Here is a 72,089-nt window from a genome sequence, read left to right on the forward strand (position 1 = left end):
GACTGAAGAGAGGTCTGGGGGTTTGACAGGGGAAGCAGGGGAACCTACAGAGGGCGGAATAGCCGACCCAAGGCAAGCAGAATGGCAGTGAGTGCTCCAACTGTGTATCTTGTGGTTTTGCCAGTCAATATGGGGGTTGTGAAGGCTAAGCCAAGGGAAACCGAGGATAAGCGGGGAGGCCGAGGAGGAGACTACTTTAAACTGGATGGTTTCTTTGTGATTGCCGGACAGCATGAGAGAAACGGGGACAGTTTGGTGGGTGATGTTGGCAAACTGATGGCCGTCTATAGCGGTTACTGTTATAGGCTTAGGCAGGGGCTTAACAGGGATCTCAGCCTGAGTGACCAGGTTAACGTCAAGGAAACTATCCTCAGCACCAGAGTCAATGAGAGCAGCTAATGGGAGAGACAGATTCCTGAACTGGACTGTAGCTGGGATAACTAGACGGGGTGCTGTGGGCATTGAGTCAGGTGTAGCACTCGCAAGTACGCCCACTTTTACCTGCGAGCCTTGTCTTTTGGGCGAACCGGACAGTTAACCAGGAAATGAGTGCGGTCCCCACAGTACACGCACTCACCAGCCCGCATGCGCCGTTCCTTTTCGGCAGGGGACAGACGAGCACGGCCCAGCTGCATGGGCTCGTCTAGTTCCATGGAGGGATCCGCTGAGGTGTGTGGGCGGTGTCCGAGTGGTGGTGTTGCTCGGGTTGCAGAAGGCGAGGGGGCCCCGCCTGCGGTGCGGACCCGACCGCCCCTCTCCTGTCTCCTCTCCCGTAGCCTGTTGTCTATTCGTGTAGCAAGGGAAACGAGAAAATGAAGGTTAGCAGGCTCATTACGAACAGCTAGTTCATCCTTAATCGTGTCACTCAAACCGTTAACAAACGCTCCCTGAAGAGCTTCGTCATTCCACTTGGAATCGGCTGCCAAGGTCCAAAGATCAATGGCGTATTCAGCCACGCTACCCGTGCCCTGTCGTAGCTTCAACAGTCTCTTTGTGGCGGTCCCGGCACGGTCCGGGTGATCAAACACAATTTCCAATTGAGAGGAAAAATCGTCAAACGACAGGCTGGCAATCTGCTGAGTAGAACAAGCCGCTTCTGCCCAAATCAAAGCTTTGCCCCTCAGTAACCCCAGAGCGTAATGTACCTTTGAGGATTCCGTGGAGAAAGACAGGGGCTTCTGTTGGAACACCAAGCGGCACTGAAGCAGGAAACCACGGCATTTGTTCAGGTCCCCGGTGAAAGGTTCGGGTGAGGTTGTAGGGGGGTTCCCGCAGGGCAGGAGCGGAAGCCGAGCCTGGAGCAACTGTAGGAGGAACAGGCGGAGGAGAAGCAGAGGGAGGAAGAGTAGTGAGTGTTACCAGGTTAGCTACCTGAGAGGTGAGCTGAGATACTTGATCCAACAACCGCTGGTTGTTATCCAATAGAGACCGAATGAGTTGGTCGTGTTGTCCCAATAACATTCCCTGTGAATGGAGGGCGCGTTGTACGCCATCACCCGTTGTTTCATGTGGCATCTCTGCTGAGTCCATGTTTGGCCAGTTCGTTCTGTTAGGCTAGGTGGGGACTCAGGCGCAGAGACGGACACACGGACAAAGAGGGTGAATTAAGATGTTGTTTATTCAGCGTGTTTTGGCAGAGAGAAGCAGTTCAGGGTGGAGCAGCTTCAGACCGGGGTAGGAGCTGAGTGGGGTGGAGAGCCAGTAGCACTGAGAGCTGGATGACGAGGATATCAGACAACAGATGAGCAGGTTGCGGCGTGGGAGTGGCAGGCAGGCAGGCAGCAGGAACAGACGGGATCTGGTCGAAGGAGAGACAGGTTACAAACGTGGCAGAGACAACTATAATGCTGAGAGGGTAACAACTAAACTGAGATTGCTGTACGGAGCCAAGTTACCACAGGTGGTGTAGGAACGAACTGGCGCTGGAGAGGTGGCCAGCCCGGGTAGATAACTGCTGGTTGATTGGTGACAATGAGCTGCAGCTGGATGTAACTGAGCAGGAGAGAGAATGGCCACGCCCCCTGACCTAGATCCTCTGACTGGGCTGCACAGCGGGAGGAGACAGACACAGACAACACACACAGGGAAAAAAGGAAAAGGAAAACAAGCGGGGACAGGAACAACAGTGCCGGACCGTAACATAGAGGGACTTATCAATCCCTGGCCCAGGGACTCGGAGACGTATGTCTCCATCGCCTCCATTTCCGCCTCTTCCGGGCAGTCTTCGATCACCCTCCCGAAGGGAGAGAGGTGGGCGAGCGGCTGGTCCATTTGAGGCAGGGGACGAGGACCGCGCAGAACTTTGCCCTGGAGTTCAGGACTCTAGCGGCTGGGTCCGGGTGGAACGAGCGGGCCCTCATTGACCACTTCCGGTGCCACCTGCGAGAGGACGTCCGAAGGGAGCTAGCCTGCTGGGACACCACGTTGTCCTTCAATCAACTGGTGGGCATGGCCATCTGGTTGGACAACCTGCTGGCTTCTAGATGATGTCCTGGAAGGGGCCTGCCCGTTCCACCCTCCACCCCAAACCCGGATCCCTGATTACACGGTAGTTCCCCAGTGTAAGGCGCTGGTCGATTCAGGCGCAGCTGAGAACTTTATGGACAGGTCGTTAGCACTTAGTCTAGGTATTACATTGGTTCCCCTATTCATTCCACTACCCATCCAAGCACTTGACAGTCGACCATTAGGGTCAGGGTTCGTTAGGGAGGTTACAGCACCAGTCACGATGGTTACACAAGAGACACATAGAGAGCAAGTCACTTTTTTTATTATTGAGTCTCCTGATTTCCCTGTTGTGTTGGGTTTTCCCTGGTTAGCACTACACAACCCCACCTTTTCATGGCCGCAGAGGGTTCTCACAGGGTGGTGGCGAGAGTGTCAGGGTAGGTGTCTGGCTGTTTCCATTGGTGCAACCATGGTGGAAAGTCCAGACACTACCTCCACCGTGTGCATTCCCCCCGAATACCTCGATTTGGCGCACTCATTTTCCAAAACGCAGGCGACCAAATGACCACCTCATTGGGCGGGGGATTGCGCGATAAACCTCCGGGTAGACGCTGTGCCATGTAAATGTAAATGTAAATGTAAAATGTAAATGTGTCATGTATAGCCCCTGTCGCAGGCGGAAATGGAGGCGATGGAGACATACGTCTCCGAGTCCCTGGGCCAGGGGTTTATACGTCCCTCCACTTCACCCGGCTCCTCAGACGGAGGTCTGCGCCCTTGCATTGATTACCGAGCACTGAACAAGGGGACTATTCGTTATAGTTATCCTCTACCCCTCATTCCATCTGTGATCGAGTCAATGCATGGGGCGCACTTCATAAGATAAGAGAGTACTTTATTAGTACCATACCGTGGTTCACTGCATTCTCTGGTAATAAAATACCATAAAATACTCTTATGTGTTATCAGTTTATTTGCAGTTCCTCCTTGTTAACGAATATACACCTGGAGTCAAACAATGTCTCCAGTTTGTATATCCAAAGTGAAACATTAACACATTTCTCATGAACTGAAATCTATGAACTGGGAAAATTTCACTTCTGACCTCACTGAAAGTTCATTTGAGAAGTCATTTTCATAAACTCATTGTCTGAGTGTCATAATTCTCCTTTCATGGCCGCAACGTTATGATCATTAGAAGGGTTGTATTCTGTTGATGACTTTGCATTGTCATAAACTATATTGTGCTGTTTTCACAGCTCATTGTGTGTGCATGTTGTGAACTGTGTCCTTCTCTTTGAGGGTATACACAAATTAAGGAGTGTGGTTTTAAGGGCTCATGTAATAGGCTACACAAATCTATACTTTGTGAATCATTTCATTTTCTAGTTTAGTTTTAACACAAACATCTAAAACCTTACTGTTGTACTTTTCTTTCACTAACACTCATGTGTGTTTTCTTAGCGCTGATGTAGCTGATCGCTGTTTTATTGAGGAACATTTTACTTGCAATGACTGTCATATGTTGTGGTCTTACTTACCTTAGTTGAATACACTGACAGAAAGTCTCTCTGGATAAAATGTCTGCTAAACGACTAAAATGTAAATGTAAATGTAAGCCAGGCTTCCCCAAAATCTATATCTATCTGATGCTGTCTGTTCAAAAAGTGTATGACAGGGGCCTCCCGAGTGGCGCAGTGGTCTAAGGCACTGCATCGCAGCGCTAGAGGCGTCACTACAGACCCAGGTTCGATCCTGGGCTGTATCACAACTGGCCGTGATCGGGAGTCTCATAGGTCGGCTCACAATTGGCCCAGCGTCGTCTGGGTTAGGGGAGGGTTTGGCCGGGGGAGCTTTACTTGGCTCATCACGCTCTAGCGACTCCTTGTGGCAGGCCGGGTGCCTGCAGACTGACCTCGGTCATCTGTTGAACAGTGTTTCCTCTGACACATTAGTGCGGCTGGCTTCCGGGTTAAGTGGGCGGGTGTTGTTTCGGAGGATGCATGACTCGACCTTTTGCATCCTGAGCACGTCGGGGAGTTGTGCCGATGAGACAAGATTTAAAAAAGGGGGTAAAATACACACACACAAAAAAGAAGAAGAGTATGACGTTGTTGCCACCCCTATAATTGAATTCAAGGGAAGCCAGCGAGCATTTGGCCTCTCTTGATATATACAGTATATATATATTTTTTTATAATAGCCAATCAGCATTGAGCTAAACTGAGTGAGCTCAGCTGTGAATGGTCCTGGCGCACCCAAAAAGTGTAAACGGATGCCAGTTTGGATTTGGCTTCAGACAAATCACATCACATTTGAAGCCAAACGTCATTGACAGAAAAAACTGTTGCATCTCGTTTTGTCGTTGTCCATCGGTGGCTAGCTAGCTAAAATTGGCTCTTACCTAAATTAGCCATGGATGAAGATAGGGATTTGGACTTAATTCTCCGTACTGGCCAATGATTAAACAAGCGATTCTGATCCAACCATAAATTCATACATTATGCCCCTGGCCTGAGAGGCTGGAAGTTCAACATGTAGCTAGATGTAGTATGCTAATGTTAACTAGCTGGCCTGGCACATCGTTGCCCATGAAAGGAAGTTAGGCTAGTTAGCAAGCATTTTAGCCAGGTAGCCTAGGACAACAAAAACTAAAACCTTGTACTGTATGACAGAGTCATAGACTGTTTAGGCAACATGAAAGTGGAGGATGGCATTAGTGTTTCTCTACAAGTAGGGTAAGTCAACATGTTTTTTCTACTCACATGCTTGAACACACACACACACACACACACCACACACACACACACACACAGAAATCAGTACCATGAACAGCAATATCATATTTAGCTTATGTTGATTGGACTAAATAGTTTGTGGTATCTTTTAGCTGTCACGGTATTAGACTAAGCATAGGTGATTTGATGTTGAAATGTTGAAGTTGAAATGGTGCTGGAATAGTGGAGGCAGCTTCAGTTTTCTTTGCGACTTGCGGTAACTCTCTGGTGTTCTAAATCAATAGTTGTTTAGTAGTCCGAAAATGTCGGAAACATGTAACTGTTTGTTAGATGCAATATGTTTTGTGAACTTCACCGGAGAGATGTTGCTCTCCGGTTTTGTAATAAAACAAATGTGTGAATTTATTCTGCCACTGTGTCTTCTTATTGTCTCAGCCTTAGGCCTATATATCACGGTGTCAAGTTGTGTCACACAAGAAAACTAACATTTCAAAGTGACTCTTTGTAAAACTGGGCCAACAATAAATACAGTATCTTACATGAAGTTGTTGTAGCGTCCTTTTGTTTATTTTTTAATTTCAGTTGAAATGGTAGTCGTGTAAAAACGGGCCCACCTATGCAAATCAAACGCCTGTGGCGCCAGGTCTGCAGCTGGCATATGCATCCACCTGTTCGTCGTTTTATTATTTCACAGCTATACAATGTTACACCCATCTAGGTAAAACCTTTATTTGTACTGCTCTAATTACATTGGTAACCAGTTAATAATAGCAATAAGGCACATCAGGGGTTTGTGGTATATGGCCAATATACAGTGGGGGAAAAAAGTATTTAGTCAGCCACCAATTGTGCAAGTTCTCCCACTTAAAAAGATGAGAGAGGCCTGTAATTTTCATCATAGGTACACGTCAACTATGACAGACAAATTGAGAAAAAGAAATCCAGAAAATCACATTGTAGGATTTTTTATGAATTTATTTGCAAATTATGGTGGAAAATAAGTATTTGGTCACCTACAAACAAGCAAGATTTCTGGCTCTCACAGACCTGTAACTTCTTCTTTAAGAGGCTCCTCTGTCCTCCACTCGTTACCTGTATTAATGGCACCTGTTTGAACTTGTTATCAGTATAAAAGACACCTGTCCACAACCTCAAACAGTCACACTCCAAACTCCACTATGGCCAAGACCAAAGAGCTGTCAAAGGACAACAGAAACAAAATTGTAGACCTGCACCAGGCTGGGAAGACTGAATCTGCAATAGGTAAGCAGCTTGGTTTGAAGAAATCAACTGTGGGAGCAATTATTAGGAAATGGAAGACATACAAGACCACTGATAATCTCCCTCGATCTGGGGCAGTCTGCCGCTGAACAACATCCCCACAGAATGATGCTGCAACCACCATGCTTCACCGTAGGGATGGTGCCAGGTTTCCTCCAGACGTGACGCTTGGCATTTAGGCCAAAGAGTTCAATCTTGATTTCATCAGACCAGAGAATCTTGTTTCTCATGGTCTGAGTCCTTTAGGTGCCTTTTGGGAGATTCCAAGCAGGCTGTCATGTGCCTTTTACTGAGGAGTTGCTTCCGTCTGGCCACTCTACCATAAAGGCCTGATTGGTGGAGTGCTGCAGAGATGGTTGTCCTTCTGGAAGGTTCTCCCATCTCCACAGAGGAACTCTGGAGCTCTGTCAGAGTGACAATCGGGTTCTTGGTCACCTCCCTGACCAAGTCCCTTCTTCCACGATTGATCAGTTTGGCCGGGCGGCCAGCTCTAGGAATAGTCTTGGTGGTTCCAAACTTCTTGTGTTCTTGGGGACTTTCAATTCTGCAGACATTTTTTGGTACCCTTCCCCAGATCTGTGCCTCGACACAATCCTGTCTCTGAGCTCTACAGACAATTCATTGGACCTCATGGCTTGGTTTTTGCTCTGACATGCACCGTCAATTGTGGGACCTTATATAGAAAGGTGTGTGCCTTTCCAAATCATGTCCAATCACTTGAATTTACCACAGGTGGACTCCAATCAAGTTGTAGAAACATCTCAAGGATGATAAATGGATACATGATGTACCTGAGCTCTAGAAGGACAACCATCTCTGCAGCAGGTTGTCCAACTGGATGGCCATGTCCACCAGCTGGTCGAAGGTTAACATGGCAGGCTAGCCATGATGATGAGATGAGGAGCGGCAGTGGCTAGAAGGCCAGTGACGACGAACGCCGAAGCCTGCCCGAACAAGGAGAGGAGGCAGATTTGGAGGAAGTCGTGACACATACTCTATTTGACCATTTATAATATTGTCACCCATCAGACTACTGTCAATTTAATCTGGTCTTTAGGCCACATCTATTATGATATGTGAAATTAGTTTCAATATACAGTAGTTTGGATGGGCCAGCTGGGCAAGCAACTGTTGTCTTATAGTCAGAAAATCTTATTTGAGTATTTACAGTCTATGTGCTTTTAGATTCATCAATACATTTTCTGACTGATTACAATTTATATTTGGTGTCCTGAGGATTCTTATGACCTATTTTAACATAATAAATGCTTTAATTGACCAATGTATTATTTATTATTGAATATTTCTACAATTGAAATATCAACGTCATTTGAACTTCATGGCCATTCTAGTAGTTATGGAATTCTGGTGCTCTGAGGGTTAAATTAATCTCTGTCCCCATAAGTCCATAAGATAAGAGAGTACTTTATTAGTACCATACCATGGTTCACTGCATTCTCTGATAATAAAATACCATAAAAGACTCTTATGTGTTATCAGTTTATTTTCATTTCCTCCTTGTTGATGAATATACACCTGGAGTCAAACACTCAATGTCTCCAGTTGTATATCCAAAGTGAAACATTAACACATTTCAAATGACCTGAAATCTATAAACTGGAGAAATTACATTTCTGACCTCACTGAAAGTTAATTTGAGAAGTCATTATCATAAACTCATTGTCTGAGTGTCATAATTCTCCTTTCATGGCCGCAACGTTATGACCATTAGGAACGATAAGGGTTGTATTCTATTGATGACTTTGCATTGTCATAAACTATATTGTGCTGTTTTCACAGCTCATTGTGTGTGCATGTTGTAGAATGTGACCTTCTCTTTGAGGGTATACACAAATGAAGGAGTGTGGTTTTAAGGGCTCATGTAATAGGCTACACAAATCCATACTTTGTGAATCATTTCATTTTCTAGTTTAGTTTTAACACAAACATCTAAAACCTTACTGTTGTACTTCTCTTTCACTAACACTCATGTGTGTTTTCTTAGCACTGATGTAGCTGATCGCTGTTTTATTGAGGAACATTTTACTTGCAATGACTGTCATATGTTGTGGTCTTACTTACCTTAGTTGAATACACTGACAGAAAGTCTATTCTGGATAAAATGTCTGCTAAACGACTAAAATGTAAATGTAAATGTAAGCCAGGCTTCCCCAAAATCTATATCTATCTGATGCTTTCTGTTCAAAAAGTGTATGACAGGGGCCTCCCGAGTGGCGCAGTGGTCTAAGGCACTGCATCGCAGAGCTAGAGGCGTCACTACAGACCCAGGTTCGATCCTGGGCTGTATCACAACTGGCTGTGACCGGGAGTCTCATAGGTCGGCGCACAATTGGCCCAGTGTCGTCCGGGTTAGGGGAGGGTTTGGCCGGGGAGGCTTTACTTGGCTCATCGCACTCTAGCGACTCCTTGTGGCAGGCCGTGTGCCTGCAGGCTGACATCAGTTGAACAGTGTTTCCTCTGACACATTAGTGCGGCTGGCTTCCGGGTTAAGAGGGCGGGTGTTGTTTCGGAGGATGCATGACTCGACCTTCGCCTCCTGAGCGCGTCGGGGAGTTGTGCTGATGAGACAAGATTAAAAAAAGGGGGTAAAATACACACACACAAAAAAAGAAGAAGAGTATGACATTGTTGCCGCCCCTAGAATTGAATTCAAGGGAAGCCAGCGAGCGTTTGGCCTCTCTTGATATATACAGTATATATTTTTTTTTAAAACTGAGTGAGCTCAGCTGTGAATGGTAGTCCACTTTTTCTTGTTTTCAGTTGATGGGTGGTTTGACACAATTCGCACACACATACAATAATGTTGTATAGAAAATATTTATATTTTTTGTATTACCAATAGCATAGTAATGGTAAATAGATAATTCTTTATTCAAAAATCAATTTCAACATGAAAAAGCTAAATGACAAAACAATGAAGAAGACAGGAGGGGGTTACAACAGCATACAATTAAAATACAATCAGTTACCTACATAATACAGATTGAAAAAGGCTAAGCAAAACTATACTGCTGTTTTCCTGTCCTGTCCTTTCACTTCAGAATCAGATTAATAGTGGAATCATGGTTACTGAGATCTGTACTACACTACAGTCTACAGAAGTCTTCAAAATCACTCAGAATGCTCTCATAATCATTCATGTACAGTGGGGAAAAAAAGTATTTAGTCAGCCACCAATTGTGCAAGTTCTCCCACTTAAAAAGATGAGAGAGGCCTGTAATTTTCATCATAGGTACACGTCAACTATGACAGACAAAATGAGGAAAAAAAATCCAGAAAATCACATTGTAGGATTTTTAATGAATTTATTTGCAAATTATGGTGGAAAATAAGTATTTAGTCAATAACAAAAGTTTCTCAATACTTTGTTAAATACCCTTTGTTGGCAATGACACAGATCAAACGTTTTCTGTAAGTCTTCACAGGGTTTTCACACACTGTTGCTGGTATTTTGGCCCATTCCTCCATGCAGATCTCCTCTAGAACAGTGATGTTTTGGGGCTGTCGCTGGGCAACATGGATTTTCAACTCCCTCCAAAGATTTTCTATGGGGTTGAGATCTGGAGACTGGCTAGGCCACTCCAGGACCTTGAAATGCTTCTTACGAAGCCACTCCTTCGTTGCCCAGGCGGTGTGTTTGGGATCATTGTCATGCTGAAAGACCCAGCCACGTTTCATCTTCAATGCCCTTGCTAATGGAAGGAGGTTTTCACTCAAAATCTCACGATACATGGCCCCATTCATTCTTTCCTTTACACGGATCAGTCGTCCTGGTTCCTTTGCAGAAAAACAGCCCCAAAGCATGATGTTTCCTGTCACAAGCCGTGCTAGAACTCCGGTCTCAGATGTGGAGAGCTGGGGGTAATACCCCTTAGCCACAGAGGAGGTGTAGTAGGACCCAAATGAAACACCCAAGGCAATACTCCAGGCCAGTAGATTTAATGTAAAAACAAAGGTTCTTCGCCATTCACAAATAGTCCAACACAAGTTCTTCTCAGAAAGAGGTATGTTAACAAAACAGGAGGCAAAACAAAATAACTCCACGAGGGGAGAAAAACAAACTAAAGATAACTTAGAAAACCTTACTTGGAAAGACACGGTGGAACAAAGCAGGAGACACATAGCCAGGACTCAATAACCAAGTGAGAAACAAGGGGAAAACACACAGCTAAAATACACAAGGGGAAACAAGGCACAGGTGACCTGGATCAAGCTAATTAGGACACATGAGGAAGAACTAAGGCAGAGGGGAACACAGATGACCTCTAGAGGCCCGGAGACAAACAGGAGGCAGGAAGCTGACAGGACCCCCTCCTCTAGGAACGACTCCTGACGTTCCTTCCAGAACACCCCGGCCCCAGGGTGCGAAAATCTCGGATCAAACCTGGGTCCAGGATGTCCCTGGCTGGAACCCAGGAGCGCTCCTCTGGCCCGTAGCCCTCCCAGTCCACCAGATACTGCAGAGAGTTCTGGACCCTCCGGGAGTCCAGTATCCGGCGGACTGTGTAGGCTGGCTGGCCGTCAATGATCCTGGGAGGTGGCGGGGGTCTGCGTGGGGGGGCAAAAGGAGAAGACAAGACAGGTTTAAGGAGTGAAACATGGAAAGTGGGGTTAACTCTAAGGGAGCGAGGCAGAACCAAACGATACGAAACAGGGTTAACCTTTCTAGCAATGCGGAAAGGGCCGATGTATCTCTGGGAAAGCTTCTTGGATTCGACCCGGAGGGGCAGGTTCTTAGTGGCCAACCAAACTCTCTGACCAGCTCGGAAACTAGGGGCCGTCCGGCGGTGTCGATTAGCCTGACTTTGGTATCTCTGGGAGGTCCGAAGGAGGATACACCTGGCCTTCTTCCAGGTCCGCCTACAGCGTTGGACAAAGCGCTGGGCCGAGGGAACACCAACTTGCGCCTCTTCCTCTGGAAATAATGGAGGGTTGTAACCGAACTGGCATTCGAAGGGGGACAATCCGGTGGCTGAAGACTGGAGGGTGTTGTGGGCATATTCAGCCCAAATGATATAGGTGGCCCAAGACGTGGGATTACTGGCCGCCATACACCGCAGGGTGGTCTCCAGATCCTGATTAATCCGTTCCGTTTGGCCATTAGACTCTGGATGGAACCCTGACGATAGGCTGGCTGTGGCCCCAATAAGCCTGCAGAAGGCCCCCCAAAACCGGGACGAGAATTGGGGACCTCGGTCAGAGACCACGTCCAGGGGAATGCCAAATATCCGGAAGACATGGTTCATGAGGAGCTCAGCAGTCTCCTTAGCCGAGGGCAGCTTGGGCAGGGGAATAAACCGGGCAGCCTTAGAGAACCGGTCAACGATCACTAGGATGACGGTGTTATTCTGGGATGGAGGAAGTCCCGTAACAAAGTCCAGAGAAAGGTGTGACCATGGCCTTCGAGGAATAGGTAAGGGATGGAGCAGTCCCTGGGGTCGCTGGCGCGTCGACTTTCCCTGGTTGCACACCGGGCAGGCCTCAACATAGACCTGCACGTCCTTCTTGATGGACGGCCACCAAAACCGCCGTCGGAGGAATTCCAGTGTGCGAGCACTGCCTGGATGGCATGTCAAGGGCGACTCATGACCCCACTGCAAGACGCGGGCCCGAACAGAGAGAGGAACGACAGGCGACCGGCAGGACCACCGCCTGGATCGGGCTCATGGACAAGGGCTTCTCGTACCCCTCTTTCTAGTTCCCACTGAAGAGGTGCGACGATCCTAGACCTCGGAATAATCGATGCCAAGGGCTTCTCTTGTACCTCGGGAGAATAGGCTCGAGACAGGGCATCCGGCTTGACGTTCTTGGTGCCAGGTCGGTAAGACAGGAGGAACTGGAATCGATTAAAGAAAAGGGACCATCGTGCTTGCCGAGGGTTCATCCGCTTAGCCTGTTGGAGATATTCCAGGTTCTTGTGGTCTGTGAGAACCTGGAACGGGTGCTGAGCCCCCTCAAGCCAATGGCGCCACTCTTCCAAGGCCAGTTTTACTGCAAGCAACTCCTAGATCCCCCACGTGGTAGTTGCGCTCGGCCTCAGACAGGCGGCGAGACATGAAGGCACAAGGGTGTAATCTCCCATCCTCACCCCTCTGTGACAGGACGGCTCCCACCCCCACCTCTGAGGCGTCCACCTCCACCACGAAAGGTCTTTCTGGGTCAGGAGTCACCAGAATCGGAGCAGACGTGAAGCGGCGCTTGAGATCCTCGAAGGCCCCTGCTGCTTCCGGACCCCAGTGAACCTTGGTCCCTCCTCCCTTGGTAAGCGTCGTCAAGGGGGCTACCACTGAGCTGAAATTCTTGATGAACTTCCGATAGAAGTTAGAAAAGCCAATGAACCGTTGAACCTCCTTGACCGTGGCAGGTGTGGGCCAGCTGCGGACCGCTCGACCTTCTTGGGATCCATCTCTAGGTGCCCGGGAGTGACAATAAACCCGAGAAACTGAGTCTGAGAAACATGAAATTCACACTTCTCAGGTTTAACATAGAGGTGATTGTCAAGGAGCCTCTGGAGAACCCGGCTAACATGCCCCTCATGCTCCTTCAGTGACCTCGAGAAGATGAGGATATCGTCCAGGTACACGAAGACGAACAGATTAAGCATATCCCGGAGAACATCATTAATCAGGGCTTGGAATACTGCGGGGGCATTGGTGAGCCCGAACGGCATCACCCGATATTCATAGTGCCCCGTGGGCGTGTTGAACGCCGTCTTCCATTCGTCACCTTGCCGGATCCGCACGAGATGGTAAGCATTGCGGAGATCCAGTTTAGAAAAAATGGAAGCCCCCTTGAAGCAGCTCAAAAGCAGTGGCCATGAGAGGAAGAGGATATCGATTCCGAACCGTGATCTTGTTGAGTCCCCGGTAATCAATACAAGGCCTAAGACCGCCGTCCTTCTTTTCAACAAAAAGAAGCCCGCCCCAGCCGGGGAAGTAGAGGCATGGATGAGGCCGGCTGCCAAGGACTCCTTAATGTAGGTGTCCATAGCTGCGTGCTCGGGGAGGACAAGGAAAAGATCCGACCTCTAGGAGGGCAGCACCCAGGGAGTAGATCAATGGCACAGTCATACGTGCGATGAGGCGGTAAGGAAGTAGCCCGGGCCTTGCTGAACACAGCCTTGAACCGATGGTAAACACTGGGGACTAGGGAGACGTCAACAGACTCTTGAAACTGGGTACTAGGGGCTGAGGGACTCTGAAGCATGCAGGTGAGTTGGCAAGTGGGACCCCAGCTTAGAATGGTGCCAGTAGGCCAGTCGATCTGGGGATTATGTCTGCATAGCCAAGGGTGACCCAGGATAATAGGATACTCGGGAGAGTCAATGAGATAGAAGGTTTCCTCCTGCTGGTGTTGAGAGATGGTAAGTCGCAGGGACTGAGTCGCCTCTGTAACCTTTCCTGGTTCCAGAGGTCTGCCATCTAAGGCTGTAACTGCCTGGGGATGAGGAAGTAGTTGGGTAGGGATCTTAAGTTCCTTAGCCAAGGTTACATCCAGGAAATCACCTGCGGCACCGGAATCGATCATAGCCTGGACCCGATGCTGGTGGCCCTCCCAGGACAGAGTGGCTGGAATAGCCAGGACAGCGTTAGTAGGAGGAGCTCTAATTCTCCCCATCACAGCCCTCCTGTAGCTGGGCGGGGACTGGCGTTTCCCGAAAGCTCGGGGCAAGTGGATCGGAAGTGGCCGGCAACCCCGCAGTAGAGGCACCGACGCTCCCTCATGCGACGTTCCCTTTCATTGGGAGAAAGCCTGGAACGGCCTAACTGCATGCTCTCCGGGGAATCCTGGAGCAGTTCAGGAGCCGGGGAAGCTCTGAATGACGGAGTCCAAACAGGAGAAACAGAGCTGCTCCGAGGAACTTGGGACTGAGACACCTGGCGGCGAGCCGTTCTCCGCTCTCTTAGACGATTGTCCAGGCGGATGGCCAGGCGGATGGCTATGAGGGACTCGAGATCTCCAGCTGGTTCTCGGGTGGCTAACTCATCTTGAAGGGGCTCAGATAACCCTCCCTGAAAGCAGACCCTCAGCGCTTCATCATTCCATCCGCTCCTTGCTGCTATGGTCCGAAAATCAATGGCGAAATCTGCCGTGCTTCGGGAGCCCTGACGGAGAGACAGTAGGCGCTTGGAAGCCTCCCGCCCACTGACAGGATGATCGAACACCCGCTTGAACTCTTCTACAAATGCAGCGTGGGAATCACAACAGGCCTCCTGGGACTGCCACACCGCAGAGGCCCAGGCGAGCGCCTTGTCTGAAAGAAGGGTAATGATGTAGGCAATCTTGGAACGGTCTGTGGGAAAACTTGAGGATTGGAGCTCGAAGGTGAGGGAGCATTGGGTGAGGAAACCCTGGCAAGAGCTTGGATCCCCAGAAAAGGGCTTGGGAGGTGGTAGTCGGGGCTCCGTCAACCGAGAAGGCCTGTCGTCACTGGGAGGTGACCTGGGGGAAGGGAGAGGACCAAGGAGGCGTTCAAAGAGCTGGTGAAGGGAACTCATCATTTCGGCCAGGAGTTGAGAATGTCTAGCCATCAGCTCCTCTTGTCGGCTGAGAACGGCTTCATGGCGCTGGAAAGAAGCCTCATGTCGAGTGATCACCGCCAACAGGTCCTGGGAACTGAGTGTTTCTGGGTCCATGATTGACTTGGTTATTCTGTCACAAGCCGTGCTAGAACTCCGGTCTCAGATGTGGAGAGCTGGGGGGTAATACCCTTAGCCACAGAGGAGGTGTAGTAGGACCCAAATGAAACACCCAAGGCAATACTCCAGGCCAGTAGATTTAATGTAAAAACAAAGGTTCTTCGCCATTCACAAATAGTCCAACACAAGTTCTTCTCAGAAAGAGGTATGTTAACAAAACAGGAGGCAAAACAAAATAACTCCACGAGGGGAGAAAAACAAACTAAAGATAACTTAGAAAACCTTACTTGGAAAGACACGGTGGAACAAAGCAGGAGACACATAGCCAGGACTCAATAACCAAGTGAGAAACAAGGGGAAAACACACAGCTAAAATACACAAGGGGAAACAAGGCACAGGTGACCTGGATCAAGCTAATTAGGACACACGAGGAAGAACTAAGGCAGAGGGGAACACAGATGACCTCTAGAGGCCCGGAGACAAACAGGAGGCAGGAAGCTGACAGTTTCCACCCCCATGCTTTACAGTAGGTATGGTGTTCTTTGGATGCAACTCAGCATTCTTTGTCCTCCAAACACGACGAGTTGAGTTTTTACCAAAAAGTTCTATTTTGGTTTCATCTGACCATATGACATTCTCCCAATCCTCTTCTGGATCATCCAAATGCACTCTAGCAAACTTCAGACGGGCCTGGACATGTACTGGCTTAAGCAGGGGGACACGTCTGGCACTGCAGGATTTGAGTCCCTGGCGGCGTAGTGTGTTACTGATGGTAGGCTTTGTTACTTTGGTCCCAGCTCTCTGCAGGTCATTCACAAGGTCCCCCCGTGTGGTTCTGGGATTTTTGCTCACCGTTCTTGTGATCATTTTGACCCCACGGGGTGAGATCTTGCGTGGAGCCCCAGATCGAGGGAGATTATCAGTGGTCTTGTATGTCTTCCATTTCCTAATAATTGCTCCCACAGTTGATTTCTTCAAACCAAGCTGCTTACCTATTGCAGATTCAGTCTTCCCAGCCTGGTGCAGGTCTACAATTTTGTTTCTGGTGTCCTTTGACAGCTCTTTGGTCTTGGCCATAGTGGAGTTTGGAGTGTGACTGTTTGAGGTTGTGGACAGGTGTCTTTTTATACTGATAACAAGTTCAAACAGGTGCCATTAATACAGGTAACGAGTGGAGGACAGAGGAGCCTCGTAAAGAAGAAGTTACAGGTCTGTGAGAGCCAGAAATCTTGCTTGTTTGTAGGTGACCAAATACTTATTTTCCACCATAATTTGCAAATAAATTCATAAAAAATCCTACAATGTGATTTTCTGGAGAAAAAAATTCTCAATTTGTCTGTCATAGTTGACGTGTACCTCGATGAAAATTACAGGCCTCTCTCATCTTTTTAAGTGGGAGAACTTGCACAATTGGTGGCTGACTAAATACTTTTTTTCCCCACTGTATATGATTGGCTGGCGGTTGTTATAGCCTGCCTGTTTCAGGAACTTAGGCAGCTTTGAGCAGACCCCTGGTGACGCGGTAGGTGTTGTCAGGGTCAAAACTCTGACCGTCATCGTCATGCTGGGTCACATAGACCTTTTCCACAGTCCCATCTGGACGCAGACTGATGATGAGGCGGTCCATGTTGCTGTCGTCTTGGTCACCAGCAAAGTCTTTTCTGACATACTGAGGAAGGCAACATGGTTGCCCACTATATAGTATGGGTAGATGTCATCTGGGAGCAGAATATTGCTGTAAATTACAGATATACTTGCATATCTTGTTGTGGTCACATTGTAGCAGTCCCACTCCGGTCTGTTCTGGAAGGGATGGAAATCAAAGCCCCCCTCGTTGGGGTTGTATCTTGCAACCTTTTCACCCATGATGTCAAAGTTGATGTAATTCTTGGCAAACCAGAACTGGAGCTTGAGTCCATGCCTGGGCAAGTGACGACCAAACCCAGAATGTCTTAGGTCCGCCAAAGTGTTCAACGTACCTCGAACGATGGTGGTACCCTTAAGAGAGAGCGAGAGAGAGAGAGAAAGAGAGAGAGAACTTTAGTAGGTGTGATTGTGTGAAATAAAATCCCTTAATATACTGACATACCCTGGAACCTTATAGGCCCAGTGCAGTCAAAATTCTGTTTTACCTGTGTTTTGTATAATATTATACAACAGCTGATGAAACTAACTCTGTAAACGTGGGAAAAAATGTGATCAGTGTTATTTCCGAATAGTGGCTGGTTGAAAATACAATTTACACAGGACCTAGTCAGCAGGTTTTGTATGGGTGGAGTTTTAGCTTGTTAATACACCAATAACAAAGAGAGTTCCAAAAAAGTTGCATGGGTGTGAAAAATATGTTGAGTGGCTCTGTCCACACTGTGGGGCATGGACACATAACCCTTACAACATGTCAGCTGTTCTTAACTAATACTAACATTGTACTATAACAGTGTTCAACTTTTAAGATACCAGGGACCGGTAAACCATGATTTTTCCTCCTTGGGGGACTGCTTACATTAAAACTAGAACTGACTGCATTAGTGTTAAAGAGCAACTTTAAAAAGCAACAAATCCCTTGGAATGTGGCATCGATTTGAGTCAGAAACAGTTATCCTAGTGTCAAAATGTACTACAAAGTGTAAATTGGATAATTTGGGTCATAAAGTCAGTCTCATCTAAAACGGAATTTGGAACACCCGTGCGTCACAACGGGTTAAAAAAAATGTTTGGGGGGTAGATCAGCTTTAATATTGCAGATAGATTGTAACTTCCATCAATGTAATTGTCTGCATCACTTCCAATCCCCCATATGTTTTTTTCTCTCGCAAATATATAATATATACATACAGTGAGGGAAAAAAGTATTTGATCCCCTGCTGATTTTGTACATTTGCCTACTGACAAAGAAATGATCAGTCTATAATTTTAATGGTAGGTTTATTTGAACAGAGAGAGACAGAATAACAACAAAAAAATCCTGAAAAACGTATGTCAAAAATGTTATAAATTGATTTACATTTTAATGAGGGAAATAAGTATTTGACCCCCTCTCAATCAGAAAGATTTCTGGCTCCCAGGTGTCTTTTATACAGGTAACGAGCTGAGATTAAGAGCACACTCTTAGAGGGAGTGCTCCTAATCTCAGCTTGTTACCTGTATAAAAGACACCTGTCCACAGAAGCAATCAATCAATCAGATTCCAAACTCTTCACCATGGCCAAGACCAAAGAGCTCTCCAAGGATGTCAGGGACAAGATTGTAGACCTACACAAGGCTGGAATGGGCTACAAGACCATCGCCAAGCAGCTTGGTGAGAAGGTGACAACAGTGTGTGTGATTATTCGCAAATGGAAGAAACACAAAAGTACTGTCAATCTCCCTCGGCCTGGGGCTCCATGCAAGATCTCACCTCGTGGAGTTGCAATGATCATGAGAACGGTGAGCAATCAGCCCAGAATTACACGGGAGGATCTTGTCAATGATCTCAAGGCAGCTGGGACCATAGTCACCAAGAAAACAATTGGTAACACACTACGCCGTGAAGGACTGAAATCCTGCAGCGCACGCAAGGTCCCCCCTGCTCAAGAAAGCACATATACAGGGCCGTCTGAAGTTTGCCAATGAACATCTGAATGATTCAGAGGAGAACTGTGTGAAAGTGTTGTGGTCAGATGAGACCAAAATCGAGCTCTTTGGCATCAACTCAACTCGCCGTGTTTGGAGGAGGAGGAATGCTGCCTATGACCCCAAGAACACCATCCCCACCGTCAAACATGGAGGTGGAAACATTATGCTTTGGGGGGTGTTTTTCTGCTTCTTACAAAATCAGCATGGGATCAAATACTTTTTTTCCTCACTGTATACAGTGAGGGAAAAAGTATTTGATCCCCTGCTGATTTTGTACGTTTGCCCACTGACAAAGAAATGATCAGTCTATAATTTTAATGGTAGGTTTATTTGAACAGTGAGAGACAGAATAACAACAAAATAATCCTGAAAAACGCATGTCAAAAATGTTATAAATTGATTTGCATTTTAATGAGGGAAATAAGTATTTGACCCCTCTGCAAAACATGACTTAGTACTTGGTGGCAAAACCCTTGTTGGCAATCACAGAGGTCAGACGTTTCTTGTGGTTGGCCACCAGGTTTGCACACATCTCAGGAGGGATTTTGTCCCACTCCTCTTTGCAGATCTTCTCCAAGTCATTAAGGTTTTGAGGCTGACGTTTGGCAACTCGAACCTTCAGCTCCCTCCACAGATTTTCTATGGGATTAAGGTCTGGAGACTGGGTAGGCCACTCCAGGACCTTAATGCGCTTCTTCTTGAGCCACTCCTTTGTTGCCTTGGCCGTGTGTTTTGGGTCATTGTCATGCTGGAATACCCATCCACTACCCATTTTCAATGCCCTGGCTGAGAGAAGGAGGTTCTCACCAAAGATTTGATACATGCCCCCCGCCCCGTCCATTGTCCCTTTGATGCGGTGAAGTTGTCCTGTCCACTTAAAAGAAAAACACCCCCAAAGCATAATGTTTCCACCTCCATGTTTGACGGTGGGGATGGTGTTCTTGGGGTCATAGGCAGCATTCCTCCTCCTCCAAACACTGCGAGTTGAGTTGATGCCAAAAAGCTCCATTTTGGTCTCATCTGACCACAACACTTTCACCCAGTTCTCCTCTGAATCATTCAGATGTTCATTGGCAAACTTCAGACGGCCCTGTATATGTGCTTTCTTGAGCAGGGGGACCTTGCGGGCGCTGCAGGATTTCAGTCCTTCACGGCGTAGTGTGTTACCAATTGTTTTCTTGGTGACTATAGTTCCAGCTGCCTTGAGATCATTGACAAGATCCGCCCGTGTAGTTCTGGGCTGATTCCTCACCGTTCTCATGATCATTGCAACTCCACGAGGTGAGATCTTGCATGGAGCCCCAGGCCGAGGGAGATTGACAGTTCTTTTGTGTTTCTTCCATTTGCGAATAATCGCACCAACTGTTGTCACCTTCTCACCAAGCTGCTTGGCGATGGTCTTGTAGCCCATTCCAGCCTTGTGTAGGTCTCACAATCTTGTCCCTGACATCCTTGGAGAGCTCTTTGGTCTTGGCCATGGTGAAGAGTTTGGAATCTGATTGATTGATTGCTTCTGTGGACAGGTGTCTTTTATACAGGTAACAAGCTGAGATTAGGAGCACTCCCTTTAAGAGTGTGCTCCTAATCTCAGCTCGTTACCTGTATAAAAAACACCTGGGAGCCAGAAATCTTTCTGATTGAGAGGGGGTCAAATACTTATTTCCCTCATTAAAATGCAAATCAATTTACAACATTTTTGACATGCGTTTTCTGGATTTTGTTGTTGTTATTCTGTCTCTCACTGTTCAAATAAACCTACCATTAAAATTATAGACTGATCATTTCTTTGTCAGTGGACAAACGTACAAAATCAGCAGGGGATCAAATACTATTTTCCCTCACTGTGTATATACAGTGGGGAAAAAAAGTATTTAGTCAGCCACCAATTGTGCAAGTTCTCCCACTTAAAAAGATGAGAGAGGCCTGTAATTTTCATCATAGGTACATGTCAACTATGACAGACAAATTGAGAAAAAAAATACAGAAAATCACATTGTAGGATTTTTAATGAATTTATTTGCAAATTATGGTGGAAAATAAGTATTTGGTCAATAACAAAAGTTTCTCAATACTTTGTTATATACCCTTTGTTGGCAATGACACAGGTCAAACGTTTTCTGTAAGTCTTCACAAGGTGAAGTTGTTGTAGCGTCCTTTGTTTACTTTTTAATTTCAGTTGAAATGGTAGTCGTGTAAAAACGGGCCCACCTATGCAAATCAAACGCCTGTGGCGCCAGGTCTGCAGCTGGCATATGCATCCACCTGTTCGTCGTTTTATTATTTCACAGCTATACAATGTTACACCCATCTAGGTAAAACCTTTATTTGTACTGCTCTAATTACATTGGTAACCAGTTAATAATAGCAATAAGGCACATCAGGGGTTTGTGGTATATGGCCAATATACGGTGGGGGAAAAAAGTATTTAGTCAGCCACCAATTGTGCAAGTTCTCCCACTTAAAAAGATTAGAGAGGCCTGTAATTTTCATCATAGGTACACGTCAACTATGACAGACAAATTGAGAAAAAGAAATCCAGAAAATCACATTGTAGGATTTTTAATGAATTTATTTGCAAATTATGGTGGAAAATAAGTATTTGGTCACCTACAAACAAGCAAGATTTCTGGCTCTCACAGACCTGTAACTTCTTCTTTAAGAGGCTCCTCTGTCCTCCACTCGTTACCTGTATTAATGGCACCTGTTTGAACTTGTTATCAGTATAAAAGACACTGTAAACCTCAAACAGTCACACTCCAAACTCCACTATGGCCAAGAACAAAGAGCTGTCAAAGGACACCAGAAACAAAATTGTAGACCTGCACCAGGCTGGGAAGACTGAATCTGCAATAGGTAAGCAGCTTGGTTTGAAGAAATCAACTGTGGGAGCAATTATTAGGAAATGGAAGACATACAAGACCACTGATAATCTCCCTCGATCTGGGGCAGTCTGCCCCTGAACAACATCCCCACAGAATGATGCTGCAACCACCATGCTTCACCGTAGGGATGGTGCCAGGTTTCCTCCAGACGTGACGCTTGGCATTTAGGCCAAAGAGTTCAATCTTGATTTCATCAGACCAGAGAATCTTGTTTCTCATGGTCTGAGTCCTTTAGGTGCCTTTTGGGAGATTCCAAGCGGGCTGTCATGTGCCTTTTACTGAGGAGTGGCTTCCGTCTGGCCACTCTACCATAAAGGCCTGATTGGTGGAGTGCTGCAGAGATGGTTGTCCTTCTGGAAGGTTCTTCCATCTCCACAGAGGAACACTGGAGCTCTGTCAGAGTGACAATCGGGTTCTTGGTCACCTCCCTGACCAAGTCCCTTCTTCCACGATTGATCAGTTTGGCCGGGCGGCCAGCTCTAGGAATAGTCTTGGTGGTTCCAAACTTCTTGTGTTCTTGGGGACTTTCAATTCTGCAGACATTTTTTGGTACCCTTCCCCAGATCTGTGCCTCGACACAATCCTGTCTCTGAGCTCTACGGACAATTCATTGGACCTCATGGCTTGGTTTTTGCTCTGACATGCACCGTCAATTGTGGGACCTTATATAGAAAGGTGTGTGCCTTTCCAAATCATGTCCAATCACTTGAATTTACCACAGGTGGACTCCAATCAAGTTGTAGAAACATCTCAAGGATGATAAATGGATACATGATGTACCTGAGCTCTAGAAGGACAACCATCTCTGCAGCAGATTGTCCAACTGGATGGCCATGTCCACCAGCTGGTCGAAGGTTAACATGGCAGGCTAGCCATGATGATGAGATGAGGAGCGGCAGTGGCTAGAAGGCCAGTGACGACGAACGCCGAAGCCTGCCCGAACAAGGAGAGGAGGCAGATTTGGAGGAAGTCGTGACACATACTCTATTTGACCATTTATAATATTGTCACCCATCAGACTACTGTCAATTTAATCTGGTCTTTAGGCCACATCTATTATGATATGTGAAATTAGTTTCAATATACAGTAGTTTGGATGGGCCAGCTGGGCAAGCAACTGTTGTCTTATAGTCAGAAAATCTTATTTGAGTATTTACAGTCTATGTGCTTTTAGATTCATCAATACATTTTCTGACTGATTACAATTTATATTTGGTGTCCTAAGGATTCTTATGACCTATTTTAACATAATACATGCATTAATTGACCAATGTATTATTTATTATTGAATATTTCTACAATTGAAATATCAACGTCATTTGAACTTCATGGCCATTCTAGTAGTTATGGAATTCTGGTGCTCTGAGGGTTAAATTAATCTCTGTCCCCATAAGTCCATAAGATAAGAGAGTACTTTATTAGTACCATACCATGGTTCACTACATTCTCTGATAATAAAATACCATAAAAGACTCTTATGTGTTATCAGTTTATTTTCATTTCCTCCTTGTTGATGAATATACACCTGGAGTCAAACACTCAATGTCTCCAGTTGTATATCCAAAGTGAAACATTAACACATTTCAAATGACCTGAAATCTATAAACTGGAGAAATTACATTTCTGACCTCACTGAAAGTTAATTTGAGAAGTCATTATCATAAACTCATTGTCTGAGTGTCATAATTCTCCTTTCATGGCCGCAACGTTATGACCATTAGGAACGATAAGGGTTGTATTCTATTGATGACTTTGCATTGTCATAAACTATATTGTGCTGTTTTCACAGCTCATTGTGTGTGCATGTTGTAGAATGTGACCTTCTCTTTGAGGGTATACACAAATGAAGGAGTGTGGTTTTAAGGGCTCATGTAATAGGCTACACAAATCCATACTTTGTGAATCATTTCATTTTCTAGTTTAGTTTTAACACAAACATCTAAAACCTTACTGTTGTACTTCTCTTTCACTAACACTCATGTGTGTTTTCTTAGCACTGATGTAGCTGATCGCTGTTTTATTGAGGAACATTTTACTTGCAATGACTGTCATATGTTGTGGTCTTACTTACCTTAGTTGAATACACTGACAGAAAGTCTATTCTGGATAAAATGTCTGCTAAACGACTAAAATGTAAATGTAAATGTAAGCCAGGCTTCCCCAAAATCTATATCTATCTGATGCTTTCTGTTCAAAAAGTGTATGACAGGGGCCTCCCGAGTGGCGCAGTGGTCTAAGGCACTGCATCGCAGAGCTAGAGGCGTCACTACAGACCCAGGTTCGATCCTGGGCTGTATCACAACTGGCTGTGACCGGGAGTCTCATAGGTTGGCGCACAATTGGCCCAGTGTCGTCCGGGTTAGGGGAGGGTTTGGCCGGGGAGGCTTTACTTGGCTCATCGCACTCTAGCGACTCCTTGTGGCAGGCCGTGTGCCTGCAGGCTGACATCAGTTGAACAGTGTTTCCTCTGACACATTAGTGCGGCTGGCTTCCGGGTTAAGAGGGCGGGTGTTGTTTCGGAGGATGCATGACTCGACCTTCGCCTCCTGAGCGCGTCGGGGAGTTGTGCTGATGAGACAAGATTAAAAAAAGGGGGTAAAATACACACACACAAAAAAAGAAGAAGAGTATGACATTGTTGCCGCCCCTAGAATTGAATTCAAGGGAAGCCAGCGAGCGTTTGGCCTCTCTTGATATATACAGTATATATATTTTTTTTAAACTGAGTGAGCTCAGCTGTGAATGGTAGTCCACTTTTTCTTGTTTTCAGTTGATGGGTGGTTTGACACAATTCGCACACACATACAATAATGTTGTATAGAAAATATTTATATTTTTTGTATTACCAATAGCATAGTAATGGTAAATAGATAATTCTTTATTCAAAAATCAATTTCAACATGAAAAAGCTAAATGACAAAACAATGAAGAAGACAGGAGGGGGTTACAACAGCATACAATTAAAATACAATCAGTTACCTACATAATACAGATTGAAAAAGGCTAAGCAAAACTATACTGCTGTTTTCCTGTCCTGTCCTTTCACTTCAGAATCAGATTAATAGTGGAATCATGGTTACTGAGATCTGTACTACACTACAGTCTACAGAAGTCTTCAAAATCACTCAGAATGCTCTCATAATCATTCATGTACAGTGGGGAAAAAAAGTATTTAGTCAGCCACCAATTGTGCAAGTTCTCCCACTTAAAAAGATGAGAGAGGCCTGTTTTAGGTACACGTCAACTATGACAGACAAAATGAGGAAAAAAATCCAGAAAATCACATTGTAGGATTTTTAATGAATTTATTTGCAAATTATGGTGGAAAATAAGTATTTAGTCAATAACAAAAGTTTCTCAATACTTTGTTAAATACCCTTTGTTGGCAATGACACAGATCAAACGTTTTCTGTAAGTCTTCACAGGGTTTTCACACACTGTTGCTGGTATTTTGGCCCATTCCTCCATGCAGATCTCCTCTAGAACAGTGATGTTTTGGGGGCTGTCGCTGGGCAACATGGATTTTCAACTCCCTCCAAAGATTTTCTATGGGGTTGAGATCTGGAGACTGGCTAGGCCACTCCAGGACCTTGAAATGCTTCTTACGAAGCCACTCCTTCGTTGCCCAGGCGGTGTGTTTGGGATCATTGTCATGCTGAAAGACCCAGCCACGTTTCATCTTCAATGCCCTTGCTAATGGAAGGAGGTTTTCACTCAAAATCTCACGATACATGGCCCCATTCATTCTTTCCTTTACACGGATCAGTCGTCCTGGTTCCTTTGCAGAAAAACAGCCCCAAAGCATGATGTTTCCACCCCCATGCTTTACAGTAGGTATGGTGTTCTTTGGATGCAACTCAGCATTCTTTGTCCTCCAAACACGACGAGTTGAGTTTTTACCAAAAAGTTCTATTTTGGTTTCATCTGACCATATGACATTCTCCCAATCCTCTTCTGGATCATCCAAATGCACTCTAGCAAACTTCAGACGGGCCTGGACATGTACTGGCTTAAGCAGGGGGACACGTCTGGCACTGCAGGATTTGAGTCCCTGGCGGCGTAGTGTGTTACTGATGGTAGGCTTTGTTACTTTGGTCCCAGCTCTCTGCAGGTCATTCACAAGGTCCCCCGTGTGGTTCTGGGATTTTTGCTCACCGTTCTTGTGATCATTTTGACCCCACGGGGTGAGATCTTGCGTGGAGCCCCAGATCGAGGGAGATTATCAGTGGTCTTGTATGTCTTCCATTTCCTAATAATTGCTCCCACAGTTGATTTCTTCAAACCAAGCTGCTTACCTATTGCAGATTCAGTCTTCCCAGCCTGGTGCAGGTCTACAATTTTGTTTCTGGTGTCCTTTGACAGCTCTTTGGTCTTGGCCATAGTGGAGTTTGGAGTGTGACTGTTTGAGGTTGTGGACAGGTGTCTTTTTATACTGATAACAAGTTCAAACAGGTGCCATTAATACAGGTAACGAGTGGAGGACAGAGGAGCCTCGTAAAGAAGAAGTTACAGGTCTGTGAGAGCCAGAAATCTTGCTTGTTTGTAGGTGACCAAATACTTATTTTCCACCATAATTTGCAAATAAATTCATAAAAAAATCCTACAATGTGATTTTCTGGAGAAAAAAATTTCTCAATTTGTCTGTCATAGTTGACGTGTACCTCGATGAAAATTACAGGCCTCTCTCATCTTTTTTAAGTGGGAGAACTTGCACAATTGGTGGCTGACTAAATACTTTTTTTCCCCACTGTATATGATTGGCTGGCGGTTGTTATAGCCTGCCTGTTTCAGGAACTTAGGCAGCTTTGAGCAGACCCCTGGTGACGCGGTAGGTGTTGTCAGGGTCAAAACTCTGACCGTCATCGTCATGCTGGGTCACATAGACCTTTTCCACAGTCCCATCTGGACTGATGATGAGGCGGTCCATGTTGCTGTCGTCTTGGTCACCAGCAAAGTCTTTTCTGACATACTGAGGAAGGCAACATGGTTGCCCACTATATAGTATGGGTAGATGTCATCTGGGAGCAGAATATTGCTGTAAATTACAGATATACTTGCATATCTTGTTGTGGTCACATTGTAGCAGTCCCACTCCGGTCTGTTCTGGAAGGGATGGAAATCAAAGCCCCCCTTGTTGGGGTTGTATCTTGCAACCTTTTCACCCATGATGTCAAAGTTGATGTAATTCTTGGCAAACCAGAACTGGAGCTTGAGTCCATGCCTGGGCAAGTGACGACCAAACCCAGAATGTCTTAGGTCCGCCAAAGTGTTCAACGTACCTCGAACGATGGTGGTACCGTTAAGAGAGAGCGAGAGAGAGAGAGAATGAGAGAGAGAACTTTAGTAGGTGTGATTGTGTGAAATAAAATCCCTTAATATACTGACATACCCTGGAACCTTATAGGCCCAGTGCAGTCAAAATTCTGTTTTACCTGTGTTTTGTATAATATTATACAACAGCTGATGAAACTAACTCTGTAAACGTGGGAAAAAATGTGATCAGTGTTATTTCCGAATAGTGGCTGGTTGAAAATACAATTTACACAGGACCTAGTCAGCAGGTTTTGTATGGGTGGAGTTTTAGCTTGTTAATACACCAATAACAAAGAGAGTTCCAAAAAAGTTGCATGGGTGTGAAAAAGATGTTGAGTGGCTCTGTCCACACTGTGGGGCATGGACACATAACCCTTACAACATGTCAGCTGTTCTTAACTAATACTAACATTGTACTATAACAGTGTTCAACTTTTAAGATACCAGGGACCGGTAAACCATGATTTTTCCTCCTTGGGGGACTGCTTACATTAAAACTAGAACTGACTGCATTAGTGTTAAAGAGCAACTTTAAAAAGCAACAAATCCCTTGGAATGTGGCATCGATTTGAGTCAGAAACAGTTATCCTAGTGTCAAAATGTACTACAAAGTGTAAATTTGATAATTTGGGTCATAAAGTCAGTCTCATCTAAAACGGAATTTGGAACACCCGTGCGTCACAACGGGTTTAAAAAAATGTTTTTGGGGGTAGATCAGCTTTAATATTGCAGATAGATTGTAACTTCCATCAATGTAATTGTCTGCATCACTTCCAATCCCCCATATGTTTTTTTCTCTGGAAATATATAATATATACATACAGTGAGGGAAAAAAGTATTTGATCCCCTGCTGATTTTGTACATTTGCCTACTGACAAAGAAATGATCAGTCTATAATTTTAATGGTAGGTTTATTTGAACAGAGAGAGACAGAATAACAACAAAAAAATCCTGAAAAACGTATGTCAAAAATGTTATAAATTGATTTACATTTTAATGAGGGAAATAAGTATTTGACCCCCTCTCAATCAGAAAGATTTCTGGCTCCCAGGTGTCTTTTATACAGGTAACGAGCTGAGATTAAGAGCACACTCTTAGAGGGAGTGCTCCTAATCTCAGCTTGTTACCTGTATAAAGACACCTGTCCACAGAAGCAATCAATCAATCAGATTCCAAACTCTTCACCATGGCCAAGACCAAAGAGCTCTCCAAGGATGTCAGGGACAAGATTGTAGACCTACACAAGGCTGGAATGGGCTACAAGACCATCGCCAAGCAGCTTGGTGAGAAGGTGACAACAGTGTGTGTGATTATTCGCAAATGGAAGAAACACAAAAGTACTGTCAATCTCCCTCGGCCTGGGGCTCCATGCAAGATCTCACCTCGTGGAGTTGCAATGATCATGAGAACGGTGAGCAATCAGCCCAGAATTACACGGGAGGATCTTGTCAATGATCTCAAGGCAGCTGGGACCATAGTCACCAAGAAAACAATTGGTAACACACTACGCCGTGAAGGACTGAAATCCTGCAGCACACGCAAGGTCCCCCCTGCTCAAGAAAGCACATATACAGGGCCGTCTGAAGTTTGCCAATGAACATCTGAATGATTCAGAGGAGAACTGTGTGAAAGTGTTGTGGTCAGATGAGACCAAAATCGAGCTCTTTGGCATCAACTCAACTCGCCGTGTTTGGAGGAGGAGGAATGCTGCCTATGACCCCAAGAACACCATCCCCACCGTCAAACATGGAGGTGGAAACATTATGCTTTGGGGGTGTTTTTCTGCTTCTTACAAAATCAGCATGGGATCAAATACTTTTTTTCCTCACTGTATACAGTGAGGGAAAAAAGTATTTGATCCCCTGCTGATTTTGTACGTTTGCCCACTGACAAAGAAATGATCAGTCTATAATTTTAATGGTAGGTTTATTTGAACAGTGAGAGACAGAATAACAACAAAATAATCCTGAAAAACGCATGTCAAAAATGTTATAAATTGATTTGCATTTTAATGAGGGAAATAAGTATTTGACCCCTCTGCAAAACATGACTTAGTACTTGGTGGCAAAACCCTTGTTGGCAATCACAGAGGTCAGACGTTTCTTGTGGTTGGCCACCAGGTTTGCACACATCTCAGGAGGGATTTTGTCCCACTCCTCTTTGCAGATCTTCTCCAAGTCATTAAGGTTTTGAGGCTGACGTTTGGCAACTCGAACCTTCAGCTCCCTCCACAGATTTTCTATGGGATTAAGGTCTGGAGACTGGGTAGGCCACTCCAGGACCTTAATGCGCTTCTTCTTGAGCCACTCCTTTGTTGCCTTGGCCGTGTGTTTTGGGTCATTGTCATGCTGGAATACCCATCCACTACCCATTTTCAATGCCCTGGCTGAGAGAAGGAGGTTCTCACCAAAGATTTGATACATGCCCCCCGCCCCGTCCATTGTCCCTTTGATGCGGTGAAGTTGTCCTGTCCACTTAAAAGAAAAACACCCCCAAAGCATAATGTTTCCACCTCCATGTTTGACGGTGGGGATGGTGTTCTTGGGGTCATAGGCAGCATTCCTCCTCCTCCAAACACTGCGAGTTGAGTTGATGCCAAAAAGCTCCATTTTGGTCTCATCTGACCACAACACTTTCACCCAGTTCTCCTCTGAATCATTCAGATGTTCATTGGCAAACTTCAGACGGCCCTGTATATGTGCTTTCTTGAGCAGGGGGACCTTGCGGGCGCTGCAGGATTTCAGTCCTTCACGGCGTAGTGTGTTACCAATTGTTTTCTTGGTGACTATAGTTCCAGCTGCCTTGAGATCATTGACAAGATCCGCCCGTGTAGTTCTGGGCTGATTCCTCACCGTTCTCATGATCATTGCAACTCCACGAGGTAAGATCTTGCATGGAGCCCCAGGCTGAGGGAGATTGACAGTTCTTTTGTGTTTCGTCCATTTGCGAATAATCGCACCAACTGTTGTCACCTTCTCACCAAGCTGCTTGGCGATGGTCTTGTAGCCCATTCCAGCCTTGTGTAGGTCTACAATCTTGTCCCTGACATCCTTGGAGAGCTCTTTGGTCTTGGCCATGGTGAAGAGTTTGGAATCTGATTGATTGATTGCTTCTGTGGACAGGTGTCTTTTATACAGGTAACAAGCTGAGATTAGGAGCACTCCCTTTAAGAGTGTGCTCCTAATCTCAGCTCGTTACCTGTATAAAAAACACCTGGGAGCCAGAAATCTTTCTGATTGAGAGGGGTCAAATACTTATTTCCCTCATTAAAATGCAAATCAATTTACAACATTTTTGACATGCGTTTTCTGGATTTTGTTGTTGTTATTCTGTCTCTCACTGTTCAAATAAACCTACCATTAAAATTATAGACTGATCATTTCTTTGTCAGTGGACAAACGTACAAAATCAGCAGGGGATCAAATACTATTTTCCCTCACTGTGTATATACAGTGGGGAAAAAAAGTATTTAGTCAGCCACCAATTGTGCAAGTTCTCCCACTTAAAAAGATGAGAGAGGCCTGTAATTTTCATCATAGGTACATGTCAACTATGACAGACAAATTGAGAAAAAAAATACAGAAAATCACATTGTAGGATTTTTAATGAATTTATTTGCAAATTATGGTGGAAAATAAGTATTTGGTCAATAACAAAAGTTTCTCAATACTTTGTTATATACCCTTTGTTGGCAATGACACAGGTCAAACGTTTTCTGTAAGTCTTCACAAGGTGAAGTTGTTGTAGCGTCCTTTGTTTACTTTTTAATTTCAGTTGAAATGGTAGTCGTGTAAAAACGGGCCCACCTATGCAAATCAAACGCCTGTGGCGCCAGGTCTGCAGCTGGCATATGCATCCACCTGTTCGTCGTTTTATTATTTCACAGCTATACAATGTTACACCCATCTAGGTAAAACCTTTATTTGTACTGCTCTAATTACATTGGTAACCAGTTAATAATAGCAATAAGGCACATCAGGGGTTTGTGGTATATGGCCAATATACGGTGGGGGAAAAAAGTATTTAGTCAGCCACCAATTGTGCAAGTTCTCCCACTTAAAAAGATTAGAGAGGCCTGTAATTTTCATCATAGGTACACGTCAACTATGACAGACAAATTGAGAAAAGAAATCCAGAAAATCACATTGTAGGATTTTTAATGAATTTATTTGCAAATTATGGTGGAAAATAAGTATTTGGTCACCTACAAACAAGCAAGATTTCTGGCTCTCACAGACCTGTAACTTCTTCTTTAAGAGGCTCCTCTGTCCTCCACTCGTTACCTGTATTAATGGCACCTGTTTGAACTTGTTATCAGTATAAAAGACACCTGTCCACAACCTCAAACAGTCACACTCCAAACTCCACTATGGCCAAGACAAAAGAGCTGTCAAAGGACACCAGAAACAAAATTGTAGACCTGCACCAGGCTGGGAAGACTGAATCTGCAATAGGTAAGCAGCTTGGTTTGAAGAAATCAACTGTGGGAGCAATTATTAGGAAATGGAAGACATACAAGACCACTGATAATCTCCCTCGATCTGGGGCAGTCTGCCCCTGAACAACATCCCCACAGAATGATGCTGCAACCACCATGCTTCACCGTAGGGATGGTGCCAGGTTTCCTCCAGACGTGACGCTTGGCATTTAGGCCAAAGAGTTCAATCTTGATTTCATCAGACCAGAGAATCTTGTTTCTCATGGTCTGAGTCCTTTAGGTGCCTTTTGGGAGATTCCAAGCGGGCTGTCATGTGCCTTTTACTGAGGAGTGGCTTCCGTCTGGCCACTCTACCATAAAGGCCTGATTGGTGGAGTGCTGCAGAGATGGTTGTCCTTCTGGAAGGTTCTCCCATCTCCACAGAGGAACTCTGGAGCTCTGTCAGAGTGACAATCGGGTTCTTGGTCACCTCCCTGACCAAGTCCCTTCTTCCACGATTGATCAGTTTGGCCGGGCGGCCAGCTCTAGGAATAGTCTTGGTGGTTCCAAACTTCTTGTGTTCTTGGGGACTTTCAATTCTGCAGACATTTTTTGGTACCCTTCCCCAGATCTGTGCCTCGACACAATCCTGTCTCTGAGCTCTACGGACAATTCATTGGACCTCATGGCTTGGTTTTTGCTCTGACATGCACCGTCAATTGTGGGACCTTATATAGAAAGGTGTGTGCCTTTCCAAATCATGTCCAATCACTTGAATTTACCACAGGTGGACTCCAATCAAGTTGTAGAAACATCTCAAGGATGATAAATGGATACATGATGTACCTGAGCTCTAGAAGGACAACCATCTCTGCAGCAGATTGTCCAACTGGATGGCCATGTCCACCAGCTGGTCGAAGGTTAACATGGCAGGCTAGCCATGATGATGAGATGAGGAGCGGCAGTGGCTAGAAGGCCAGTGACGACGAACGCCGAAGCCTGCCCGAACAAGGAGAGGAGGCAGATTTGGAGGAAGTCGTGACACATACTCTATTTGACCATTTATAATATTGTCACCCATCAGACTACTGTCAATTTAATCTGGTCTTTAGGCCACATCTATTATGATATGTGAAATTAGTTTCAATATACAGTAGTTTGGATGGGCCAGCTGGGCAAGCAACTGTTGTCTTATAGTCAGAAAATCTTATTTGAGTATTTACAGTCTATGTGCTTTTAGATTCATCAATACATTTTCTGACTGATTACAATTTATATTTGGTGTCCTGAGGATTCTTATGACCTATTTTAACATAATACATGCATTAATTGACCAATGTATTATTTATTATTGAATATTTCTACAATTGAAATATCAACGTCATTTGAACTTCATGGCCATTCTAGTAGTTATGGAATTCTGGTGCTCTGAGGGTTAAATTAATCTCTGTCCCCATAAGTCCATAAGATAAGAGAGTACTTTATTAGTACCATACCATGGTTCACTGCATTCTCTGATAATAAAATACCATAAAAGACTCTTATGTGTTATCAGTTTATTTTCATTTCCTCCTTGTTGATGAATATACACCTGGAGTCAAACACTCAATGTCTCCAGTTGTATATCCAAAGTGAAACATTAACACATTTCAAATGACCTGAAATCTATAAACTGGAGAAATTACATTTCTGACCTCACTGAAAGTTAATTTGAGAAGTCATTATCATAAACTCATTGTCTGAGTGTCATAATTCTCCTTTCATGGCCGCAACGTTATGACCATTAGGAACGATAAGGGTTGTATTCTATTGATGACTTTGCATTGTCATAAACTATATTGTGCTGTTTTCACAGCTCATTGTGTGTGCATGTTGTAGAATGTGACCTTCTCTTTGAGGGTATACACAAATGAAGGAGTGTGGTTTTAAGGGCTCATGTAATAGGCTACACAAATCCATACTTTGTGAATCATTTCATTTTCTAGTTTAGTTTTAACACAAACATCTAAAACCTTACTGTTGTACTTCTCTTTCACTAACACTCATGTGTGTTTTCTTAGCACTGATGTAGCTGATCGCTGTTTTATTGAGGAACATTTTACTTGCAATGACTGTCATATGTTGTGGTCTTACTTACCTTAGTTGAATACACTGACAGAAAGTCTATTCTGGATAAAATGTCTGCTAAACGACTAAAATGTAAATGTAAATGTAAGCCAGGCTTCCCCAAAATCTATATCTATCTGATGCTTTCTGTTCAAAAAGTGTATGACAGGGGCCTCCCGAGTGGCGCAGTGGTCTAAGGCACTGCATCGCAGAGCTAGAGGCGTCACTACAGACCCAGGTTCGATCCTGGGCTGTATCACAACTGGCTGTGACCGGGAGTCTCATAGGTCGGCGCACAATTGGCCCAGTGTCGTCCGGGTTAGGGGAGGGTTTGGCCGGGGAGGCTTTACTTGGCTCATCGCACTCTAGCGACTCCTTGTGGCAGGCCGTGTGCCTGCAGGCTGACATCAGTTGAACAGTGTTTCCTCTGACACATTAGTGCGGCTGGCTTCCGGGTTAAGAGGGCGGGTGTTTTCGGAGGATGCATGACTCGACCTTCGCCTCCTGAGCGCGTCGGGGAGTTGTGCTGATGAGACAAGATTAAAAATAGGGGGTAAAATACACACACACAAAAAAAGAAGAAGAGTATGACATTGTTGCCGCCCCTAGAATTGAATTCAAGGGAAGCCAGCGAGCGTTTGGCCTCTCTTGATATATACAGTATATATATTTTTTTTAAACTGAGTGAGCTCAGCTGTGAATGGTAGTCCACTTTTTCTTGTTTTCAGTTGATGGGTGGTTTGACACAATTCGCTTCAAGAGGATTTTTTCATAGTCACTGAAATTCTTTGAACGTTTTCTTTTACCTCTGTCCATTGTTTGGTTTAGGTGACTTGCTCCAATTCCACACAATGCTCATGTATTAGTGTCCCATCCCTGGTTTTTGAAGCATCCTCAGGTCAGCACCAAGTGCACATAGTTAATCTAATTAGGCTTCACAACGATTAACTGGTTAGTCCTTACTTACTGTAGTCTGGGACTCCGTAGTCTAGAATGAGTCAATCTGAAGTTAAGCAATGTCTCAGAAAGCATTTTTTAAAATCTGGATTAATTTCAATAGAATTAGCCTAGTCCTGATTTAAATTAAACTCTGTCTGGGAAACCGCCCTTATAGGTTTTAATCTGTTTACTTCTGTGCTTCGTCATAAACATCATTTTTTGCTGATTTTCCATACTTAGCGCTCATGTGATACCATGAGTCCATACCATGTGATTCATCATATACCCTCATATATAGTACATTTGGAAAGTATTCAGACCCCTTGACTTTATCCACATGTTGTTATTCTAAAATGTATTTAAAAAAAATTTTTTTATCAATCTACACACAATACCCCATAATGACAAAGCAAAAACAGGTTTATTGCAATTAAAAAAATAATTTAAAAAAATAAGGAAATATAACATTTACATAAGTATTTGGACCCTTTACTCAGTACTTTGTCGAAGCACCTTTGGCAGCGATTACAGTCTCAAGTCTTCTTGGGTATGACTTTACAAGTTCTTTTAATTTTCTTTGCATGAGCTAGATACACACACATACAATAATGTTGTATAGAAAATATTTATATTTTTTGTATTACCAATAGCATAGTAATGGTAAATAGATAATTCTTTATTCAAAAATCAATTTCAACATGAAAAAGCTAAATGACAAAACAATGAAGAAGACAGGAGGGGGTTACAACAGCATACAATTAAAATACAATCAGTTACCTACATAATACAGATTGAAAAAGGCTAAGCAAAACTATACTGCTGTTTTCCTGTCCTGTCCTTTCACTTCAGAATCAGATTAATAGTGGAATCATGGTTACTGAGATCTGTACTACACTACAGTCTACAGAAGTCTTCAAAATCACTCAGAATGCTCTCATAATCATTCATGTACAGTGGGGAAAAAAGTATTTAGTCAGCCACCAATTGTGCAAGTTCTCCCACTTAAAAAGATGAGAGAGGCCTGTAAAATGAGGGAAAAAAATCCAGAAAATCACATTGTAGGATTTATTATGAATTGATTTGCAAATTATGGTGGAAAATAAGTATTTAGTCAATAACAAAAGTTTCTCAATACTTTGTTATATACCCTTTGTTGGCAATGACACAGATCAAACGTTTTCTGTAAGTCTTCACAGGGTTTTCACACACTGTTGCTGGTATTTTGGCCCATTCCTCCATGCAGATCTCCTCTAGAACAGTGATGTTTTGGGGCTGTCGCTGGGCAACACGGATTTTCAACTCCCTCCAAAGATTTTCTATGGGGTTGAGATCAAGAGACTGGCTAGGCCACTCCAGGACCTTGAAATGCTTCTTACGAAGCCACTCCTTCGTTGCCCGGGCGGTGTGTTTGGGATCATTGTCATGCTGAAAGACCCAGCCACGTTTCATCTTCAATGCCCTTGCTGATGGAAGGAGGTTTTCACTCAAAATCTCACGATACATGGCCCCATTCATTCTTTCCTTTACACGGATCAGTCGTCCTGGTCCCTTTGCAGAAAAACAGCCCCAAAGTATGATGTTTCCACCCCCATGCTTCACAGTAGGTATGGTGATCTTTGGATGCAACTCAGCATTCTTTGTCCTCCAAACACGACGAGTTGAGTTTTTACCAAAAAGTTCTATTTTGGTTTCATCGGACCATATGACATTTTCCCAATCCTCTTCTGGATCATCCAAATGCACTCTAGCAAACTTCAGACGGGCCTGGACATGTACTGGCTTAAGCAGGGGGACACGTCTGGCACTGCAGGATTTGAGTCCCTGAGCGGCGTAGTGTGTTACTGATGGTAGGCTTTGTTACTTTGGTCCCAGCTCTCTGCAGGTTATCCACAAGGTCCCGTGTGGGACAGACATGATGAGGCGTCCTGTTGCTGTCGTCTTGGTCACCAGCAAAGGCTTTTCTGACATACTGAGGAAGGCAACATGGTTGCCCACTATAGTATGGGTAGATGTCATCTGGGACGAATATTGCTGTAAATTCAGATATACTTGCATATCTTGTTGTGGTCACATTGTAGCAGTCCCACTCCGGTCTATTCTGGAAGGGGGATGGAAATCAAAGCCCCCCTCGTTGGGGTTGATCTTGCAACCTTTTCACCCATGATGTCAAAGTTGATGTATCGTTGGCCCGGAACTGGAAATCCATGCCTGGGCAGTGACACCAAACCCAGAATATCCCAGGTCCGCCAAAGTGTTCAACGTACCTCGAACGATGGTGGTACCCTTAAGAGACGAGCAGAGAGAGAGAGAGAAAGAGAGAGAGAACTTTAGTGGGGTGTGATTGTGTGAAATAAAATCCCTTAATATACTGACATACCCTGGAACCTTATAGGCCCAGTGCAGTCAAATTCTGTTTTACCTGTGTTTTGTATAATATTATACAACAGCTGATGAAACTAACTCTGTAAAGCGTGGGAAAAATGTGATCAGGGTTTTCACACACTGTTGCTGGTATTTTGGCCCATTCCTCCATGCAGATCTCCTCTAGAACAGTGATGTTTTGGGGCTGTCGCTGGGCAACACGGATTTTCAACTCCCTCCAAAGATTTTCTATGGGGTTGAGATCAAGAGACTGGCTAGGCCACTCCAGGACCTTGAAATGCTTCTTACGAAGCCACTCCTTCGTTGCCCGGGCGGTGTGTTTGGGATCATTGTCATGCTGAAAGACCCAGCCACGTTTCATCTTCAATGCCCTTGCTGATGGAAGGAGGTTTTCACTCAAAATCTCACGAAACATGGCCCCATTCATTCTTTCCTTTACACGGATCAGTCGTCCTGGTCCCTTTGCAGAAAAACAGCCCCAAAGCATGATGTTTCCACCCCCATGCTTCACAGTAGGTATGGTGTTCTTTGGATGCAACTCAGCATTCTTTGTCCTCCAAACACGACGAGTTGAGTTTTTACCAAAAAGTTCTATTTTGGTTTCATCGGACCATATGACATTCTCCCAATCCTCTTCTGGATCATCCAAATGCACTCTAGCAAACTTCAGACGGGCCTGGACATGTACTGGCTTAAGCAGGGGGACACGTCTGGCACTGCAGGATTTGAGTCCCTGGCGGCGTAGTGTGTTACTGATGGTAGGCTTTGTTACTTTGGTCCCAGCTCTCTGCAGGTCATTCACAAGGTCGCCCCGTGTGGTTCTGGGATTTTTGCTCACCGTTCTTGTGATCATTTTGACCCCACGGGGTGAGATCTTGCGTGGAGCCCCAGATCGAGGGAGATTATCAGTGGTCTTGTATGTCTTCCATTTCCTAATAATTGCTCCCACAGTTGATTTCTTCAAACCAAGCTGCTTACCTGTTGCAGATTCAGTCTTCCCAGCCTGGTGCAGGTCTACAATTGTGTTTCTGGTGTCCTTTGACAGCTCTTTGGTCTTGGCCATAGTGGAGTTTGGAGTGTGACTGTTTGAGGTTGTGGACAGGTGTCTTTTTATACTGATAACAAGTTCAAACAGGTGCCATTAATACAGGTAACGAGTGGAGGACAGAGGAGCCTCTTAAAGAAGAAGTTACAGGTCTGTGAGAGCCAGAAATCTTGCTTGTTTGTAGGTGACCAAATACTTATTTTCCACCATAATTTGCAAATAAATTCATAAAAAATCCTACAATGTGATTTTCTGGTGTGGTATCTGAGGATTTTATGACTTTGCTAATGGTTTCAAATGGTTTTAGAGGATGTTGACTCAGCTTAAAGGGAGCATCTGGGGAGTAGTTCTATAGGGGCACCCTAAAGCCGAGGAAGTCTGTTAGGTGTACTCCTGGGATTGGTCTGTAGGGAAAACACCCATATTATGTTACATAGGGCATAGGATATAAATACCACGGTTAAAACAAAGGAGGACAGAACAACATATTACAGATTGGGGTCGTTGTTCTCCAGATATTCTGCAGATATCTGTAAATTGACGCTGGAACTCTTTGATATAAATAAACCTTTATAATCAAAGTACAGTGTCAGCGGAATTCTTGTTCTCACAGCATCTCAGCATAGTTTTCTCGACACCACAAAATGGCGACGAGGTATTTTCTCAGCGTTCCATTCATGGGCGCCGAGCTGACTCTCGCTCCAGAGTCCGGCAGATAAGGGTGAGTTTTTTCACTACTTTGGGCACTGGTCAGTTCGTGTGTCTGTGTGTGTGCGTTGAATGAATGCACCGTTAAGAACTTGCGTGTGTGCTTTGCTGTTATTTGCTGTGGGATAGGAGTCCGTTCTAAATTTGTTTGCGTTGAAAGCAACGCAAACAGGGGGGAGTGTCTATAGGGATATTTTGCTTGAATAAAATTCAAAAAGAATACAAATGAAGGAAAGGCCAGGAACTAAGGTAAATGTATACAAATTAGGACATTGCGAATCTAGGAAAGCCCTCTAACGAGGCGATCATTAGGATGGGCCGAAAATCCTAAAAGCACGTTAGGTGTATTTAGGTAAGTCCCGGGGACTTGAGGTTGTGGTATATATATTCAGTTGCAAGTTACCGCTCAATTTATGGTTGACGAATTATATGATTGATGTGACCGCTCATCGAATGTCCGCGGAACTCGTGGTAGCAGAAATTTAGGAACAATGGAAATATACGGCGCAATGTAGGTAGCATACTGCGTTAGGGGTCCATAGGAATGGGATAAGCCTCTTAAACTGTATGTGTATGTGTGTAGAAGAAAGTAGGATTTGTGTTCTATGGTTTGTGAGCTCTGTTAAGTGTTACTGTTTGTCTATGGGGGTAAAGGAGAGGAAGTGCAGCGGGACTGTCTACTTTCTGTTGTCTAGCTGGGAGAGAGCTGGGAGAGAGCTCCCTCCACTCTGAAATCGCACTGGTGAATGTACTACGCATGCGTGTGATTTTATGACTTTAGAGTTACGTAGGGCAAATGTGCCACTCCTCTGCCTGCACTGAGTTGCTGGGAGACGCAGACTCAGAACAGAGCAGACAGAGAGAGAGGAGGAGATTTAAACACGAATGGAATGTTCTGTTTGTTAAATAGGCTGTTGCTTAACGATAACTATTTGATTGAGATCTATTGAATTGATAAATGAGAGAGATATGTTGACGGATAAAAAATATATATATATAAATTTAAAAAATGGTATTGAGCTATTTATACTATTCTTGAGTTAAGTTTTTTGCTTATTTCTTAGAGCGAATGTGACTAGAGGGGTATTGAATGGTTGAAATAACTCAGTGAGTGCATAAACTACTAAATTATTGTCTGTTTCTTTGTTATTCTGTCATATGAGAGATAAGAAGGAGGAGACAGAGAGAGAGAGGAAGTGCTGACGAGTGCATCATGCGACAGAGTGTGCTGCAACGGATCAAGTCAAATCAAGGCTAGTACTGTTCTATTTACAAAACGTACCTTCCCATAGAGGATATTTTGGGTGCCTAGCATATTTGATGTTATGACAATTTGACAAGGACTTGGCAACAGACTGATCAATTGATGAAAATAAGAATTGCATTTTGGAGTTTTTGTGCATGAGTGGGTTTGATTAGAGTTGAGGGGGAAATCGAGTACTGACATTATTCTGTAAAATTAAGGTAATTGGGTGCTTATTAAGCAATGGGGTTGTGAGTGCTGGAGTGTTGCTGGATTAGAGGTCTATATTTTTTGGGTTGCTCTGAAGTTGACTACTTTCATTTACTTTTCCTGATTGGATGTGGTAAGATTGCCACTAATCAATAATTTGGTAAAATAAAATAAAATGAATAAATGAATAAATTAATTGATTAATTGATTAATTAATTAATTTGGGGAAGAAAAAAAAAAGAGGGAACTATAGGCTACATAGTCTAAAATAATGAAATAATTTACAATAAAGGAATATAAAAGAGTTGTTACAATGGGGAAAAAGGACATAAAAACGATGAAAGTAATTACTCCTGTTGATGTAGTAGAAAATAGTAATCCTTTAGTTAATGGTATTGCAAGGTTATCTGGAAAAGGGAATAAACGTTGGCCTGACATTGAACAACCATGGCTAGTGGAAGGGAATCTTAACCCTGACGTCATCAACATGATGAAAGTGATTGAATAATAGAGAGAGGAAAAGCAGAAACGACCATAAAGATGAATCAAAACTCCAAAAGTAAGAAGAAAACGAGATGTCTGGAAACTAAGGGTGGAGTGAGGTTCAGGAAGATGGAACTTGAAGATGAAGAAGACGATGATGATGATGATGATCGGAGTGATTGAGAAGAGATCATGGGTGGATATGACTCTGTGATCAGAAGGAAGTTGGCAAGAGTGGAAAGAAGAAGGATACTAGAGATTTGATCTCTGATGGAAGTTGGAGGAAGAAGAAGGATACTAGAGATTCGATCTCTGAGGAAAGTGAAGATGGAGAAAGCAATGAAGATTTGGAGATTAAAGGTGCTTTATGTTCAAGAGGATTTTATCCTACAAATGACTAGCACAGAAGAAATAGAAAGAGATATAGACTGATGCGTATCATGCCTGGATAAGGGGAATAATTTAGAAGAAGTAAAGGAAGAACAACTCAAGAAGCTGAAGATACAGAAGAGAAGAAAAAACTGCTGAGAAAAGGATCCCAAGAATTGGAGGAGAATAATACATTGAGGCCAAGGAAAGAGGGCACCAGTAAGAAGATGATGCCAGTGATCATTCGAGGACAGAACCTAGAATATAAGCCTTTGAAGAATACCGATATGTCAGATATACTTGAGAAGCTGTCTACTCTTCAAGATGGAGCATATCCTTGGATTTCAAAAGAAAAATGGGAAGAAATTATGGTGGGAACATAGTCAGCCATAGGAGACATTAAGAGACTTTTGGCTAATCTCCTTGGGATTCCAGATATGGAAGAAATATTTCAGAGAGCTAAACTGCAGATGGGACTGCCCTCACAAGTAAGGGGAGCAAACTGGCAGAGGTGGTTGGACTTGGAAGCATGACAAAAGGTGTCTATAGAGATTATATAGCCCATCAAGTGGATCTGTAGAGGAAGAAGGAACACAACTAGAAAGAACAGGACCAAGAAACTCTCAGAAAACTTGATGAAATACAACTGGGGGAGAATAAGAAGGAGAAGAAAAGCTTTGGTTATGAAGAATCAGTGTGCACCAAATCAACAATCACTGCCACAGCTTCAACTGAACAAGGTCAAATGCAATTGTCCCAGCCACAACTAGTGGTACAAGTTGTTTCATATCCATAGATAGTTTCTGGACTGAAATAATTGGAGAGGAAGAGGACGAGAAGGCTAAGGAAGAGGAAGAGGAGGAAGATTTAAGCCATACTTCCAACAATCTTGAGAAGTGTGTTATGATTGTGGACAGGTTGTTGACTTTGCTGTGAGTGTAATGGGCAAGAAGGAAACACAAGAAAGAATTTCAGAGGAAGATACAGGAGCAAGTGAAGATCATCTGGAGGACAGGTGAACCCTTATAGGGGCAAGGAGCAAGGATTCTAGGGGTGCCTAGAAGATCCGAAAGGGGGGTGTCAGCTGGTAGCACCAGTTAGTGAAAAAAGATCCAACAATTGAAGTAAAAATAAACAACGGACTATGGGAAGTGATGATGGATAGCGGAAAGGCTTTTATCTGTGTTCAGCCTGAAGAGGTTACACATCTCACTATGTCAAATCAACTAATTAGGATAGGGATTTGAGGGAGTAAAATAGTTGATTACTCTTAAGGAACCAATTGAGCTCTGCTATGAAAATGAGAAAATTACAATACCCATACTGGTATCAGAACATATACCTATTGCGTTGTTGGGAAGAGATGCATTGTGGAAATTGAATTGTAAAATAAGATGTACACCAGACGGCTGTCTGGTAGAAGTGCCAAAGGAAAAGGTTTACCAATTGTTGATGATGACAGAGATGGATTTGTCTACAGTATTCTGGATTGGAAATCTCAGTGAAGATTTTTAGGAGCCAGACCTCCTTGGAAGAATCAGTATCCATTGAAAGATGAAGCAATCCAAGGGATTGAACCAGAAATTGAAGGACTTTCAAAAGCAGGTGTTTTGAAGACAATAGAAAAAATCCTCAGAGTAAGAATGTTTGTTGTTTTGGGAGAAACCATGAGGGGTTGATAGTAGCGCCTCTGGACCTATTAGGTCTGATGATTTAGGAAGCTAGGGGTTAACTAATGTTGCAAGGGGGAAGATTAGGAGACAGATTATAAAGGAGTAGGGTTTTTGGGAACCAGATTTGCTTGAAAATATTGACTATGTCATAGGAAGGAGGACAATCTGTCTGAAAAGTGATGTTTACAGGGGGTGACTGTTATTATTAGTTACATTCCTACACCAAGAGGGGAATAAGATGTCAAACTAGGCTAAAAGATGCTCAAAAGTTTTTGTGTAAAGAAGTCATAAGCAGGTGGGGACTTCCGGATCAAATATCCTAAAATTAGTGGGAAAGGAATTTGTGGATAAATCAGTGAAATGGTTTTTGAAAAATTAGGGGAAAAAGTCAGACTAAAAAGTTAAGAAAACTAGAATTGAAGGAACTCTAGGACAGTCAGCTCAGCTTCAATGTTAGTAGGAAGAGAGAGAGAACAGTGGTGAAGGGAAATTTAGAGTTCAGTGGGAAGATAGATATGGTGGGAGTTTAGATCTGTAAGGAGCAGATGCATTGAGAAAGTATGCGTTGCTGAATGATAAGAGAAGATTGAGGGTGATTGTAGTCTTTATGTGTACAATTCCCAGCAGGAAGATCAAGGTGATTATGAATGTATTTTTTATAATCAACAGTTTGAAAGTGAGGGATTAGAGTTGGGACTGAGAGTTAATGTAGTGACACTAGTGGTGATAGATGGAAATACAAGTAAAGAGTTCAAAGCTTTAGGGAGAATGGATGAATCAACAACAATGACATCAACACTTCAGCCTATTATTAACAACAGTGAGAAGCAATTCAACTCTTTCAACATTGACAGTTATTAAAGCTATAAATGTATCACATTTGATTACAAGGGAGCCAATCGCTCCAGCACCAATTTTAGAGGAAAAGACTGTCATTAGGGTTAGGATGGGTGGTACAGCTCATCTTCTTTGTAGATGTGAGAGAAGGAATGTGTAGAGGTGAGATTCCTCTCATATGGAGAGATAATTATGGAGAAGAAGTGTTGTTATGAGGATAAGAAGTAGAAGCTGTTTCACCTAGTGAAAGGAAGTATATTTTGTAAAATGATATGAAGTGGAAGAGGGTTATGAGTGATTGCTAACTTATTTTGAGTAATGTTAGAGAGAGAATACTATCATGGAGGTACAGGATGAGTTGTTTGATTTTAATGGAAGACAAGAAGATATATCTGATCAATACTGTTCGTTAGGGAAGAGAGAAACTAAATGGAAGGCATATGGATTTAATTCTTCTGTTTGGAAATTAAAGATGGATGGGCAGGTAGGAATATTTAGTTCAAGGAGTTACCTCATTCTGTAAGATCAGTGAGGAATCTTGATGGTAAATGTCTGTTGAGAATTCTAGTACTAGGAACATGGGGTTGAATCTTAGAGAAGGTAGCTAAACCTCTATCAAGTATGTGTCAATCTTATGCTTTATAATGGCTGTTGTATCAGCAACAATCATTAAGAGAGAAAATAATGTAGTTGTGGAAGCATTTGTTTAGGCCTAGGTTTAAGTGTTATTGGTTAAGTGAATTAACCTATGTGAATTTGTTAGATAGGAAGGAAAATCAGTTAACAGCGCTTCATGAAGCATTGGAGGTGAAACCAGTGAGGGCTAAAAGCTGTTTTTGTTTAAATAAAACATACGATGGAAAGGGGATGTTTAGGGGAGTAGCAGATGGTGATGATTGTATGATGACTTTGGGGTAAGCATGAACATAAGGTTAGTAATGAGAAATATTATGTAACTTTTGATGTTCCAGTTAGTAAGAAGAGAAGGACTTTGATGGAGAGAGAAGCTTTTGCATGGTAATGTGACTATTGGGAATTTTAGAGAAACATCTGGGGTTTGTGGTGAGAGAATATATTCTTACCCTATGGATGGAAAGGATGTTGTTACATGTTGAAGTTGAAGCTTCCATATGAGGTTTTAAAAATTAAAAGAGGGGAAGCACAGGCAACGAGATAAATCTGATTCTGAAAGAGAGAAATTTCATAGTCTGGGGAGCCTACCATTGGAGGATAAGTCTAGGAGAGAAGTGGGAATTTTTCAATGGTATGGTGTAAAATTTGGGAAGATAACATAGATAATATTACCTATAATTTGAAGGGTTTTGAAAATGAAACGATAAGAGGGTTTAACCTTCTGTCAAGTCTCAAAGGAGTATTGATGGATAGATATCAATTTTGAATTTTTCAAATGTTTTTAAATATTATGGTGATTTTAGTATTTTGTGATGAATCAAAGGGGGGAAATGGTATGTGATTCATTTTATATATCATTTTTATATTTTTAGTTGATATTGATGTTTTAATTTGAATGTGTTGTTTTGCAAAATATACTGTTTGGTCTTTTATTTTCTTCCAGAAGCATATGGGGGAATGTGTAGAGGGGACAATATGAAGGGACTGGAGGAAGTGGAACAAGGAAGGTGTGGAAAGGTTCAGATTCCATCATCGAAGTTGAATTGGAAGTCGACACTGCTGAGGAGATGAAGTGTAGTGGACTACATTCCAGTGTCTGCAATGATATATAGACATATTTGCATGTGTAATACATATTTTGTGTCATATTCTTTCTGTATTAATTTTTGAAGAATGATATTTGCTGTTATTGGGTACATGTGGGGATCTCAGATGTTTTTGTTTATTTCGTGGATGCTTAGGGATATTGGGTCTAGGCAGGGATAGAGAGAATCCACAGGAGGGTCCGATGGGTTGACCAGCCTGAATGTGGACAGATTTGATTGTATTTTGTTTACTGAGGCGTTCATGTGTATTCAAATTGCATCATAGTTTCAAATGCATTGATAAAGATTTATGAATTGATCTGGAGTACTTAGGTGGTTGCCTGGGGCAGAGGGGCCGTGAGAGAATTTTACTGTCTTGATTGATGGAGGGATATTTGGAAAGAAAGCTGCCAGACAGGTTTTTCGCTCTCACACTCCATAAAGATTTGTTCATATTTCATAGAAATGTATTCACACTCCATAAAGATTTGTTCATATTTCATAGAAATTTATTCACACTCCATAGAGATTTGTTCATATTTCATAGAAATGTATTTACACTCCATAGAAAAAGGTGTTTACTCTCCATAAAATTTGGTTTATTGTTAAAAGATACTCAATGAGAAATTGTTATTTGTCATAATCCTATTTTTTTTGTTTTCGAGACTTAATGCGTCTCGAAGGGGGGAAATATGTGGTATCTGAGGAATTTATGACTTTGCTAATGGTTTCAAATGGTTTTAGAGGATGTTGACTCAGCTTAAAGGGAGCATCTGGGGAGTAGTTCTATAGGGGCACCCTAAAGCCGAGGAAGTCTGTTAGGTGGACTCCTGGGATTGGTCTGTAGGGAAAACACCCATATTATGTTACATAGGGCATAGGATATAAATACCACGGTTAAAACAAAGGAGGACAGAACAACATATTACAGATTGGGGTCGTTGTTCTCCAGATATTCTGCAGATATCTGTAAATTGACGCTGGAACTCTTGATATAAATAAACCTTTATAATCAAAGTACAGTGTCAGCGGAATTCTTGTTCTCACAGCATCTCAGCATAGTTTTCTCGACACCACACTGGAAAAAAAATTCTCAATTTGTCTGTCATAGTTGACGTATACCTATGATGAAAATTACAGGCCTCTCATCTTTTTAAGTGGGAGAACTTGCACAATTGGTGGCTGACTAAATACTTTTTTCCCCCACTATATATATGTATATATATATATATATATATATATATATATATACATACATACATACATATCCTTTTTTAAATTATATTTCCCACCCCTTCCCTAATTGGAGTAAACTAGTGAACAATAATGCTTAGGCCTCTACTTCCAGCTTATACATACTATATACATTTTATGGACACAGTCAAATTTTACAATAATTTTATTTTGTTTGTTTTTACTCCTGAACTTCCTCCGATCATTTTCATGATGTCCATCTGGTTTGCTTCTATATGCCATATTTTTCTAACTGTGCTCTTTCACAAAAGCTCTCAACCTATAACCTATATACTTATTATGGACACAGTATGCTTTACATTAGTTATCTTGTTGTTGTTATTAGTCCCATCCTTCAGCTCCATTCAACACCTCCCATCTATCTCTTAGCTACAAGCTTGGCACACCTGTATTTGGGGAGTTTCTCCCATTCTTCTCTGAAGATCCTCTCAAGCTCTGTCAGGTTGGATGGGGAGTGTCACTGCACAGCTATTTTCAGCTGTCTCCAGAGATGTTCGATCGGGTTCAAGTCTGGGCTCTGGCTGGGCCACACAAGGACATTCAGAGACTTGTCCCGAAGCCACTCCTGCGTTGTCTTGGATGTTTTCTTAGGATCGTTGTCCCGTTGGAAGGTGAACCTTTTCCCCAGTCTGAGGTCCTGAGCACTCTGGAGTAGGTTTTCATCAAGGATCTCTCTGTACTTTGCTCCGTTCATCTTTCCCTTGATCATGACTAGTCTCCCAGTCCCTGATGCTGAAAATCATCCCCACAGCATGATGCTGCCACCACCATGCTTCACCGTAGGGATGGTGCCAGGTTTCCTGCAGACGTGACGCTTGGCATTAAGGCCAAAGACTTCAATCTTGGTTTCATCAGACCAGTGAATCTTTCTCATGGTCTGAGTCCTTTAGGTGCCTTTTGGAAAATTCCAAGTGGGCTGTCATGTGCCGTCTGGCCACTCTACCATAAATGCCTGATTGGTGGAGTGCTGCAGAGATGGTTGTCCTTCTGGAAGGTTCTCCCATCTCCACAGAGGAACTCTGGAGCTCTGTCAGAGTGACAATCGGGTTCTTGGTCACCTCCCTGACCAAGTCCGTTCTTCCACGATTGCTCAGTTTGGCCTGGCGGCCAGCTCTAGGAATAGTCTTGGTGGTTCCAAACTTCTTGTGTTCTTGGGGACCTTCAATGCTGCAGACATTTTTTGGTACCCTTCCCCAGATCTGTGCCTCGACACAATCCTGTCTCGGAGCTCTACAGACAATTCCTTGGACCTCATGGCTTGGTTTTTGCTCTGACATGCACTGTCAACTGTGGTGCCTTATAAAGACAGGTGTGTGCCTTTCCAAATCATGTCCAATCAATTGAATTTACCACAGGTGGACTCCAATCAAGTTGTAGAAACATCTCAAGGATGATCAATGGAAACAGGATGCACCTGAGCTCTAAAAGGACAACAATATCTGCAGCACTCCACCAATCAGGCCTTTATGGTAGAGTGGCCAGACGGAAGCCACTCCTCAGTAAAAGGCACATGACAGCCCACTTGGAGTTTGCCAAAAGGCACCTAAAGGACTCTCAGACCATGAGAAACAAGGTTCACCTTCCAACAGGACAACAACCCAAAGCCAAGCTTGTAGCGTCATACCCAAGAAGACTCGAGGCTGTAATCGCTGCCAAAGGTGCTTCAACAAAGTACTGAGTAAAGAGTCTGAATACTTATGTAAATGTGATATTTCAGTTATTTATTCTGAATAAATTTGCAGACATTTCTAAAAACCTGTTTTTGCTTTGTCATTATGGGGTATTGTGTGTAGATTGACGATGGGAAAAAAAAAACAATTTAATCAGTTTTAGAATAAGGCTGTAACGTGACAAAATGTGGAAAAAGTCAAGGGGTCTGAATTCTTTCCGAATGCACTGTACATTACATGACAGTGTACAGAACATTTATAGACAAGAACAACACAAGACAATATTAAATTAAAAATAAGAGTCATATTGTCAAGACAACAAAAATACTTCTTACTCATATATAGATATTCATATTATTATGTACAGCACAGTTAAATTAGACGTTAATTAAGAAAAGAGGCACTGTGACACTATGTTTAATTTGTTTCTGTTTTTTAAAGCTTTTTGCCTGAGTAATCTGTGGTCCAATATTACATGGCTCTATACATAACTGAGCGACGCATTAAATACGTTTTTGGTTTGAGTACTGTAGGCCTAAAGAAACCCATATTGGTGTGTCTGGTGTGGTATGTACAGCGCCTTCAGAAAGTATTCATACCCCTTCTTATTCCACATTTTGTTGTGTTACACACTGAATTCAACATTGATTATTCTTTTTTTTATCTCACCCATCTACACACAATACCCCATAATTACATAGTGAAAGCATGTTTTTAGAAATGTTTGAAAATGTATTGAAAATTAAATACAAAAATATCTAATTTACATAAGTATTCACACCCCTGAGTGAACACTTTAAACCAAAGCTGTAACTCGACCACTCAGGAACATTCACTGTCTTCTTGGTAAGTAACTCTAGTGTAGATTTCGCCTTGTGTTTTAGGTCCTGCTGAAAGTTGAAATCCTCTCCCAGTGTCCGGTGGAGAGCAAACTGAACCAGGTTTTCCTCTAGGATTTTGCCTGTGCTTAGCTCTATTCCGTTTCTTTTTTTTATCCTGAAACACTCCCAAGTCCTTAACGATTACAAGCATACCCATAACAGGGTGCAGCCACCACTATGCTTGAAAATATGAAGGGTGGTACTCAGTAACGTGTTGTATTGGATTTGCCCCAAACATAACACTTTGTATTCAAAACAGAAAGTGAATTGCTTTGCCACATTTTTTGCAGTATTACTTTAGTGCCTTGTTGCAAACAGGATGCATGTTTTGAGAATATTTTTATTCTGTACAGGCTTCCTTCTTTTCACTCTGTCTATTAGGTTAGTATTGTGGATTAACTACAATGTTGTTGATCCATCCTCAGTTTTCTCCTATCACAGCCATTAAACTCGGTAACTGTTTTAAATTCACCATTGATCTCATGCTGAAATCCCTGAGCAGTTTCCTTCCTCTTCGGCAACTGAGTTAGGAAGGAACGCCTGTATCTTTGTAGTGACTGGGTGTACTGATGGACCATCCAAAGTATAATTAATAACTTCACCATGTTCAAAGGGATATTCAGTGTCTGATTTAAAATATATATATATAATCCATCTACCAATAGGTGGCCTTCTTTGCAAGGCATTGCAAAACCTCCCTGGTCTTTGTGGTTAAATTTGTGTTTGAAATTCACTGCTCGACTGAGGGACCTTATAGATAATTGTATGTGTGGGGTACAGAGATGAGGTAGTCATTCAAAAATCATGTTAAACACTATTATTGCACACAGAGTAAGTCCATGAAACTTATGTGACTTGTTAAGCAAATGTCTACTCCTGAACTTATTTAGGCTTGCCATAACAAAGGGGTTGAATACTTATTGACTCAAGATATTTCAGCTTTACATTTTTAATTAATTTCTAAAAATTTCGAAAAACATGCTGCAGACATTTTTTGGTACCCTTCCCCAGATCTGTGCCTCGACACAATCCTGTCTCGGAGCTCTAAAGACAATTCATTGGACCTCACGGCTTGGTTTTTGCTCTGACATGCACTGTCAACTGTGGTGCCTTATATAGACAGGTGTGTGCCTTTCCAAATCATGTCCAATCAATTGAATTTACCACAGGTGGACTCCAATCAAGTTGTAGAAACATCTCAAGGATGATCAATGGAAACAGGATGCACCTGAGCTCTAAAAGGACAACAATATCTGCAGCACTCCACCAATCAGGCCTTTATGGTAGAGTGGCCAGACGGAAGCCACTCCTCAGTAAAAGGCACATGACAGCCCACTTGGAGTTTGCCAAAAGGCACCTAAAGGACTCTCAGACCATGAGAAACAAGGTTCACCTTCCAACAGGACAACAACCCAAAGCCAAGCTTGTAGCGTCATACCCAAGAAGACTCGAGGCTGTAATCGCTGCCAAAGGTGCTTCAACAAAGTACTGAGTAAAAAGAGTCTGAATACTTATGTAAATGTGATATTTCAGTTATTTATTTTGAATAAATTTGCAGACATTTCTAAAAACCTGTTTTTGCTTTGTCATTATGGGGTATTGTGTGTAGATTGATGATGGAAAAAAAACAATTTAATCAGTTTTAGAATAAGGCTGTAACGTGACAAAATGTGGAAAAAGTCAAGGGGTCTGAATTCTTTCCGAATGCACTGTACATTACATGACAGTGTACCGAACATTTATAGACAAGAACAACACAAGACAATATTAGATTAAATTAAAAATAAGAGTCATATTGTCAAGACAACAAAAATACTTCTTACATTATTCCACTTGGACGTTATGGGGTATTGGGTGTAGGCCAGTGACAAAAAAAATTAATTTTAAAATTCCATTTTAAATGTAGACTGCAACACACATTCTTTTGGAAAAAGTCAAGGGGTGTGAATACTTTCTGAAGGCACTTCTTTGGGTTGCCCACACATTTTTTTTGCTGGTCCTAGATTTTTTTGTGCTCTTGCCAACTGACAGTTCCGTAAGGACAATTCCCTAAGGTAAACAGAAACAGACTGGCACGAGGCTACAAAAAAATTATCCTACCTGTCTCTTTCTGTTTGGCTGATGAGGATATTGGTAAATCATTGGCTGGGCTGACTTGAAGGATTTGGATAAAAGGGCAGGGGATAAGCAATTTCTTCCTTTTTCCATCGTGCAAGATTGCCTCTGACAATCTCATCCTTAAAAATAGTGTGATTAGTTTGCTAAAGGCTCTTAATCATTTACCAACTTAATTTATCCGTTTTATTTCGAAAATGCCTCTGAAATTCGAACTTGGTCCTGGCCGGATGATTGGGGGTTCTAACCCCTGTTTTATTATTGCAGAAATTGGACAGAACCACCAGGGAGATATCGAAATAGCCAAGAAAATGATCAAGATGGCTAAGGTACTGGAAGCTAAATGAAGAGACATTCTTAAGAGTTTTCCTGGACACATTAAGCCTAGTTTTGGACAAAAAGCATGCTCAATGCAAAATTGAACCTTCATTTAAAGTGTTTAAAAAAAATGTTTTATCCAGGGCTAGGCTTAATATGTGTCAGGGAAACTGCCCCTTAATGTGGCTTAAGCTTCAGTTTAATATAACAGGTTGGGCGACATCAGATAGAAAGGCACCCACATACATGTATGAGTGTGGGGCAACTTAGCCATCCTGCATCCCTCCCATCTAAACCTTCCTTTAATAACCTCAAATCAAAAGGTAGTGTAGAAATGGTAGGACTGAGGGGAATGGTATTTTCTACTGTGATCCTGATACTGTATTGCTGCTGTGCATGGATTTGCATAAATGTAAGTAGGGTGTGTGTGGTGTGTGTGTGTGTGTGTGTGTGTGTGTGTGTGTGTGTGTGTGTGTGTGTGTGTGTGTGTGTGTGTGTGTGTGTGTGTGTGTGTGTGTGTTTGACACTATTACTCATGTTGGCATCAATTTACAGGACTGCGGGGCAGACTGCGCCAAATTTCAGAAGAGTGAGCTTGAGTATAAGTTCAACAAGCGTGCTCTGGAGCGTCCGTACAACTCCAAACATTCCTGGGGAAAGACATACGGTGACCACAAGCGTCATCTGGAGTTCAGTCATGAACAATATAGAGAGCTCCAGAAATATGCAAAGGAGGTTGGAATCTTCTTCACCGCTTCTGGAATGGACGAGGTAAAAGTTTATTCCATGATAAACGTCTATTGAATTAGTCTGCTGTGACTGTGTTGATATTACGGATTTCAAGCAAAACATGCATGACTATCTCAACTGCTTTGCATCGCTTGTTAGATGGCTGTGGAGTTCCTGGATGACCTTGATGTGCCCTTCTTCAAAGTTGCCTCATGCGATGCCAACAATTTCCCCTGTCTGGAACTGACTGCAAAAAAAGGTAATTGATTCAAGTTAACACTGTGTTATATATGTACTACATCTTTTCCACCTGTTACTGTGGTAAAAGTAAAATGTTTCCAATTAAAATATATATATACCCTGAATGTGCAGTCAAAATGTGTAATATGCGGCATTTCAGTAAAGTCAGTTACTGGAGAAATTACAACTTTGTTTTACCTCAGGACGGCCTATGGTGATATCCAGTGGGATGCAGTCGATTGCGACAATGAGACGTGTCTATCAGACGGTCAAGGAGCACAATCAGAACTTCACCATCCTACAGTGCACCAGTGCCTACCCATTGGACCCTGAGGATGTCAACCTACGTGTCATAGCAGTATGACTTCCCCCATTGGTTTGTTATGATAAGGAAGGAGTTGTGTCAGGTAGAATCAGCAAGTTACCCCAGAGTAATATCAAAGAGGGAGAGATGCAACTACTTCAGGAATATTGTGAACTTGACAGATTTTTTTTCTGCCCACCACTGAAGGAAATGATTTGATCCATGGCATTTCTCTCTCCCTTTTACTGACATAGGAATACCAGAAGGAATTCCCTGATATTCCCATTGGATATTCCGGCCATGAGAGGGGAATCAGCATCACCGTGGCAGCAGTGGCGATGGGAGCAAAGGTCGTGGAGCGTCACGTGACCCTGGACAAGAGCTGGAAGGGCAACGACCACGAAGCGTCGCTGGAGCCTTCTGAGCTGACAGAGCTGGTCAGAGCCATCCGCCTTGTGGAGCGGGCCCAAGGCACGGGTATCAAACAGATGCTACCCTGTGAGAAAGCCTGCCATGACAAGGTGAGTTGGCCTCGGGAGGTTTATGACAAACATAATGGGCCTACCTTTTAAATTAAAATTAATATGACATCATTATAATTTTGGGAGACAGTTATTATTACGAATGTCAACTGAAAAAATATAGATTTAGTATATTATTGACATATGTTGTATATTTTGTATATTGACAGCAACTGTCTAGTCCCTTACATCAAGTATTCTCTTTAGCCATTTTCAGCTTGTACTTTATAGCCAACAACAGCACATAGGAGGAAATCTCTATATAATTTTTTCTTCCAGCTGGGGAAGTCAGTGGTGGCCAAAGTGGCGATCCCTAAAGGCACGGTGCTGAGTATGGATATGCTGGGGGTGAAGGTGGGCGAGCCGAAGGGCGTCTCTCCTGAAGACATGGGTCAGCTGGTGGGCAAGGCCGTCACAGAGGACGTGGAGGAGGATGGGAGCATCACTCCACATATGGTGGACGGCTACAACAACAATGGCTGAGTCGACCACGTGTGTGTTCAGCAGGACACAACGTTGTGGAAAGTTCAGATAGAAAGATGTTATGTAAAACAAAAATGTTAACATGCTGACTAGACCGGTGATATGAAACGGATGGTACAGTATGTCAGGACTGGTGGTCTGTTTACATTTCTACCATTGTAGCAAGATGGAGTAGGCCTACATCTCCATCTAGTGGTCGCGTCGGGGACAACAGTTGTTGTCAACTGTAGCATTGTAGCTAAACCTAACCTTAACCTCAGTCTCCTAACCTGCTGTGTTAGTTATCTTAACCTGCCACGTTAATTCACCTAACCTGCCACGTTAATTATTCTAACCTGCTATGGAAACATACCATCAGTCCCGACATACCATCAGTATCACCACAAGCATTGCAAAATACATTTACATGTTATTAAATAATTTCATTCAAACTGCTCACACACATCAACGGGTTTCTGGTCTGCAAATGCCAGGCGATAAAATAGAACGTGGTTCTATTTCAGACGCTAGACGCGCTGCAAGTCCCGCCTCTCCTATCTACTCATTGTTTTTCACAAGCATACTAACCCACGGGGGTGATTGAAAGATGAACGAGGAGAGAATAATCAAAGAAAACAAACTAAAAACGTTTATCTGTGGATTAATTGTCAGAGTAGAGAACACACGATTTTGTATGACTCAAAATTGGTAAAAATTCTGGGGGGAAAAGGACCATACATTTCAGATAAAAGAACAGCCCAATGTTTATGTGTCTCCCAGGACAAATTAGCTAGCTAAAATGTCCATGAATGATTCATGTGTGTCTCGACCTGTCCCCAAATTAATATAGTTGGTTCACAGTTTTTGGCAGAGTGGAAGAGGAAGAGGCCCAACTCGGCGGAAAACTTTCGAAATTCTTAAATTGCTACGAGTGTACTAATATAAGTAGGACACGTGACATCCCGGCAACTTTGAGAAAAAACACTTTATATCGGAGTTGTCTCGAGATGGCTATGCGTATTCATGAAATGGGGCTAGTAGCATTGCATCTCGCCATTGAATACAGGCGGTTGATGTCAACAACCCTCATCGAATACTCAAAAAATAATTACAATAATGACATTTATCCACCAATCCAAAGAAAGGATAGGCGGGAGCTAGACAGCCCGCAATGCCGCTTTGTGGACAACGACTCCCATTGTTATGGTGGAGAGACATGTATCTTGTCAGTATATCCATAATCTTTGGTTTTGGTCATTTAACCTGCGTGTCATGAACGCGTCTGGTGGGGATAGACAAAATCAACATGTGCACGGTGGCCGCGAAGGGCAGGTTTGGTGAAGTTGTAACATGCTGACAACACCGGCAACGCGCGTGCATCCGCGTGCCCCATCGCGCACATGTTGATTTTGTCCATCCACACCAGATACGATCATGACAAGAAGGTTAAAATATCAAAACCAACTGTGAACCAACTATATTAATTTGGGGACAGGTCAAAACACACATGAAACATTCATGGACATTTTGCTGTAGCTAGTTAGCTTGTCCTGTATGAAAAAAAAATTTATGCACTCACTAACTGTAAGTCGCTCTGGATAAGAGCGTCTGCTAAATGACTAAAATGTCCTGGGAGATAAACATACGGGTGTTATTTTACCTGACATGCACATGGTTTTAGCTGCTTCTTTGTATAATTTTTACCTGAAGTCATAGAAAATTGTATGTTTCTCTACTCCGAGAAAAATCCACTGATTAAAAGGGAAACCTAGTTAGTTATCTTTAATTATAAACTGGGTTGTTCAAGCCCTGAATGCTGATTGGCTGACAACTGTAGTATATCAGACTGTACACCACGGGTATGACAAAACATGTATTTTTATTGTTCTAATTACATTGGTAACCAGTTTATAATAGCAATAAGGCACCATTGGGGGTTTGTTGTCACGGTTTACTAAGCCAGAACCCAGAAGCAGACCAGGACAAGGTACGTTGAGACAAAGATGAGTGTTTATTTAATAGATTCCCGAGTGAGGTTGAATAATCCAGGGAACAGCGCGGGTGGCGTGGATGGGTTGTTGAGGGTGCAGTGGTTGGTCCGGTAATGGCTCGGCAGCCGCCGACCATCAGGCAGAGGTTGGGAGAAGGTTCCGGGTGAGAGACTGTAGATAGAAACAAACGGAGGTAAGTACACGGCAAGCCAACAAGGTGCAAAACAACAAAACTAACACTAGTAGCTCAGAGGCTGATACGCTGACAAACATACTGTTCATGGCTAACGATCCGGCAGGAACTGGATGTTAGGCCAGAGCCTAAGAAGGGTGATGATCAGGACCAGGTGTGCAGATTGCTGATGGGATGCAGGTGCGGAAATCAAGAGCGCTCCCCGGAGCGTTCCCGAACCCTCGGGAAACTGGAGATCACGAACAGAAACACTAGTCACCAGACAGGACCCGACTCAGACTGCCGGGATCGTTACAGTACCCCCCCTCCGACGAACGCCACCGGGCGGACTCCCGGAGCGCCAGGATGGAGGCGGTAGAAGTCACTGATGAGGTCCGCATCTAGGACCTGTCGCCGCGGAATCCAACTCCTCTCTTCAGGGCCATACCCCTCCCAGTCCACGAGATACTGGAAACCCCGGCCCCGCCGTCTGGAATCCATGATGCGACGCACCGTGTAGGCAGGACCACCTCCGATCATCCGAGGAGGAGGAGGAGGAGGCGGAGGAGGCAACAGAGGACTGAGGAAGACAGGCTTGAGGCAGGAGACATGAAAGGTGGGATGGACTCTGAGCGTCCTCGGTAGTTTGAGTCGAACTGCCACTGGATTGATCACCTTCTCCACCACAAACGGACCAATGAACTTCGGTAACAACTTCCTAGACTCAGTCCGTAACGGAAGATCCCGTGTGGCCAACCAAACCCTATCTCCGATGGTATAGGTGGGAGCGGGGATCCGGCGACGATTCGCCTGGAGCTGATACCGGTCCGAACCTCTAAGGAGTACCTTTCTGGCCCGATGCCAGGTCCGGTGGCAACGACCGAATATGGGCCTGAACAGAAGGCACTGAGAGCTCCTTCTCCTGAGAAGGGAACAGGGGAGGTTGGTAGCCATACAGGCACTGGAAGGGAGACATCCCAGTGGCAGATGTAGGGAGAGTATTGTGGGCATACTCAACCCAAGGCAACTGAGAGACCCAGGAGGTGGGGTTGGAAGAGACCAGACAGCGTAGCGTGGATTCCATCTTCTGGTTGGCTCTCTCCGCCTGACCATTGGATTGGGGGTGAAAACCAGATGTGAGACTGACTGTAGCTCCAATGGCCAAACAGAAGGACTTCCAGACAGCAGAGGTAAACTGAGGGCCACGGTCGGAAACGATATCACTGGGCAAACCGTGGACCCTGAAAACCTCCCTAACCAGGATCTCGGACGTCTCCGAGGCAGAGGGAAGCTTGGCAATTGGCACAAAGTGGGCGAACTTGCTGAATCTGTCCACGATAGTCAGAACGACCGTGTTCCCCTCAGAAGCGGGCAACCCAGTGACGAAGTCCAGGGCCAGATGCGACCATGGTCGCCGGGGAATAGGAAGGGGGTGAAGTAGTCCAGAGCTGGGCCGATTGGTACTCTTATTCTGCGCACACACTGGACAGGCAGCAACAAAACCCCGAGTATCCTCGGCCATGGCAGGCCACCAAAAACGTCTGCGAAGAAACGCCATTGTCCGAGCCACGCCAGGGTGACAAGCCATCTTGCTGGCGTGGGACCATTTGAGGACAGCAGGACGAACCGACTCAGGCACAAACAACCGACCGGGTGGACCGTTACCGGGACCGGGCTGAGTCCGAAGGGCCGCCAGCACCTCCTCCTCAATCTTCCACATAACTGCTCCCACGACGCAGTTCCGGGGAGAATAGTCTCGGTCTTGGACCCACTCTCCTCCGTCTTGGAGAACATCCGGGACAAGGCGTCCGCCTTGCCGTTCTTAGATCCAGGTCGGAACGTCAGGGAAAACTTGAATCGTCCGAAAAACAACGCCCACCTGGCCTGACGGGAGTTGAGACGTTTAGCCGATTGCACGTAAGCAAGATTCTTGTGGTCAGTCCAGACAGTAAACGGTTGCTCCGCCCCCTCCAACCAGTGGCGCCACTCCTCCAAGGCAAGTTTCACCGCGAGAAGCTCCCGGTTACCCACATCGTAATTCCTCTCCGCAGGCGAAAGGCGACGAGAGTAGTAGGCGCAGGGATGGAGTTTACTGTCCGTGGAGCATCGCTGCGACAGGATGGCGCCAACTCCCACATCAGACGCGTCCCACTTCAACGACGAACTGACGGGCCGTGTCCGGTTGAGAGAGAATCGGTGCGTTGGTGAATCGCCTCTTCAAATCCAGAAACGCTCGATCCGCCTCCGGATTCCACTTGAAGGTCCTGATACTGGAAGTCAAGGCAGTTAACGGAGCGGCCACACGGCTGTAATCCCGGATGAATCTGCGGTAGAAATTCGCAAACCCCAAAAATCTCTGGAGCTGCAATCTCGTACCGGGCTGGGCCCATTCCAGAACCGCTCTAACCTTCTCCTGGTCCATCCTAATCTCTCCCCTGGAGATGATGTACCCGAGAAAGGATGTCGTGTGGGCGTGAAACTCGCACTTCTCGGCCTTCACGAACAGGCGATTCTCCAACAATCGCTGCAGAACCTGCCGGACATGCTGGACGTGGTCGGAAGGTTCCTTCGAGAAGATCAGAATGTCATCCAGGTAAACAAACACAAAGAGACCGATCATATCTCTCAGGACGTCGTTCACCATACTCTGGAATACCGCTGGAGCATTGGTCAGTCCAAACGGCATCACCTGATACTCGAGTGACCCATCGGTGTATTGAAACCCGTCAACCACTCGTCCCCCTCTCTGATCCGGACCATGTGATACGCATTGCGTAGGTCTAGCTTGGTGAATACCGTAGCACCCTGTAAGGAGTCGAAGGCAGAACTCATCAAGGGCAGGGGATACTTGTTCTTGACCGTGATGGCATTCAACCCCCGATAATCAATACACGGTCGAAGAGAGCCATCCTTCTTACCCACAAAGAAGAATCCTGCCCCCAGGGGTGATGACGAGGGACGAACGAGACCAGCCGCTAGGGACTCCTTGATGTAGGTCTCCAACGCCTCACGTTCAGGTCGGGAGATACTGTATAACCTTCCCTTGGGGTAGACAGCTCCCGGGAACAGGTTGATGGCACAATCATATGGTCGGTGGGGAGGGAGTGACAGAGCCTTCTGCTTACTGAAAACTTCCCCCAAATCGTGATATGTCTCGGGAACCAGGGACAAATCTGGGGGTTTAGCCTCAATCACCTGACTGGGAACCGAGTGGGGGCAGGCAGTCTTGAGACAGTTAGCATGACAATCAAGGCTCCAACTCGTTACCTTGCCCGTCACCCAATCGAACGTGGGATTGTGTTCCTTCAGCCAGGGGTATCCAAGGACCAGAGGAACATGGGAAGACGGCAGAATGAAGAATGAAATCATCTCAGAATGATTCCCGACAACCGCATCTTAACCGGTTCAGTCCTCATCGTGATACGTGCCAGACTACTGCCGTTCAGAGTGGTCGCTTCAATGGCTTCCGGCAATTGCTCCTTGGAAAGCCCCAGCTGTTCCACCAACTCGGCATCAAGAAAGCTTCCATCGGCACCTGAATCGATAAAAGCGTTAATCGCTAAGCTTTGATTCCTGTTCACAAGGGTAGCCGGGAAACGGGGTCTGACAGAGGTACTGAGAGGTTGAAACTGGCTCGCTAAAAGTCCTCCCAACTTTAGCGAGCCGGGCAGTTTGACGACCGCCCGGGAACAAGTGGAGATGTAATGTCCCGAGCGACCACAGTAGAGGCAGCAGTTGGTCTTACGTCTATGTTGACGCTCCTCCTTGGTTAACCCGTGCCGCCCCACTTGCATGGGTTCAGAATCGGGAGAGAGGTCCTCTCCACTAATCCTTTGTGGTGGAGAATGATCGACGTGTTCTGGTCCACCACCCGACCCGACTGGGAACTGAGAAGCTGATCGATTGGACGGACCCCATTGCTTCTCCCTCCTTCGCTCTCGGACTCGATTATCCACCCGAATAGACAAGGCTACCAAGCTGTCCAGGTCACTAGGCTCCGGATAGGAGATCAACTCATCCTTGAGCTGCTCCGACAGACCCTGGTAAAAGACCGCTTGCAGAGACTCCTCGTTCCACCCACTCTCCACAGCCAACGTCTTGAACTCGATCACGAAGTCGGCCACGCTGCGAGTTCCTTGGTGAAGAGAAAACAGGCGCCTAGCTGCGTCCCTCCCTCGGACGGAATGGTCGAAGAGCTTCCTCATCTCGGCCGTGAACCCCTGGTATGAAGCCATGCAGGGATCCTGTCGTTCCCAAACGGCTGAAGCCCACTCCAGCGCTCGCCCACGCAGCAACTCAATCACAAAGGCTATCCTAGCCTTGTCTGTGGCATAAGAGTAGGGCTGTAGATCGAACACTAATCCACACTGCATAAGGAAGGAACGGCATCTTCCCAGCTCCCCCCCTCATATTTATCCGGCGTCGGAACCTTGGGCTCACGGAGGGACACAACTTCAGAAGCGGCAGGCGAGATGGGTGAAACCGGTAGTGGATCCTCCACCGGACACTTGCGTTGGTTCTGGACCTCCGTCAGACCGGTAGAAAGGTTCCGAACTGACAACGCGATCTCCTGTAGTACCGTGCTATGATGGCCCAACATCTTCTCCTGCTGGGTAATGGCATGGCGAACAGAGTCCAGGTCCGCTGGGTTCATTACTGGCCGGATCGTTCTGTCACGGTTTACTAAGCCAGAACCCAGAAGCAGACCAGGACAAGGTACGTTGAGACAAAGATGAGTGTTTATTTAATAGATTCCCGAGTGAGGTTGAATAATCCAGGGAACAGCGCGGGTGGCGTGGATGGGTTGTTGAGGGTGCAGTGGTTGGTCCGGTAATGGCTCGGCAGCCGCCGACCATCAGGCAGAGGTTGGGAGAAGGTTCCGGGTGAGAGACTGTAGATAGAAACAAACGGAGGTAAGTACACGGCAAGCCAACAAGGTGCAAAACAACAAAACTAACACTAGTAGCTCAGAGGCTGATACGCTGACAAACATACTGTTCATGGCTAACGATCCGGCAGGAACTGGATGTTAGGCCAGAGCCTAAGAAGGGTGATGATCAGGACCAGGTGTGCAGATTGCTGATGGGATGCAGGTGCGGAAATCAAGAGCGCTCCCGGAGCGTTCCCGAACCCTCGGGAAACTGGAGATCACGAACAGAAACACTAGTCACCAGACAGGACCCGACTCAGACTGCCGGGATCGTTACATTTGTGATATATAGCAAATATACCACGGCTAAGGGCTGTGTCCAGGCCCTCCGCGTTGAGTCGTGCATAAGAACAGCCCTTAGCCGTGGTATATTGGCCATATACCACACCCCCTCGGGTCTTATTGCTTAGTTAATCTCTCCTTGTGTGTCTTTCAAGCATCCACATGGGTTTGTATCTTCTTCCTGATATCCAATAACGAGGCGACATTCAGAGCGTGGTGCATCGCAAATAGAACCATGTTCTATTTTAGCGCTTGGCTACGAATTTGCTTGTTCGCACATGCAAGCGGTGTGGGGGAAATTATTGAATAAGGTGTATGTGTACATTCATTTTTCAACATTCGCGCACACAGTGTGGCCGAAAGGTTAATATAGTAAACGAAAACTGAAACTAATATAAAAACAAAAATTGGAAAAACAATTTATTAAACTGAAATAAAATAATTTTTAAAAACATTTGAAAAACTAAAACTATACTGAAACTATTACCGTTGACTGCAAAACTAACTAAAATTGAATACAAAACATGATAAATTATGTTTAGTTTTAGTTTGGGGTTTTCAAGCAATTTTTTCAAATAACGTTTTCTAGCTTCTGAATCTGGCGGGTAAATGCTTCCAGTAGATGGCGATGTTTCAAATAGGCCTAGCTTGTGCATCACTAGCAATGACTAGATAACAGGGAAGAAAGGCAAAGCCCTGTATGGGATTATTTAGAGTATATTTCTGGAAAGGACAAAAGCAAATGTATTGTAGTGACAGAAGATGGCAGCCAGTGTGGAACAGAGATAACATAAAATCAGGATGAAGACAAGGTGAGACAGCCACCAGCTGTTAGTAGCTGCACGTCAGGACAACCAACTTTAGCAGTTTGCATGAAGAGAGCAGAAACATGGCAACCTCATTCAAATGAGTTTAAAAAGAGAGAAGAAGCACTGGTTAATTTATTCATCGAGTCTGGCAAGTCTACAAGACTATGTGAGGAGCCAGGAATATTTAACACTGTATTTAACACTGCATCACAAGCGTTTATTGTGGGCAATTTAAACATTTTTGTGTGGTGGATTGTTGACCTGCATCATTCCTAAAAAAATGTTCATTTCCATGTAACAATCAAAATACACCTGGCTGTCATTCAATAATTAGTTTTTCAGTTTCAAAATTCTACAATATTACATATACATAACATGTTTAATATGGAATTCTTTGCTGTTGTTGAAACTTTTGAAGCTGTTTTTACTAACCCCATTTGAAGGGGTTAGTCAGTGATACATTTATCCTTAATAACTGGCTGAAAATGTTAATATTGACACAATATTTACACTGCATCACAAATGTTCATTGTGGACAAATCTATTTAAATTGTGTGGTTGACTGTTGATCCGCATTCCTCTAAAACAGATGTTCATTTCGGTGTAACAAAATCCACCTGGCTGTCATCCAATAATGTTTTTCAGTTTCACAATTCTACAATATGACATAAACATAACAGGTCATGTTTTCTCCTCTCTCTTTCTCTCAGATAAAGGTAAAGGTAGGCTACTTGATTCTTCTTACATGTACTACTAAAGTAAAAAAAAGCTTTGGATTGGTGTAAACATGGGCAAGAGATTTTCCTTCCACCATATTTCTGGCACCAGTCTAGGCTATTATCCTTTTAAATCCAAGTCACATTCAGATTGATTTATGAATGAAACCTAACCAAACCTATGACCTGGCCCATCACCTTACGTACGAAGTGACATCCCAAAAAAACACAAACTATATCCCTAGTAAACATAAATGGCTCCTAGCCTCCAATGCATAGGCTACCTTCGGTCCCTAAAACTAAAACAAAATCATATAAAAACGAAATAAAAATGTTTTAAAAACTAAACGGAATAAAAACGAGTAAAACTCTTGGTGGCCAGTGAGGTTTGGATGTAAGAAATCACGTTGGCTCTATTCATTGCATTTCTATCTCCAATGTTTGACAACGTTTGGCTACTGTACATGGCCCCATTTTTAGATGTCAGGTTTTTACAAAAACGTATAGGTAGAAACAAACAGACTACAATGTAGTAGACTTGACTGTCTATATAAGGTAGATGTATATATGTGGTGGATGTTTACTTTTCTACACTGAACAGAAATATAAACGCAACATGTAAAGTGTTGGTCCCATGTTTCATGAGCTGAAATAAAAGATCCCCAAAATTTTCCAGATGCACAAAAGCTTATTTCGCTCAAATGTTGTGCACACATTTGTTTACATCCCTGTATGTGAACATTTTGACCTTTGCATATCAAGAAGCTGATTAAACAGCATGTTCATTACACAGGTGCACCTTGTGCTGGGGACAATAAAAGGCCACTCTACAATGTGCAGTTTTGTCAAACAACACAATGCCACAGATGTCTTAAGTTTTAAGGGAGAGTGCAATTGGCATGCTGACTGCAGGAATGTCCACCAGAGCTGTTGCCAGATAATTTAATGTTAATTTCTCTACCATAAGGCACCTCCAACCTCGTTTTAGAGAATTTGGCAGTACGTCCATCCGGCCTCACAACCGCAGACCACATGTATGGCGTTGTGTGGGCGAGCGGTTTGCTGATGTTAACGTTGTAAACGGAGTGCCCCATGGTGGCAGTGGGGTTATGGAATGTGCTGAAATAAGCTATGGACAATGAACACAATTGCATTTTATTAATGGTAATTTGAATGCACAGAGATACCGTGATGAGATCTTGAGGCCCATTGTCGTGCCATTCATCCGCCGCCATCACCTCACGGCATGACAATGCACGGCCCCATGTGGCAAGGATCTGTACACAATTCCTGTAAGCTGAAAATGTCGCAGTTCTTCCATGGCCTGAATACTAACCCGACATGCCAGCCATTGAGCATGTTTGGGATGCACTGGTTCGACGTGTACGACAGCGTGTTCCACTTCCCGCCAATATCCAGCAACTTCGCATAGCCATTGAAGAGGAGTGCGACAACATTCCACAGGCCACAATCAACAGCCTGAGCAACTCTATGCACTGGAGAGGTGTCGCGCTGCATGAGGCAAATGGTGGTCACACCAGATACTGACTGGTTTTCTGATTCACGCCCCTAACTTTTTTGTAAAGGTATCTGTGACCAATGATGAGGATTTTTCAGTAAGGTAAACAAAGTTAATCACAACATGACGAACACAGAGCCAGGGTTAAACATGGGTACATCTCTGTTGCTAGGCAATAACTTAATTGGTTCCTCTCACTGGGTTTGTGTATGTGTGAATTGGGGATCTGACCTCGGGTCGAATTCCTCGCTCTTACCTAATCCACGGCTGTCCTACCTTATCAGAGACTGAAACCAGACTGTTGCCTTTTGCCTCTCTCCTCAGACAAAGTCCTGAAAACGGAACCAGTGTTGAACAGAGTTCAGACTAAACATGATTAATTACAGGCATGACGGGAGGGGAGAGAGGAGTTGGGCTTGGGTATGTTTGAGAGATTGATTGTGGACCTGCCATGTCCAACAATCAATCTCCAGGTCAAGCCAGGGTGAGCCAGGGTTGAACAGAGTTCAAACTGAACATGATTATTTTTACATGACAGGGTTGTTATTTGTGCAGGACAAGGCTTGGGGATGTCAGATTTCGCCACTACCATAGGGAGGTGGGTGGAGCGGTCAGGAGGTGGAAACTGGAGACAGTGGTGGGGGATCCCAGGAGGGAGGGGTTAAGCTGAAAATGTATGTGGAATGACTATATAAACTGAGAGCTGGGGTTTGGAGAGGGAGATGTTTTGCAAACCACCTCGGCTCTATTGCTTATGTAATAAAGTCTATCTTAATTCTACAAAAACTCTGAAATACTGATTTCCTTATACGAACTGTAACTCAGTAAAATCTTTGTTTATATTTTTTTCAGTATATATCAGAGGATATGCAATGTGAAATAACATTTTGTGTTGGATAAAAAAAAGTGAAATACACAAATAATTACTGACGTTTATACTTCTTCTATAATAAAAAAATATTTATATATACAGTACCAGTCAAAAGTTTGGACACACCTACTCATTCAAGGGTTTTTCTTTATTTTTACTATTTTCTACATTGTAGAATAATAGTGAAGACATCAACACTATGAAATAACACATATGGAATCATGTAGTAACCAAAAAAGTGTTAAACAAATCAAAATATATTTTATATTTGAGATTCTTCAACGTAGCCACCCTTTGCCTTGATGACAGCTTTGCACACTTGGCATAGTCTCAACTAGCTTCATGAGGAATGCTTTTTCAACCGTCTTGAAGGAGTTCCCACATATGCTGAGCACTTATTGGCTGCTTTTTCTTCACTCTGTGGTCCAACTCATCCCAAACCCTCTCAATTGGGTTTAGGTCGGGTGATTGTGGAGGCCAGGTCATCTGATGCAGCACTCTATCACTCTCCTTCTTGGTCAAATAGCCCTTACACAGCTTGGAGGTGTGTTTTGGGTCATTGTCCTGTTGAAAAACAAATTATAGTCCCACTGAGCGCAAACCAGATGGAATGGCGTGTCGCTGCAGAATGCTGTGGTAGCCATGCTGGTTAAGTGTGCCTTGATTTCTAAATAAATTACTGACATTGTCACCAGCACCCCCACACCATTACACCTCCAACTTCATGCATCACGGTGGGAACCACACATGCAGAGATTACCTGTTAATTGAAATGCATTCCAGGTGACTACCTCATAAAGCTGGTTGAGAGAATGCCAAGAGTGTGCAAAGCTGTCATCAAGGCAAAGGGTGGCTACTTTGAAGAATCTAAAATATAAAATATATTTTGATTTGTTTAACACTTTTTTGGTTACTACATGATTCCATATGTGTTATTTCATACGATGTAGAAAATAGTAAAAATAAAGAAAAACCCTTGAATGAGTAGGAGCGTCCAAACTTTTGACTGGTACTGTATATATATTATTCATTACAATGTCTCACATTTTGACTCTTGGGAATCCTGAAATGACCTGTCAGTGAAGGGAGGAGTTTTTAGTTTGAAACAAGAGTGAATTCCGGATGTGCAACGTGGAAATTAGCTCATCTGCTCTGGATCTTACTCTGATCTCAAGTTCAATGGCAGGCAGATGTAGTTGGGAGGTTTTGGGTGGAAGATTCAGTAAGAAATGGATTGAGGTCAAAAGAGGGTGGTTGTTATTACATTGATTAATTTATATACCAGTATGGGCAAGTTTCTGATAAAATCAGAGGCAGGCTATTATTGTTGGTCCTAGTTTGTCTGTAACATCAAAGAAAAAGGGAAATAGTTGCTGTAAAAAAGGGATACTTTCTGTATTAATAGTACCATTTTTTGCTCATGTTTGGGTTCCCTGTGTTGCCAACCTGAAATGTGGGAAAATTTGAAATATATGGTAGCCTGATCTTTGGCATTTTGTAATCATTTACAGTATTTATAGTCAAGGGGTTATGTGCTTGTTTCGGCCCACAGAGGGAGCCGCTCGCTGTAGTGGTTGCTTCACGCTCTATCATTGTCTGAGAGAAATTGATGATAAAAAAAATTGTAGGGGTTGTTTTGTTAGACTTCAGTGCGGCTTTTGACATTATCGATCACAGTCTGCTGCTGGAAAAACGTTTGTGTTATGACTTTACACCCCCTGCTATATTGTGGATAAAGAGTTACTAGTCTAACAGAACAGAGAGGATGTTCTTTAATGGACGCCTCTCCAACATAATCCAGGTAGAAATCAGGAATTCCCCAGGGCAGCTGTCTATGGCCCATTACCTTTTTCAATAAAGCCAGTGTGTCTATGTATGCGGATGACTCAACACTATACATGTCAGCTACTACAGCGACTGAAATGACTGCAACACTTAACAAAGAGCTGCAGTTCGTTTCAGAATGGGTGGCAAGGAATAAGTTAGTCCTAAATATTAAAAAAACTAAAAGCATTGTATTTAGGACAAATCATTCACTAAACCCTAAACCACAACTAAATCTTGTAATAAATCATGTGGAAATTGAGCAAGTTGAGGTGACTAAACTGCTTGGAGTAACCCTGGATTATAAACTGTCATGGTCAAAACATATTGATACAACAGTAGCTAAGATGGAGAAATCTGTCCATAATAAAGCGCTGCTCTGCCTTCTTTACAGCACTATCAACAAGGCAGGTCCTACAGGCCCTAGTTTTGTCGCACCTGGACTACTGTTCAGTCGTGTGGTCAGGTGCCACAAAGAGGGATTTAGGATTATTGCAATTGGCTCAGAACAGGGCAGCATGGCTGGCCCTTGGATGTAACATTAATAATGTACATGTCAATCTCTCCTGGCTCAAAGTGGAGGAGAGATTGACTTCATCACTACTTGTATTTGTGAGAGGTATTGACATGTTGAATGCACCGAGCTGTCTGTTTGAACTACTGGCACACAGGTCAGACACCCATGCATACTCCACAAGACATACCACCAGAGGTCTCTTCACAGTCCCCAAGTCCATGACTACATGGAACTTTATTCCACATCAAGTAACTCATGCAAGCAGTAAAATTAGATTTAAAAAACAGATACAAATTCACCTTATGGTATAGTGGGGACTGTGAAGCAACACAAACACAGGCACAGACACATGCATACACACACACACGATAACACACTATACACACATGTACACATGGATTTTGTGGTGTAGACATGTGGTAGTGGAGTAGGGGCCTGAGGGCACACACTTGGTGTGTTGTGAAAACTGTTGTGAATGTGTTGTAATGTTTTCAAAATTGTATAACTGTCTTAATTTTTCTGGACCCCAGGAAGAGTAGCTGCTGCCTTGGCAGCAGCTAATGGGGATCCATAATAAATACAAATACAAATACTGTAGCTCTCGCGCTAACCTGCCTAGTCAGTGAGTTAGTTGAATGAGAGAGCCATGCCAACTGAAAACTGAAGAGAGAAGCACCAGATAAACAAAACATTTTAAATGTTATCATCATGGTGAGCAAGTTATAAAGCATATGATATGAAACACCAAGTTAAGCGGAGTGTAATGATATAATTGTTGTTATTTTTTTATTATGTTTTGATAGTTTAATTAATTGATAAAAGTCAGTTAGAATAGAAGCTAACGTTGGCTAAAGTTAGCTCCAGTCAAGCTGGCCTGTTGTGATGGCGACAGGACCAACAAACGTTCACACAGAGTGTAAACAAAGGGCTAACATTGTAACTTGCTGTTTTTAGGGATATGTTGAAAATTACATGATGAAAATGTATCTATGCGATAAGATGATAATTCATACCTTTTTACATGTTTTTTTGTTGGCTATTTAGAATTGCCAAGTCAGTTGAATGAGTGAGAGCAAACTAAAAACTGTATTGAAGAGAAAAGCTCCAGATAAACTAACTATTTTAAATCTTCAAGGTTTCAGACCATCATAATGCATTGTAAACAACTACCATGCTTTCATGTTTCACTAAATGCTGCTAGTACAAAACCATGGTATTTTTTTCATTGTACTACCATGGTTAATTTTTGTACCATGGTAGCTAGTACAATGAAACAAATGTCATGGTATTTTGGTCAGTACCACGGCAGGAAAATACCATGGTACTGGTACAAATACCATTGTATTTTCCTGCCATGGTAGTACAATGGAAAAACTACCATGGTACTATCATGAGTTTTTGGTCACTACCATGGCAGGAAAATACTATGGTATTTGCATCGGTACCATGGTATTTTCCTGCCATGGTAGTGACCAGAATAAAACATGATAGTGTGGTATCGAGACAACGATGCTGATATGCTGTGTTGACAAGAAATCCGCGGACACTGAACTCTGATTATAATGGTTTATTATATCAAAGATTTTCAGCATCAATTTACAGACTTCTGCAGAAATCCGGAGAACAACTAACCCAATCTAAAAAGTATTATTCTCCCCGTCCTTTGTTCCAACCATGGTATTTATCCTATGTAACATAATATGGCGTGATTTGAATAGACCAATCCCTGACCTTCACATAGCAGACTCTCCTCTGTTTTAGGGGGCCCCTATATTAATGCTTTCCAGATGTTTCCGCAAGCAGAGCCAAGTTCTGGAATGTTCAGATACTACAATAGTACCATGGTATTTTTTTCATTGTTATACCATGGTACATTTTTGTAAGGGAGAGCAAGCGAACATAGCTACTGTATCTTCTATTTTATTGCTACAAACATTTTAAGGAAATCGTATTTATCACATTTCCAAAAGGCCTCTGAAATTCGAGCTTTGTCCTGGCAGGACGATTGGGGGCTTTAACCTTTTTAATTATTGCAGAAATTGGACAGAACCACCAGGGAGATATTGAAATCGCCAAGAAAATGATCAAGATGGTCAAGGTAATGATAGTAGCAAAATGAATCAGTTAACGTTAGCTCAGCTGCTGTATTGGGGACCATGTTACAGACTTACTTGCTAGTAAACTAGCAGCTACTTTAGTATAAATGCATTTTATCATTTTGACAGTTTTTAACTTGACAGACCAGTCTTTTTTTTTTTTTTGCATGACGCTGCTTCTTGTCTGTGACTGCTGTCCTGCTGCTGTGCCAATGAGGAAATAATCAATTCCAGTGCCCATATGACTGTAAAATGACAGTAGCCTGCTCTGTTGCTGGTGCTATATATAAAATGGTGAACTTATGACATTGAGACAGACCATGGGCATTTATTGGCCAATTTAATAAGGACTGATTTTGGTGGTAACTGAATTCCTACCAGAGCCAGAGACAGAGGTATGGCACAATAGATACTCCTATACACACAAAATTATCACACTATTTTTAACTTTGCTTTATGAAAGGCATTGGGTCTGTTAGCTACAGAGTGAGCTTGAGTACAAGTTCAACAAGTGCGCCCTGGAGCGCCCATACACCTCCGAATAATCCTTGGAAAAACGTACAGGGAGCACGTTGAGCGACACGTTGAGGGCGTTCCCCCCGAGGACATCTTCCAGCTGGTGGGCAAGGCCGTCAGAGGACGTGGAGGAGGATGAGAGCATCTACGGCAAGATTTCAACCAGTGCTGAGTTGAGTAATCACCCTGGTAACACACTGGTAATAGCCTACTGTAACCATGGTAATACCGTAACCACAATGCCAAACAACACAACGCACATTTACAGGCCCGGAAAAGTGAAAAGATGGTTGTGGGAACATCGATAATCCAGAAATTATTTAGAGGCCCTGAAGTTTCAGTTGAGGAGACATGTTTTATATTTCTGGTTTCATGTTGTTTTTTACTAGATGGAAACAAACATTAAATGAAGCAGACTAGACTGCAAGTGCCTAATTAAGAAGAGAAAATACAAACTGTATGTTCAGTAGCGACTGAAATGATTGCGTTCTAACTGAATGTTTTACTGTTCATGTATAAATGAAATTGACATTTATGTTAAATTGCACAATTGAGTTGCACTACAAAAATGTCAAATACAAAATGCCAAACACACATAATTATTGTAGTCTTTACCTTTTTCATACAAAATCACACTCCTTAATTGCAATTATATTATTTTGTGATAAAATACTAGTACAAATTAGTGTCGAAAGTGAAAACATACCGTAGGTATGTATATGGTTAGAAAAAAAATCAGATGTGTGTTCAACAGGGAGAAACATTGTGGAACGTTCAGATATAAATATTTTATGAAGAACAAACATGCATCTGACAAATAGAATAAGGAATCATAACAGCTCTATTCATGACATTTCTATCTGCAATGTTTGCCAATTGAATGTGGCCCGGGTTGCAGTGGTTCTTTTCAACCACTAGGGAGAGCTATTGGATTATGTACTTGTACAGTGGGGAAAAAAGTATTTAGTCAGCCACCAATTGTGCAAGTTCTCCCACTTAAAAAGATGAGAGAGGCCTGTAATTTTCATCATAGGTACACGTCAACGATGACAGACAAATTGAGAAAAAAAAATCCAGAAAATCACATTGTAGGATTTTTAATGAATTTATTTGCAAATTATGGTGGAAAATAAGTATTTGGTCACCTACAAACAAGCAAGATTCCTGGCTCTCACAGACCTGTAACTTCTTCTTTAAGAGGCTCCTCTGTCCTCCACTCGTTACCTGTATTAATGACACCTGTTTGAACTTCTTATCAGTAAAAGACACCTGTCCACAACCTCAAACAGTCACACTCCAAACTCCACTATGGCCAAGACCAAAGAGCTGTCAAAGGACACCAGAAACAAAATTGTAGACCTGCACCAGGCTGGGAATACTGAATCTGCAATAGGTAAGCAGCTTGGTTTGAAGAAATCAACTGTGGGAGCAATTATTAGGAAATGGAAGACATACAAGACCACTGATAATCTCCCTCGATCTGGGGCTCCACGCAAGATCTCACCCCGTGGGGTCAAAATGATCACAAGAACGGTGAGCAAAAATCCCAGAACCACACGGGGGGACCTAGTGAATGACCTGCAGAGAGCTGGGACCAAAGTAACAAAGCCTACCATCAGTAACACACTACGCCGCCAGGGACTCAAATCCTGCAGTGCCAGACGTGTCCCCCTGCTTAAGCCAGTACATGTCCAGGCCCGTCTGAAGTTTGCTAGAGTGCATTTGGATGATCCAGAAGAGGATTGGGAGAATGTTATATGGTCAGATGAAACCAAAATATAACTTTTTTGGTAAAAACTCAACTCGTTGTGTTTGGAGGACAAAGAATGCTGAGTTGCATCCAAAGAACACCATACCTACTGTGAAGCATGGGGGGTGGAAACATCATGCTTTGGGGCTTTTCTGCAAAGGGACCAGGACGACTGATCCGTGTAAAGGAAAGAATGAATGGGGCCATGTATCGCGAGATTTTGAGTGAAAACCTCCTTCCATCAGCAAGGGCATTGAAGATGAAATGTGGCTGGGTCTTTCAGCATGACAATGATCCCAAACACACCGCCCGGGCAACGAAGGAGTGGCTTCGTAAGAAGCATTTCAAGGTCCTGGAGTGGCCTAGCCAGTCTCCAGATCTCAACAGCATAGAAAATCTTTGGAGGGGAGTTGAAAGTCCGTGTTGCCCAGCGACAGCCCCAAAACATCACTGCTCTAGAGGAGATCTGCATGGAGGAATGGGCCAAAATACCAGCAACAGTGTGTGAAAACCTTGTGAAGACTTACAGAAAA

At 43.6% G+C, this 72,089-nt stretch overlaps 1 protein-coding gene and 2 pseudogenes across 1 annotated transcript; 1 reads left to right on the plus strand and 2 right to left on the minus strand.

Annotated features, from left to right (window-relative positions):
• Positions 1–9,513: 9,513 nt before the first annotated feature.
• On the minus strand, positions 9,514–17,603 carry LOC121534519 (annotated as a pseudogene).
• A 7,057-nt stretch (positions 17,604–24,660) lies between these two features.
• On the minus strand, positions 24,661–26,929 carry LOC121534520 (annotated as a pseudogene).
• Positions 26,930–51,186: 24,257 nt separating this feature from the next.
• Positions 51,187–53,584, plus strand: LOC121534521 (sialic acid synthase-like). Its single transcript, XM_041841105.1, has 6 exons — positions 51,187–51,318; positions 51,863–52,078; positions 52,196–52,295; positions 52,480–52,634; positions 52,835–53,101; positions 53,381–53,584. Exons 1-6 carry the CDS (start codon positions 51,187–51,189, stop codon positions 53,582–53,584), a joined length of 1,074 nt encoding a protein of 357 aa, XP_041697039.1.
• Positions 53,585–72,089: the final 18,505 nt, after the last annotated feature.

Source organism: Coregonus clupeaformis, chromosome 21, assembly GCF_020615455.1.
Source record: "Coregonus clupeaformis isolate EN_2021a chromosome 21, ASM2061545v1, whole genome shotgun sequence".
NCBI classification, from domain to species: Eukaryota; Metazoa; Chordata; class Actinopteri; order Salmoniformes; family Salmonidae; genus Coregonus; species Coregonus clupeaformis.

What these genes read in the sequence shown, in the direction of transcription:
- LOC121534521 (XM_041841105.1), top strand. Translation starts at nt 51,187, where the DNA reads ATGCCTCTGAAATTCGAACTTGGTCCTGGCCGGATGATTGGGGGTTCT. An exon ending in TCAACCTACGTGTCATAGCA is followed by an intron (nt 52,635 to 52,834) that starts GTATGACTTCCC and finishes TTACTGACATAG; the next exon opens with GAATACCAGAAGGAATTCCC. An exon ending in AGAAAGCCTGCCATGACAAG is followed by an intron (nt 53,102 to 53,380) that starts GTGAGTTGGCCT and finishes TTTTTCTTCCAG; the next exon opens with CTGGGGAAGTCAGTGGTGGC.